The sequence below is a fragment of the Durio zibethinus genome, chromosome 13, assembly GCF_047325235.1.
Source record: "Durio zibethinus cultivar Kanyao isolate XHJ-2024 chromosome 13, ASM4732523v1, whole genome shotgun sequence".
NCBI lineage: Eukaryota > Viridiplantae > Streptophyta > Magnoliopsida > Malvales > Malvaceae > Durio > Durio zibethinus.
The window spans coordinates 6,473,471-6,545,559 of record NC_143174.1 but is presented as its reverse complement, the minus strand read 5'-3'; the positions used below and the strand labels follow the sequence as shown (position 1 = coordinate 6,545,559).

At 31.9% G+C, this 72,089-nt stretch overlaps 2 protein-coding genes across 3 annotated transcripts; one reads left to right on the top strand and one right to left on the bottom strand.

Moving 5' to 3' along the window:
• The first annotated feature begins 16,103 nt into the window (after positions 1 to 16,103).
• Positions 16,104 to 24,082, top strand: LOC111302745 (zinc transporter ZTP29). 2 transcript variants are annotated; one of them, XM_022898532.2, is made up of 12 exons: positions 16,104 to 16,486; positions 17,429 to 17,500; positions 18,296 to 18,388; positions 18,494 to 18,583; positions 18,707 to 18,788; positions 19,458 to 19,513; positions 20,448 to 20,504; positions 21,345 to 21,385; positions 22,472 to 22,539; positions 23,067 to 23,123; positions 23,252 to 23,369; positions 23,720 to 24,082. In XM_022898532.2, the coding sequence occupies exons 3-12, from the start codon at positions 18,314 to 18,316 to the stop codon at positions 23,763 to 23,765; spliced, it is 690 nt and encodes a 229-aa protein (XP_022754267.2). In that variant the 5' UTR covers positions 16,104 to 16,486; positions 17,429 to 17,500; positions 18,296 to 18,313; the 3' UTR covers positions 23,766 to 24,082. The 2 variants fall into 2 exon arrangements, with proteins under 2 accessions (XP_022754267.2, XP_022754266.2); XM_022898531.2 differs by having other exon boundaries at positions 16,107 to 16,486; positions 17,429 to 17,487.
• A 7,314-nt stretch (positions 24,083 to 31,396) lies between these two features.
• On the bottom strand, positions 31,397 to 34,206 carry LOC111302744 (zinc finger protein WIP2-like). The gene is made up of 2 exons (XM_022898530.2): positions 33,514 to 34,206; positions 31,397 to 32,199 (listed from the first exon to the last, which is right to left on the bottom strand). Exons 1-2 carry the CDS (start codon positions 34,108 to 34,110, stop codon positions 31,759 to 31,761), a joined length of 1,038 nt encoding a protein of 345 aa, XP_022754265.2. The 5' UTR covers positions 34,111 to 34,206; the 3' UTR covers positions 31,397 to 31,758.
• Positions 34,207 to 72,089: the final 37,883 nt, after the last annotated feature.

Here is a 72,089-nt window from a genome sequence, read left to right as displayed (position 1 = left end):
CCATTTTGATTTACGACTTCTGCTAGACCATACTTTTTAAAATATGCAATAAAATCCATATTCTGCAGCTGGGGAATGATTGCATATTTCAAATTCGCTGGTTATGGATTTTATAAGGATAAATATGCTGCTGACGCATTCCGCCCCGAACTTACCCATTGCATAAAAAGGCATGTTCACGTCATCTCCTTTTTTACACATACAATTGGTTATTTGATGTTCATGTTAAATGAAGTCTCTTTTGGGTGAAAACTGAAAAGGTTGAAATTTAAAAAAATAATAAACTTTAAGTTTTTTTTTTCTTTTTTAATGCTGGAAGTTTATATTAGTTTTATATAAATAAAAATTTCCCTGACAAACACTAAAATATTCTTTACAATACATGAGAGTTTGTTATTGTATAACTAAGGACCATTAGTAATATTTTATACACGTTAATAAATTTTATATATTATTAATAAATCAAATAATACTAATGTTAATTTATTAATGAAAATTTTTTTAAAGTTTTTGTGTATTTATTTTAAAGATTTATAAAAATTTATTTTTATTTATTAATGATATTACATCATTTGACTTTTTAACAATATAATATATATATATTGATAATACGTTAAATATAAATTCTAATGTATAATAAAAAAATGTTACTTAGGTTCTTTTGGCATAAAAAATATCTTTTTATGCCATCTAATCTTTTTTCTTATGGTATTTCTTTAAACTTAACTTGTTTCATGAATAATTTTTATCTCAAAAATATTTTAAAATTTTAACATTTATATAAAATATTTTTTAAATAAGAAATAAAATTCCTGTTTTGTTTTAAAAAGGCACCAAAATTTGTTTCTTTATAAACCAATATCAAATCATACATAGCCAAATAGAGAGAGAGAATTGGGAATTTTTTTTATATAAAATAATAATGCATTCGTCACTTCAATTAAGATTACAAATAGACACTGAAAGAGAAACCCTACAACAACTATGTTCCCCTAGCTGACAATCAAAATTTGCTAATTTGTGAGCAAATTTGTTTGCATTTCTACTAATATGCCTAAAGGAGCATCCATTAAAATCTAAAGCACATTCTTTATAAGCTCGATCAAATTACCTCCTGCTTAAAAGGAATGATCCGTACCATCCACTCCTTTGATAGGTAAGAATGAGTCATTTTCCACTCATAACCTGTTTAGTGAAGAAGACACGAGCAGCACATATGAATACGTATTTTATTAATGCAAGTGAATTGCTACATTGTTTAAGATTTCATTTGTTTCATGGAAAATTATTTTCAAAAAATAATTTTTATATTTTCAAATATTTATTTAATAGAAAACTAGTTGATCAACGATAAACAATTTACTGGTTCATGAAAAATAAGATCATTTTTTTTTAAATTATCTTACAAATTTAAAAAGATAAAGATATTTTTTAAATAAAAACTGTTTATTAATAAAAGTATTTATCAATACTTTTGAATATAATTTTACTTATAAATAATTTTATTTTAATAAATAATATTATATTATAATATAATAATAAATAATATTATATGAATAAATAATATACTATTAATATAATTATTAATAAATAACATTATAATATATTAATAAATATTATACTAATATTAATATTAATAAATGATATTATATTAATAAATATTATTATTATATTGATAAATAATAAAATAATAAATATTATTAATTTAATTAATAAATATTATAATAATATATGAATAAATAACATATTATTAATAAATAATATACTATTAATATAATATATTAATAAATAATATAAAAACAATAAATAATTTTATTTTAAGTATTTTTTATATTAATATAATATTTTGATATTAAATATTATTAAAATATAATTATTTTTTAATATTAATAATTTTGATAATAAATAATTTTAATATATTTTAATAATAAATAACTTTTAATATTCTAATAATTATATTAATATTATTTAAAAAATAAATCTTTAAAAAAGGTCAAATAACAAAAAATATTTTTTATTAATTCATTCAAATAATAAAAAATATTTTTTAATTTACAAAGTATAAATATTTTTCAAAAATCATTTTTCGAAATAAAAGAGCCTAACTCTCAAATATAGCTGATAACAGTCTCACCACTTACACAATTACTGAACCATGACACTTGCACCTTTTACTTCGCTCTTTCACAAACTTACTCTTTGTTCATTTTACACGGCACACACCCTACTACCTATAGGGTAGTCATGCCAAGTTTCTTTATGAATTCGTTGAAATTTAAGACACTAAGTCCTCTGTAAATAAGTTGGCTGCTTGGTCTTTGATTTGATATATTTTAGTTCTACTTCTTTTTTAAAGCAATTTTTTACGTACAAAGTGATAGTGTATTTCTACGTGCTTGGTTCTTGCATGAAAAATCAAATTCTCAGCCAATTGTATTGTTGATTGATTATCGCAATGGAGTTGTACTGGATCGTCAACCGACCGGTCCAGATCCTTTAGAAGTTGTAATAACCATGTGCTTTCTTTTGCCGCCATAGCCACAGCTCTATATTCTGCTTCTGTGGTTGACAATCATATTGTAGGCTTTCTTTTGCTACACCATGAAATTACACCAGATCCGAGACTAAACATTTATCCAGTTGTTGATCGTCTTGTATCATGGTCTCCACCATAATCGGCATCTCAATACCCTATAACTTGACATGGAGCTTCCTTTTCGTATAGAAGTCCAAAGTCAATTGTTCTTTTTATGTACCTTAAAATTCGTCGAACTGCATCTAAATGAGGTTTTCTTGGCTTCTCTATAAATCGGCTAGCCACTTCAACTGCAAATGCAATATCAAGTCTCGTTAATGTAAGGTTGATTAAATTGCCTACTAGTTAACTTGTTGAATCTTCCAATTCTTTTCCTTCTCACAGCAGAGTGCTTCCATAGGCGGAGAAATTGACTTGCAATCAGCCATCCTGAGTTTTTTAAAAATTCTTTTGCATACTTATGTTGACACAAAATATTCCTTCCTTCTGTGGTACGGGTTACTTTTAGTCCAAGAAAGCGATTCAGCTTTTCAAGTTCTTTCATTTGAAAGAGTACTGAGATATTGACCCTTGTTTATCTGATCTCTTTTTCATTGTCTCCGATGATTATTAGATCATCCACATTAACCAAAATTATTGCCAACTTACCATCTTTGGCTTTAGCAAACAAGTGGAATCTGCTATTGCAACTGATTATCCACTTTGAGTTGAGAATTCTGAAATTTTACCATACCATGCTCTTGGTGCCTGCTTCAATCCATATAGGGCATTTTCAACTTACACACTTGATTCGGTTGAACCTTACTTTCAAACCCGTTAACCCGTTAGGTTGCTCCATATAAATTTCTCGATCTAGTTCTCGGTGCAAAAAAGCCTTTTTCACATTCATTTGCCATAACTTTCAATATTTGTTTGCCGCAAGCGAGCAAGTAACACTCATACTGTTGCAATCTTCACAACTGGACTAAAGGTCTCATCATAGTTCAAGCCATACTTCTAAGAGAATCTGTGATGCACCAATCATGCCTTATGTCACTCTATGCCATCAGGTCGACTCTTTAGTTTATAAACCCATTTGCATGAAATGGGTTCAATTTGTTAGGGAAGAAGGTCAGTTTTTTGAAGTTAAATCACCGAGGCAAAAGAAAAAATCAATTTCACATAAATTGCACTATTTTTATTAAATTCAACCAACTTTTTAATAGGCTTACAATATAACTAACACCAGTAAAAAATTCAACTAATTAAAGAATGTGAAGCATAAAAATAAAACAATTAACAGATAATGGGAAAATTAGAGAAATAGTGGCTGAATGTTAAAATCATCCAACCACGTACAATAACTAACTACCAACTATATTTTAAGAATTAGGTTGTTGAGCCCAGACATGAACTAAATTTTGGATCACTTTTCAACTCTCTCATTGATTCAAAATTACATACTCCAAGATGTAATTTAAAGTAAAAAAATTTCTCTCTTGAAACTGCTTTGTTGAAAAGATCTGCTAGCTACTCGTCCATTCCACAATGCTCTATTTCGATTATACCATTTACAACTAAGTTACGAATAAAATGAAAGTGAATGTCAATGTGGTTTGTTCTCTTATAAAATGCCAAATTTTTTATTATAGCAATTGTTGACTTGTAGTTAAAAAAAAGTTTAGTTGCTTTATCTTGAACCTTACAGAGATTTGCGAGAAGTTTGCTAATCCATATTGTTTGACAAGTTACCAAAATTGCTGCTACATACTCAGCTTTTGAAGATGATAAAGCTATTATAGCTTATGTCTTTGAACTCCATGTGATGGCACCTAATCCAAGAGTGAAAACACTTGTTGAAGTACTCTTTCTATCTTCCAATGAACTTGCCTAATCACTATCTATGAATTCATATAATCTGAAATTTGTAATTTTCCAATACCAAATCTCAAAATCACTAGTTCTAATAATATAGTGTAAGACTCTTCTTGTCACTCCAAGATGATGTTTTGTAAGACTTTGCATAAACATGGAGATTACACCAACAGAAAATGCAATATCTGGTATAATATGGGTTAGATAAATCAAACCTCCTACTAAGCTTTTAAAAGTCTTTGGATCATTTTTTTTAAAACCATCTCCAAGTTGTAACTTCTCATTCATGTTCATGGGTGTAGTAGCTGGATTGCAATTGAGCAAATTAAATATTTTGAGTGGATCCATTGCATACTTCTTTTATGAAATGAAAATTCCATCCACACAATGCTTCACCTCAAGTCCCAAAAAATAATTCAATAAACCCATGTCTGATAGTTTAAATTCTTTCATTATGTTGGATTTAAATTCAACAACAAGAGAATCACATAAGCTCATATAAATAATATCATCAACATAAAGGCAAACAATTATAAAATCATATTTTCCTTACTTTTTCACATAAAGAGTAAGCTTATTCTCACTCCTTATTAAGCCATTGTGACAAAAATAACTATCAATCTTACTATACCATGCTCGTGACGTTTGCTTCAACCTGTAAAGTGCTTTCTTTAGCTTGTACACCTTTGTTTCCTTGCCTTTGATTATGAACCCTTTAGGTTAACTAACATACACTTCTTCTTCCAAGTCTTTATTTAAAAATGTAGACTTGACATCAAATTGATAAACAAGCCAATGAAGTTGTACAGCTAAGGCTAAAATAATTTTCATAGTTTCAAATTGAGCAACCAGAGAAAAAGTTCTTCGAAATCAATACCTTGTTGTTGTAAGTATTATTTCACCACTAATCGTGATTTGAGCTTTTGTATGATTCTAGTAGTATGGTACTTCTTTTTAAACATCCATTTAAGGCCAATTGCATTCTTGCCTTTAGGTAGATATACCATTTTCCTTGTTTCATTCTTCTGGATTGCCATAATCTCTTTTTGCATTGCATTTTGCCATTCTTTTTAGTTTCTGCTTCTTTAAAAGTTGTAAGATCTAAAATAAGAAGAGAAAATTAACTAGTTTCACAGATATCCTTCAAAGATCTAAACTTTCTTGGAAGTGTTTCATTTAAAAATTCTTACAAGAAAAGTGAACTGCTATATCGTGAGGTTGCAAGTGAAAAGTGCGATGTGGAAGGTAGTGAATAAAAACTAACTGGAGAGTTCATAGGGGTTGATTCGACATCTTCATTTGTTGCATTTTCACTTGGATTCTCATTTTCACTTAGAATCAAAATTTGAGTTGTTTTATTTATGCCATTCCACTCCTAAGTTGTATCTTCATCAAAGATCACATTTTTGCTAATAATCACCTTGCCACTAAGAGGATTATATAAATGATATGCTTTGGATTGAGTGTAATATCCCATAAAAATGCATTTTTCAAATTTCTCTTCAAGTTTGTGACAAACTTAAAAATTGACCAAAACATATGCAACACAACCAAAAATCTTCAAGTGGCTTACCGTCAGCTTTATACCTCTTCAAGCTTTATAAGGTGTCTGATTGATGACTACTTTTGTAAAAGAATGATTCAACAAGTAAATAGCAGTTGCCACAGCTTCAGCCTAAAATGATTTGGTAGTCTTCTCACTTACAACAAACTTCAAGCTAATTCCATAATGATACGATTCTTTAATAAAAATAATACAATTTATATGCAATTGATTCTTTATTTTGCCTCGATGATTTAATTTCAGAAAACCCACCCTCTTTCATAAAAAAATTTTGGTATTAGAGCCTTAAAATCCTTACCCATTTTTTGTATCTGTTGAATTATCAACAGTGACAATTAATGACAGTTTAAATGTAGTTCAACCTTTCATTCTTGTGTTCGACAAAAAGTGTTACAACTTTTGGAGCATTAAGATTAAGACTCTTTTCAAATCTCAAGATATTTGGGATTTTATGGAGATCGAATATGATGAGAATGATAACAATGAAGAACAACTGAAAGATAATAAGAAAAAAGATTTTAAAGCACTATTTATCATTCAATAGGTAGCTCATGAGATACTTTTCTTCAGGATTATAGTAGCCAACACTTCAAAGAAAGTTGAAAAACCTTGCAAAAAAAATTTCAAAGCTCTTTAAAGGTTATTGTTGTGAAACTTCAAGCTCTCCGATAAAAGTTTGAAACTTAAATGATGACAAAAAAGGAAGCAGTGCAAGATTTTCTTTCTAGAGTAATTTTTATTATTACTCAACTGAGATCTTATAGTGATAAGATTACTAACGAGACTATTGTTTCCAAAGACTTACAAAGCTTAACTCCAAAGTTTGATAATATAGTTGCTACAATAAAAGAGTCCAAGGATCTATCTATCTTTTTCTTTGATAAACTAATGGATTCTTTACAAGCTCATGAGATAAGGTTGAAAAGATCACAAACTAATGAGAAGGCATTTCAAATAAAGAGAGAGAAAACTAAAAAAGAAGTGTCCATTGGCAGAAGATGTGATAAAGAAAACTTTCGTGAAAAAGGACATGGTAGAGGTAAAAGAAGAGGTCGTTTTGATGGATAAAAGTTCATACTAATGAAGTTTCAAATGATATTTGATTTTTGGATAGTGAGTGCTCAGACCATATGACCCCCTAATAAATCGTTGTTTAAGGAACTTGACAAGTCATAAAAGTTGCAAGTCAAACTTAGGGATAACAAGTAGATGCAAGTTGAAGGAAAATGTATCATTGCAGTAGAGACAAATAATGGTAAAATAAATTTACTTTTTTATGTTTTTTTTGTTCCTAATTTGGCACATAGTTTGTTAAGTGTTGGACAACTAATGGTTAGTGGATGTGTAATTACGTTTAAAAATAGAGTATGTATGATTAAAGATAAATTTGGGCAACCTATGGTGAATGTACATATGACAAAAAATAAAATGTTTCCACTTCAAATTTCTAATGTGGAAAAGCAAGCTCTTATTGTTAGCAAGAAGAATGAATTGAAATTGTGGCATCTGCGATATGTACATCTCAATATCAAAGGTTTGCAGTTACTAAGTAAAAAATGTATGGTTCTTAGATTGCCTTAAATTGGATATCTTAATTTATGTGATAGGTGTATATAATTGGAAACAAGCAAGAAAGTCATTTCCAAGTAGACAATCATAGAAAGCCTTTAAATGCCTTGAATTGATTGCCCCTTACACTCTAGAGCAAAACAATGTGGCCAAAAAAAATAAAGAACCAATTGCACATAAATTGCACTATTTTTATTAAATTCATCTAGCCTTTCAATAGGCTTATAGGATAACTAACACCAATAAAAAACTCAACTAGCTAGAGAATGTAAAGCATAAAAATGGAACAGTTAACAAATAATAGGAAAAGTAGAGAAATAGTGGCTAAAAATTAGGAATTACCCAGCCACGTATAATAACTAACTAACAGTTATATCCTAAGAACTAGAATGTTGAGCCTAGATGTGAATTAAATTTTGGATCACTCTTTAACACAATTGTCTTAGGCTTTGTCACTAATTTCCATGTCTCGTTTTGTTTCAAGGCTTGAATTTCTTCTTTCTCCATTCTATCTTTTTAGATTCCTCTTTATATGATACTGGTTCTATTTATTCAATTAGAGCAACATTAACATATTTAAGATTTGGTTTACATTATCGTAAAGATCTTTTTAAGAATGTCTATGATTTACTTCCATCGAACTCATCCTCTTGAAAACATTTTCATCATTGGGAGCTTTGTTTGAAAAACTCATCATTTGGCTTAAGCTCATATTTTTCATCTATATTTTCTTGAATCTTTTCATCAATTTCTTTTAAGTTTGACAACAGAATTGCTTGCGGTGCTCACTAAGAGGAAACCTCATTGTCGAGCACGACATTTCTCAATACATAACATTTAGTCATCGAATCATAGCATCTCTATCCTTTTCTTTGATCGTCATAGCCCAAAAATATGCAACGAACTTGCTACGTAGATGATTTGGTATAAACATGCAACACACGCAACCAAATAGTCAAAAGTGACTCACTGTGCGTTTAATATTCCATAGTTTCTTGAATGGTGAGATAAAGCCAAAACTTGCTTGTGAAAGCTTATCAGTCACATGAGCCACAATTTTCATGCATTCAACCCAAAATCGAGGTGGAACATTTTTCTTGAAGTTTGCCAACTATTCTTGAAATTTTATGACAAAACTAGTTAAAAGCAAAAGGAAACAAGTGTTTTCTCGATCAAAGGTAAGTGGACTATTTGGAGCATATAATTTATGCAAATGCGATGGCTACAAATCCTTTCAAGATAAATGTAATGCAAAAATGGCAGCAACCAAAGAATCTAATTCATTGAGAGGGTTTTTAGGCTTAACTAGTTATTATAGAAAATTTATCAAGGGCTATAGGGTGATTAGCAAATCGTTTACTGACATGCTGAGGAATAATGGATTTTGTTGGACTTTCAAGGCTTTAATAGCTTTTTAGCAACTCAAGGAGGCAATGTGTAGGGCACTTATTTTAAGATTACCAAATTTTAGCAAGCCATTCTATTTGGAGACTGATGCAAACAATACTAGTATAGAGGTAGTTTTATCGTAAGAAAGAAGGCCAGTAGCTTACTTAAGCAAAGCTTTGAGACCTAAACATATTGATTTATCAATATATGAGAAAGAATATTTGGTAATCTTAATAGCAACAAACAAGTGGAGACATTATCTAGATGGTGGATCGTTAGTCATTATAACAGATCATGAGGCCCTAGAACATCTGCTAGAACAAATAAGTAACTGTTGCTATTCAAAAGAAGGGCTTGACTAAGTTAGTAGGATTAAACTATTCAATCCAATAAAGAAAAAGCAAGACTAATAGGGTGGTTAATGTCTTTTCTAGACAGCATGAGGAAATAGCCCACTGTTATAGTATGCAGACCACTAACATCATGCCTTAGTGGGTCAGGGAAATTGAGCAAAGCTATATTGGTGACTATTTGGTTCAAAAGTTGACTACAACATTGATTGTACAACCAACTAGAAAACCTCCTTATACCTTTAACAATGAAATGCTTAGATTTAAAAGAGAGTATCTATGGGTAGTACTAGACAACTTAGAGAGAAAATTATACAAACTCTACATGATTCATCCCAAAAAAGAAACTCAAGGATCCAAGCAACTTACTACAGAGTCAAGCTTCATTTTTTCTAAGAAAGAATGAAAAAATAGGTTCAAGACTATGTCCAATAGTGTGATACTTGCTAGAAAAATAAATATGAACATGTCCCTTATTCTAGTTTACTCCAACCAATTTTTATTCCTCAGTAAGTATGGGAAGTTATTACCATGGACTTTATTAAAGGATTACCACTCTTACAAAGGTTTAGTTATATATCGGTCATTACTGATAAATACACCAAGTATGCTTATTTCCTAGCCTTAACCCACCCATACATAGCTTTAAAAGTTACAAAACTATACTTGAACCAAGTCCATAAGTTGCATGAAACTCTAAAAGATGCAATCTTTGATCGAAATAAGATTTTTACTAGTCTATTTTGGTAAGAGTTTTTAAAGCTATCAAGAACAAGTGTTCATTACAGTACTGCCTACCATTCAAAAATAGATAGATAGATAAAAAGAGTGAATTAGTGTTTAGAATAGTATTTAAGATGCATGTGCTTTATGAAGCCTAAGACATAGGCTCAATGGCTCTCTTTGGCCAAATGGTGGTACAACACCAATTTTCACACACCTTGGGAATGACTCAATTACAAGCCTTGTATGAATATAAGCCTCCAGATATGGCTTGGGATTTAGTACCCATGTTAAAGTCTCTACTGTAGGCAACTTACTCCAAGATAGGGAACAACTTAGTAAACTGATGATTGATCAATTAACTAAAGCCCAAGATAGGATGAAATACTACAAAAATAGAAAGAAGAGTGAAAGAGAGTTTTAGGCGAGTGACGAAGTTTACTTAAAACTTCAACCTTACAGGCAAACATCATTGGCCTTGAGAAAAAAACTTAAAACTTTCCTCCAGATACTATTGTCCTTATATGGTCGAATCTAAAATTGGTTCAATTTTCTATAAGCTAAAGTTACCTCATACCTCTAAGAATTATCCTGTGTTCCATGTAAGTTTATTAAAAAAAAAGATTGGATTAAGATTGTTCCAAATATATCACCAGTTGAAGTTAATGATGATGGCCAACCAATGGTATATCCAGCCACTATGCTTGACAAGAGGATTGTTAAAAGAAATAACTAGGCTATTACTCAACTTTAGTAGTTTGGTTTAACTTGGGTCTTAAAAATGTCACTTGGGAAGATTATACTGTGTTGAAATCACAGTTTTCTTCATTTGATTCTTAGGGGTAAAGATCTGTTGAAGACTGGGGCAATGTAATGAATTTAAAAATAGGGGATACTATTGACTACAAGGAAGTTGAAATGAACATAGTGTGATGGTTTTGGCTGATGTGGTTATAAACTATTTATCATTTTTGCATGAATATTGTAATGAAAGTTCTAGTATGTTCTGTTATGACAGTTGTCTTATTATCCATGATTATAACAAAGTGTTAGCATCAATTGCAAGTGGGTTTGTGAGTCATATACATATAGCAAGTAGGTTGTACTGATCAGTTATAATGAAAATGCATAATTATTCTCTTATTTATTCTTCTTTCTTAACTTGTTCTGCTTCTCATTCTTTTTTTTTTGTGTTACATCATTGTTAATTCCCAATCATCAACCTTAATCTACGATAAAAATTTTACATGGATCATGATAAAAAAGAAACGAATTTAACTATCTTTTCTTCTAAATAAAAAGACAAGGTTAGCATAGACCGAATGTTATGGCCAGGCCTTGGTCCTACCATGATTGACCCTGAACTGAGCAGCGATCAAGACCAAGCTGGCAAAAAAATGGTTCTAAGAGATGCGAGAGTGCATTTGGAGCTTTGGAATATGTTACTAACATGTTGTGCAGGTAGTGGGAGCCCTGGATCATAAGATACGCGAGTAAGTTCAAGATAGTGGTCAAGCACCTTCAAACCAAACAGCCCGACGGGTGCCATCAGTGGAAGCAGTGTGTGAGCGTTCTGAGCATGGAAATATGTTGGAGATATTACGCGTGGATAGTCCGAGCCCTAAACCATAAGATACGTAAATAAGTATGAGGCAGTATGTCGGTACCCTGGAACCAGCTAGCTAGTCAGGTGCTATCAGTCGAAGCCATGTGCAGGCACCTTCAAATAGATTGGTGGAGCAACGAACAGGATCAGGAAATAATGGTGACCAAGAGGAAGGTTATGGGGCCTTAAGTTAGCTAGAGAAAGGTCCTGAGATGGCTCGAGAAAAAAGTATCCCCATTTCGAACAATCTTACGGTCACTGGTAAGAGACTAAGAAAATCTCTTACGCTCTTTATAGGGGATGACGGTATCAGCTCTTCATCACCCCCTTGGTTAGCGGACAGGCAGAGACCTGGCTAGTCTGAAGTGAGCTACTCCTATGCACTAATGGTATCTAGGTGGGTGGGCATCGTAGGGTCACGAGTGTGGCACGATGTTTCCTCGGGTCACGATAAACTTGGGGACGGTTGGGGCTGGCGAACCTCTTATCACGCTTTTACGTTGAGCCATAGGGTTACATGTTAATGATCATTATACCCCTCGATTTCCTCTTTTTGAGCTGAAAGGATCATGAGATAGTATTTGCGTAGTTGGGATGCCATTGAGCATGAGGAATGTGCGGGCTAGCAGGCAGGCATGCTGCTAGACCCTTGTGGCCAATCGATAAAGGTGTGCTGCAGTTGAGGCAGTCCACCTAAGTCCCCCTTGTAGGACTAACATGATGTTAGGTGTTAATCATGCGTACGGGTGACCTACGCTGATGCTAAGGGCCTTAGCCCTAAGAACTGAGTCCTGTGGGATGAGATGAGCCTAGAGGCTCCGAGCTGGCTGTTGACTAGCTTAAATGTGGTGCTTGCGTAAACTTGATACGGGAGCTTGCGTACGATACGGGCGGGCATGGTGTTAGGTTCTCACCATGTCAAGAAGTAATAATATCATGAGAACCGGGGTTGCATGCCTCACGGGTATTTGAGGGTGGGTGCTCGAGACCTTAAGCCCTACGGGCAAAGAGGGGTGTTCGGGGCCATTTTGAGAATCATGGGCTGATGAGTGATGGGAGTTGGGTTCCTCTCTATAGTGTTCGAAATGAGTAAGTCAAAGCCAGAAAAGTCTCATGGGTATACGACTTGAAAGATTGAAATTGATCTACCCAAGAAAAAATGGACTCGATGAAGGCTGACCTTGACTATGAGTAGTTTTGGTGTCGCATGGACATGTGGTTTCAGAATGAGAAACATGCGGACCGTGACAAATTTGGTATCAAAGCGTTGGTTTGGCTTAGTGGCGAGATTTACATGACCCCATGTGTGGGCTTGGTGATGTGAAATCGAGGTGGTGCCAATCTCAAAAGGAGCTATCAAGACGTAAATGCGGTTCTGTGGCTATGAGGGCTCGGAAAGGAGCCAACGATACGTGCTGCGAGAAAAACTAGGCCTATGTAAAAGGCTCTCGAGTAGGCTCTTAGATGCTAAGTAAAAGGGCACTGGAGTTTGCCTCACATAGCAAAAGGTGTTGGCATATGTTGGGGCATATGATGCCTTTACGGTGGAAGAAACTGTAGTGAGATCAAGATACGCAAAGGGGCTTACACCATGAAATGGTGTTGTATAAGGCCATGTGGGTCGAGCGAATCTTATCCTGAGGGGCAAGAGGTATCGAGTTTCAAGATTAATTACTAATGTGTGCACTTGTTGTATGGTGCAGATGCCCCAGCAGGGGTGCAAGCCGAAGTATTTAGGTCCAAGCATTGGGCCATTACACAGAGGAGTGTGAATTGGCTAATGATTGAAAGCCATGAGTGGTGGTGGTCAGTGGACCCCAACAGAGTGTAATCTAGTAGAACAAGCAAATGAAAATTGGCCAGTTGACAAGGCCTTCAGACGTGTAAGTCAGTGGACCTTGAAAATTGAACGGATGGCAGGATCCCTGAGTCAAGCAAGTCGGTGGACTTTGAGATGCCCTAGAAAGAGTCAAGGTAGATGAGCTGTTGAACCATCGATGAGACATGGTTGCATATAGTGCTGAACCAAGTTTTGAGTAAATGTGGGGGAGATGTGATTCCCTAGGGGATTGAGTCAAGACAGAGGAGCCTGAGCAGATGGAGCATAGTGTTCAAGCTAGGAGCAGAGATCGAGTTAGCGCGCGTTAAGATGCAGTCTCGAGGGTGGTTGGCCAGAGGGCCACACCTAGAAAGGTGACCTTAGAAGGGCCAAGAGGACCCAAGTTGAGAGATAACCAAAGTGCCTAAATGCCACTATGCTAAGGTCTATCGTGTAGGGTGCCGTATGAGTGCGATTGACCTAAGCACCACGTCCAGAGGGGCACATCAAAGAGTCGATGCTGCAAGCGTGCAGTCGATGTGAAGGGTCACGTTCGGTGGGATGCACCAATGAGTGGCAAAGTGGGTGGTCATTCATTCTACTGAGGGTCATTGATCAATGAGGGTGCCTTGAGGTCGCAACATGATATGATCAAGGATGAAGCAATGGTATGGCCCATATGAAACAACCAAGATAAGGTTAGACGCTTTGAGTCGAAATAGAGCAGAGTGGCATGGGTGCGGCAACGTGACCAATCTACATCAATAATGGATAAGTACTGTGGGTGGTACCCCATGTGACGGGACCTTGACCCAATCCTTGAGGGCACAAGTGAGAGACATATGAGTAAATGTCAGCTGTGTGCAACAAGAAAGTTGGGTGTGGTCTTGGCGTCGATGAGGGCATCAACATAGTAAGTGAGGGAGAGTGTCATGGCCAGGCCTTGGTCCTGCCATGACTGATCTTGAACCGAGTAGCGGTCGAGACCAAGCTGGCAGAAAAGTGGTTCTAAGAGATGCGAGCGTGCATTTGGAGCTTTGAAATATGTTATTAACATGTTGTGCGGGCAGCCGGAGCCCTGGATTACAAGATACACGATTAAGTTCGAGACAGTGGTCAAGCACCCTCAAGCCAAATAGTCTGACAGGTGTCATCAGTGGAAGAAGTGTGTGGGCGTTCTGAGCATGGGAATATGTTGGAGATATTATGCGTGGATAGTCCGAACCCTAAACCCTAAAATACGTAGGTAAGTGTGAGGCAGTGCGCCAGTGCCCTAAAACCATCTAGCCAGTCAGGTGCTGTCGGTCGAAGCCATGTGCAGGTACTTTCAAGTGGGTTTGTGGAGCAACGAGTAGGATCAGGGAATAGTGGTGACCAAGAGGAAAGTTATGGGGCCTTGAGTTAGCTGGAGAAAGGCCTTGAGATGGCTGGAGAGAAAAGTGTCCCCATTTTGGACAATCTTATAGTCACTTGTAAGAGACTGAGAAAATCTCTTACGCTCTTTATAGGGGGATGACTGGTGTCAGCTCTCCACCACCTCCTTGGCTAGCGGGCAGGCAGGAGCCTGGTTAGTTTGAAGTGAGCTACTCTTAGGCACTAGTGGTGTCTAGGTGGGCGGGCATCATAGGATCATGAGTGTGGCACGATGTTTCCTCAGGTCACGGTAAACCCGAGGATGGTTGGGGTCGACGGGCCTCGTATCAAGCTTTTGCATTGAGCCATGGGGTTACACGGTAGAGATCGTTATGCCCCTCGGTTTCCTCTCTTTGAGCCGAAAAGATCATAAGATGGTGTTTGCGTAGGAGGGATGCCATCGAGCCTGAGGGATGTACGGGCTAGCAGGTAGGCACGTTGCTAGACCTTTGTGGCCAATCGGTAAAAGTGTGCTGCAGCTGAGGCAGTCCACCCAAGTCCCTCTTGCGAGACTAGCATGATGTTGGGCGGACGGCCTACACTGATGCTAAGGGCCTTAGCCCTAAGAACTGAGTCCCGTGGGATGAGATGAGCCTAGAGGCTCCGAGCTGGCTGCTGACCAGCTTAAATGTGGCTCTTGCGTAAACTTGATACGGGAGCTTGCGTACGATACGGGCGGGCATGGTGTTGGGTTCTCACCATGTCAAGAAGTAGTAATATCATGAGAACCGGGGTTGCGTGACTCACGAGTAATCGAGGGTCAATGTTCGAGACCTTAAGCCCTACGGGCAGAGAGGGTGCTCGGGGCCACTTTGAGAATCGTGGGTTGATAAGTGATGGGAGTTGGGTTCCTCTCTATAGTGTTTGGAATGAGCAACCTTACGAGGTCAAAGCCAGAAAAAATTCATGAGTATGCGGCTTGAAGGATCGAAATTGATCTATCCAAAGAAAAATGGATTCGATGAAGGCTGACCTTGACTACGAGTAGTCTTGGTGCTGTACAGACGCGTGGTTTCAGAAGGAGAAACACGCGGACCGTGACATCGAACGTGAGAGACAAATTGAACGAAGCTGAAGATTAGGGTGAAATTGAGTTGAATTGGGCCTTGAACGTTCTCGTTCTGGTCTTTCTCGTTTGTGATAACGGATTCCAAAATAGGGGAGTTGGAGTTGGCGTTGGAGTGGGAGTCGGAGTTGGAGTTTTGAGTTTGGGAGAGAATTGAATGCATCCAACCAATCGAAAATAAAATATTTTAGTAATATCAGAAAAGAAAAATACAAACACTTGTATATATAAAACTACAACAATTAGTTGAAGTTAGGTTTAGACTGTAGAGCAAGCAAGAAAAAGGCCGTTTAACACTTAACTGATTCCCTCGTTTAAGCGCCCTATTTCTTCAACCTTTCTTTTTTCCGCAATTAATCTTTCTCTTATGCTTTATTTTCCGTCTTTGTCTTTTACTATTCTTTATTATTATTCCTATTCTTATCTTTTGGGTAGTCAAATATCAGTCCAAAACCCTCCATGAACTATCAACCCCCTTCTAACTGTAGCATTTTTTAAAGTGAAGGAACAAAGAGAGAGAAGCAAAATTTTCCATCGATTCCCAAGTTATAGTGGCGCTTGCTCTTTCACTTGTGGGTGGATTCAGTACTTCTCTAGGTCAGATAACAGTCCTTTAAAAAAAAAATTGCCCCATTTATTATAAGCTTTCAGAATTGATAAACATATATGTAGTTCTGGGTACTTTTTAGCTTTGTGTTTTTGTCTTGTTTCTTTTTGGTCTTAGTTGTAATGTGTAGACCAAGCCATTGTTGGTGTATGATCATTTAACAAGAAATTTTTCATGAATAGAATTCCTTGTGGATTTACGACCTAAGAATTTCCTATTTTATTACTGTTTTATGGAAGTTTTAAATCCCAAAAAAGTTAAGGCATGCTTTTATTTGTTATATTTTCATGACGAGATATTGAAGTCGGCATTTGCTGATCTGGGTGGTGTACAATGACAAAGACTGTTAGAGACCATAGATCCAGTTTATTGCAAGAAACCTTGCTGTTTTATGGTAAAGGAGAAAAAGAAGTAGATAACTAATTCTGGATATATGATTGATTAACCTCTAGCATTTCTAGTTTTCTGGCCAGATTTAAAGCACCTGATATCTTGTAGAAAATGAGGTGGCTTGTTCTGCTCAACTGTTGCTTTCTCATAGAAAGCATGAGAAATTTTTTTTGCTTCAACAGTCATGCAGAAAAGCACACTCATGCATCTTTGTTACCCTAATCTTCACCCTAGGTTTCACCAATGACTAAGACTTTATCGCTGCATCAAGTGCAAAGTTTTTGATTGTTGAGTGCTTGGGCTCAAATATCATTATTTTTTAGTTCAAAACAGCAGGACATTATAGTCCAAAGTTTTATAGATAATTTTAACTCTTAAGCACCAAACAATGTGTTATTATCTCCAATTGTATGACATATTTGTTTCCCCTGTTTACTTTTCTTCATTACTTAGTTATTTGGTGTTCATTTTTGTATAATAAATATATGCAATTAGTTTCAGAAGCTATTTACTTTAACAGTGTATCCTCCAATATGGTACAGGTGCTCTTTTTGTAATTCTTAATCAAGCTCCAAATTTGAAAATGCTTGGGCTTTTACAGGTAATGCCACAAGGTCTGGTTCCAACACTGAAGGCTGAAATCCTTTACTTAGCTTTCATCTTCTTCCTTCATCCAGAATATCAGTTACTTAAATGATATTAGACAAATCGGAATTTTTCAATGCTAAAACATTAACTGTTAAATTTTTAGTATTGAATTTTTTGAGTACTAACTTTTGCATACTGCTTATAATTAAATATTAAATTAAGTTTTTTTTTTATTTTATTTTTTTGCAAAAGAGATGTATGATCTTTTAAAGATGTTAATCCAATCAGAGTTAAAGGGAAGATGATATATATATATAAAACTTTAACTAGCATAGGCCTAGCTTAGTCAAATAATAAAAATTTTAAAATACTCTTGGCTGAACACGATAAGTTGGTTCCAGATATTTAACATTTTCAACAATTTTTCATTGAAAATACTCTATCCAAGTGATTTCGGAAATAACATACACACATCGAGAATATTTAAATTATTAAAAATTTTTAATGTGTAACGAACATCATCATGTTTAGCAAAGAATCATCTGTTAAAGGATTCTAGCCCAGAACATTTTTTGGGGTTATTTTTATTTTCTTAGCTGCTTGGTTTTACTTTATATTTTATCTTTGTATGCTTTATTTTTCAAGTTCTTGTGAGTTAAAATTTTCCATTTTATATTTGTTAGTCCTAGAATTCTAGGCAACTTTTTAAAGAATCTGTAAAAGTTAATGCCTTCTGTATATTGACCTTTTTTCCTTTTTTCCAAGAAATAGATAGATAGTAAGTAGATATCTTGTCCTTACCTGGTGTCTCCTTAATGCAGGGTTTTGCTGCAGGTCTAATGTTGAGCATATCATTCCTTGATTTGGCTCATAATGCTATGAACTCCATCGGTTTCTTGAAAGGCAACCTCTGGGTTAGCTATATCTTATCAGTTTCATTCTAATTTCCATGCTTAACGTCTATTTCATGATCCATTTTTGTTTCTCTGAAGCTAATTTTTATTCCTGTAACGATGCAGTTTTTTGCTGGTGTTGTCTTCTTTGCTGTGATTGCCAATTTTATACCAGAACCAACACTTTCTCAGAGTTCTGAGGTGCAAAGCAAAAAGGTTTGGATGTTATTTATGTGTAATATTACTGAATGATTGTTCCAAATTGGCATCTGATGCATCTGTATTTACCCAAAAATATTGAAAGCTATATTGACTGTTTGATAATGCATTTGAGAGAAGAAAAACAGTGATGAAGGGGGCAAGGACATGATGAAAAAGCATCGACGCCAGGTTTTATTCAGTGGAGTTATTACAGCAATAGGTAAAACTGTCTTCTAGACAAGTTTTAAATCTGCCATATTTGATAAGAAACCATACATGAAATTGGCCACTAAGTTCATTAATTGAATGCATATTTGACAGATATAACTTCAAATACATTAACTAAATGCATAATTGACTGATATAACTTCAAATAAAGGGCAAAGGCTTTGTGATCTAATATGATCAAATTTTAGGTGGTCAAAGATAAAGTATAAAATTCCATTGTTGCTTCCACTTTCCATCAGTGCAGATGAGTTGTTGAAGATGGCAACATGATGTTCAATACCTGAAGAATGTTCTTGTGTTGTCATTACGCTGAATTGGGAAAGCATAGAGTGAACTAGCTGGTACTTGCTACGATATGTTTGATTGCTTGTATTTTGTTGGCCTAAATTTTATTTTTTGCTGAAAGGTGCTTGATTTAACCTGTGATTCAGAGTAATGCTTACTAGTTCATTTCTCCTCTTCTTTAAAAATTGCATCATAAATGGTATAAACTAAACTTGGCTGCTCAAATATTATATATATGAAGTTTGGACGATTTGTTTAATCAAGGAATGGGAGATCTAACATCTTAGCTCTTTTTGGTTCTTTTTATTTGGTTTAGCATATTGCCTTTTACTAACTACAAGAAGTGCTCATATCACTCTGGTTGACTGAATGGCAGGCATAAGCTTGCATAATTTTCCAGAGGGGATGGCAGTTTTCCTTGGATCCATGAAGGTAGTTCCAACCTACTTTATTTATTATGAGATTATCAAGTAAAATTTATAACAGAGGATGTTCTGCAACTAAAATCTGCTGAGATTGAAGCAACAATAGCCTAACTTACTTTTAAAATATTCTTAGGTGGTTCATTTAGCAGCTTTTTTTTTTAAAACTCTAGAAGCAGTTTTCTTGAATGGTAAATTTCCTTTTTTAATGGTCATCAGTGATTGCTGATTCAGCATTCTGAATGCTGATTGTTTTAAACGTTATTGACTTAAACACCATTATTATTTAGGGATTTTTCTATGATTCCAAATTATTTATGTGCCAAGGATGACGATTGAACTATTGATTGTTAGATTTGAACTGAATATTTTAGATTTCATTTATGGCAATGAAGAACAACTATTTCTTCATTTCTCTTTCTTTTTGGGAGGGGGATGGGTTCTTAAGCATAGAAAGCCTTGGAACTTGCACCAGGAGAAGCTATCCACATTAACAACAAATACTAAATATAGGTTCCTGAATAATCCCAAAAGGACCCTTACTACATAGAACTTCCTCATTTTGGTTGGGTTGATTCTAATGCCAAAAAGAAATGCTAAATGCTACCATGCCAAGTGATAAATGATCGTGAGCAATTTATTATTTCATGGCTGTAATTTCCATAAACAATTCAACTGAATTATGGATGGTCTTAAAGTTGGAACATACTTCTTAGCAGAAAAAAATTTTGATACTACATTTGTTACTGCATTATTTTGTTTTGAAGGAATGTCTTCTTGATGCTAGCAAACTTGTTGGTTGTAGTTTTTCATTCTTGTTGGCTAGTAGAAGCTACTAATTTACTAATGGAAGTATTCACTTGATATAAATTTCTCATTGAGAGCCCACAATGTTTTGTCTGTATGTTAATGAATCTCTTTTCTTGCCTTATGTTCTCTTGTAGGGCCTTCATGTTGAACTTAATTTGGCTTTGGCCATTGCTTTGCACAACATCCCAGAGGTACGTATTCTTAAATCCTGTAATTTTTAAACTGGCCTTGAAAGCAACCCACTTAAGTTGCTGGTTCCCAGTTTAACTCGTTCAAAATAAATTGTTCTTTCTTATTAAAAAATATATTGAATTTGGTGATGATGACAACAATGTGCATTTTGGTTGATTGTTTACCAACTGATTTATCAACTACCAGGGCAAGGTTTATATCTCCATTTGCAAAAGATTTTTTAAAATCTGGTTTTAATGAAAAGGAACCAGTCTATCCATGACAGAGTTTTGACCTCTTGTTAAAGGGGTTCAAGGCCTTATAAGAGATCTGTTCAACCAGTTGAACTGGCCAGTCTGGTTGAGTTTCAGAAAACTGCTTAAATCAGTTAAAATGCTGGTTAGACATGCCAGGTTTCTTGGATGTTGTATAGAAAATTGGGTTACATTTCTTAAATCAGTATATGCACGTATGTTTGAGAGAGAAGAGAGGGGAATGTGGTGTGTGTTTGTATGAATGTATGAATGTATGTTGAACTTTTCTGTAAATCGAGCAAACCTAAATCAGTTATGTATACACATGCAATCTTATAGGGAGCATTTCATCTACAATTCTTTTTACCACAATCTTGCACTTAACCAACCACAATAATGGCTTATGTAGGGGTCCACTACTTATAAGTGTGGACTCAATGTAATATTTTGATGGATCCTACACAATTCTTAATTCTGTTATTGGTTAAATGTAGTGCAATAATTATAAGTGATAAATATATATATATATATGAGTGTTTGTGTGTGTGTGTGTGTGTAATTAGAGAGTATCTTGTTTTATCTAACTTCTTTATGTTCATTTTACAGGGTGTTGCTGTTGCACTTCCTGTTTATTTTGCTACTCAAAGGTGAGAATTTATTGAGACCCTGATCAATTCAGTTTTTTGAAAATCCACTCACAAGGCCCAAATGGACACTCAAATTGTTAGAATTAGGCACTTTCAATTTGGAGGTTGTTGGTCTGAATTTTGGGGATGCGGGGTACGTCTGAATTTTGGGGATGAGGGGATGGGGTTTATGAAATGTGAAAGAGCTATCTCCTTTTGTGGATCTTGGACATCTACCAAAAAGATCTATGGTGAAAAAGTTGAGGAAAATTATTTTTTTTCATTTATTTATTTTCTTCTGCCCTCTGCTATGTACCATAGGCTGCCAAAATGAAGCATTTGTGCTTGTTGAGAAGGTGTATACCAGGGATAATGATTGTGGAACAATGGCTAAGTGTAAGGGTCGGCAATGTGATGTAGAGATGGTGGTCTTTCTGGTAAACACCCGTGGTAAAGAGGCATTAGTCCTGATTTTACCGGAGGCTCCTGAGTGATATTGGTGATATTACAGATTATAGTTAAGGTACTAACGCTAGTGTTGGAGATGATGCTTGTGGTTTGTTGCTAAATTTATTGTAGGAATGGTGAAGAAATTCTCATTTTGACAGTAGCATATGTTGTGCTGATGATTGCATTAGTAATACTCATGAAGCTCTGCATTGGTAACTTTGCTTTTTCTCGGGCCTATTTTTTTGACTTCATATGAGCACTTGTGTGTTGGTGAAGTTACGGATTGTCCTTTTGAATGTAGTTCAACTATTCTTGTTTATTTTCTGCGTCACTACAAGCTTTTTCCATTTATTCTACACTAATGTCATTCAAGCATGGCAGTCTTCATCTCCGCCATGATAATTGGATTAAGTTGCCTGTTCTGGTGTTGGCATTATATTGTGAGGTTTTTTTTTATTTTTTGGTCAGCTAAATGCAGTAGTAAAAACTGAACTATGTCTGTGAGATTGCTGGATGAACTTCTTTTTATGCTTTTAAAGCAGTGTTTCCATTTTTAACTATATGCTTTTACAGCAGTCTTTCCATTTTTAACTATGTAAACCAATTAGAGCTTATTCGTTTGATGAAATTAACTGGTCGGTTTGTATTTTTTGTCAGTAAGTGGCAGGCATTCAAATTGGCAACACTTTCTGGTTTTGCTGAGCCACTTGGTGTTGTAATTGTTGGTAAGTGAACATCCTTTTCTTAAAGAATCAGAAAAATATATATTTTTTTAAAAAGGAGTAAAAAACAGAAGTGTGGTCTATTGGTATTATGTGAATTCTTAGTTTCAGTGACCAGGGACTTCAAATATCCAAAAATAAAAACATAAAAATTCCCCCCTATAGGAAGAAAAAGAAAAAAAGAATGAGAGAGTTTTCTTTTGACGAAGCGTGAAGTCTATAAGTGAAATGCTTATCTTTTTTACTGAAACGTAAACCACAGTTATGAGTTATAAGCCGCAATACTGGGAAAACACTGGGAGCTATTTGGACTAAAGACAATTCCTCTTTCATTTTTGTGCATTGGGAAAGTTTTTATCTTTATCTTTTTCTATTTTTGGTTTTGTCTAATATAATTTGCATTTAAGTCTGAATATAACCTGTTCTGTTGTAGTCAATGGTGAATTTAGAGCCTGCTCGCTTGCAAGATTATTCTCTATAAATGTCAGGCTATCTGACTTTGTTGATTTCTCTTTTTCCTTTCACCACAGCCTACCTATTCCCAAGCAGCTTAAGTCCTGAAATTCTTGAGGGCTTGTTAGGATCAGGTTTGTAGTAACATGGATCATTCAGATCTGATCTGATTCGGGAAAAAAAGAATCTAGAATCTAGCTTCCTAGCTCTCTGTTATTATCTTGTGACAACCTTCTACTCTGAATTTATGTTAAAATTTCAGTTGGTGGGGTGATGGCCTTCCTAACATTACATGAAATGCTGCCATTGGCATTTGAGTATGCGGGGCAGAAGCAAGCTGTCAAGGCCGTTTTCTTTGGAATGGCTTTCATGTCTGCAAGGTGATAAAATTTATAGTAAACAGTACGCTGTTCCAAGAAACAGTTCATAACCTTCTTGTTTTCACTGCTTAGCTCACATAGAGATGCAGTTCAAATTCTGGTAAATTTTAACCGCTTGCCCCATGGGGAAAGGAAATATTAATTCTAGGAAGCACTAAATAACCACAATAGCTAGGGAAAGAAACATTTTGGAGAACTATCTAGTAAATTGTACTTGTAAAATTGCTGTTGGTTTATTTGCTGGTTAGTTTCGAATCACATTTCACCGAATTGCATTGTACTGTTTATTAATTTATTTATTTTCTCATAAACTTACCTTTTACATATCTCTTCTATGGTTTTGCATGCAGCCTATACTTTCTTGAATTAAGCTTACCTGTGGAGATGAGCTTGTAGCCTCTTTCCATGAACCAACCAACAAAATATTGTAAATTCCTATACCATGGTGTCTGCTTTTGCATATGATATTGATGGCTTTCTCTGATCTTTTAGCCAAATGTTGAGAAGACCTACTTTAGATCTAAAGCAAAAGGACGAAGGGGCAAAAATGTAATGTACAAAAAATATCAATTTTTTTCTTTTAACAAAATAAAGATTGAAAACAAAGAAAAAAAAAGGGAAATAGTTTACAAATTTTGTATTTTAATAGCTTATTGTTCTGGTTGAACCTCATTTATTTCTTTACCAAAATGCAAAAATCATACTTGTGAAATCTCCCTTTTTTTTTTTTTTTGGTGGATTTTGCATCTCCAATTGGCTCATCTATTATTTATAGCTAGTTTACGGGCTAATAATACAAATGATTTTTGAATTATAATGAAATATTTAATATAGTATTTAAATTTTAAAATATTTAATGTTATATTTAAATTATAAATATGTTAATTAATATGATACATAAAAAATTGTTTGTTTATTTTGTGTTATTATTTGAAGTTAATAACATTAGATATAAATATAATATTAGTTAATATATTTATGATTTAGATGTTATATTAAAAATTTTTAAAACTCAAATCTATAGCTGTCAATCAATGTCATTTTATCATGTATAATATTGCATTCATATTGTGTTTTACATAAAAATTAGTGTTATAGTTTATTTCGATATGAAAATATAAAATATAATTTTTTATTTTATTAAATTTATTTATAATTTTTTTAAAATCTTAAGCGAAATTATCTATGTTTTTTATTTATATCTTTTTAGTATTATATTGTATTATCGAATTGTATTTTAAATTATCAAATTTGTTCAGATATCACATTAAATATTTCATGAATCATACTTAACAGCTTCAGATTTTAGCTGGACGCATGCCTTAACGAGGGACACTTAACTGTTTTTTTTTTCCCCTTTTCTTCATATATTTTTTTTAATTCTTGTTCCAAATCAACCTACTAGTTTTGAAATTCCACTGTCAAAAACATTGAAGACTACACTAAATCGACCTGCCCGGGATGTTAGATATGGTTCTTTATGGCAGCTCGGGAAGTCATATTTGTAGGCCTCTCTGTTTAACTTTCAACTCTGATCGACACTCCGTGCACTGTTACTTACCAGAAACGATTAAAAGCCTTTGAGTTAGAGCTAGTTATAATGACCTTATAGCATTTATCATTGTTCTCCGGAACCGGAACTTCCAGCAGTAGCAGGACTGGCTGACTTGCCATATTATTGAGCCAAAATCAAGATCATGGTAATAACAACTCCTTTTCCTGATAATGTATTTGACTGCCTGTGCGTCAGTCAATTTATATGTAAATTGAAATGAAACCACCAGTTCTCCGGAATTTGAAATGTTTTATTTATTACTTAGCCATGTTAGAGATGGAAACGTAAATCCATAGGTAGACAGCTTACGTTTGGATTAAAGCGAGGTGAGGAAAAGGAAGAGAAAGAAAAAGAAACTAGGAAAATTAAGAAAAAAATTTTTATTTGGTTTATTATTTATATTTTAATAAAAAAAAAAGGAAAGGAAGTTAATATCCTCTCTTTTTCTCAAAATCTTTAATTTTTAGCTATCCAAATTGGGATAAATATAAAGGAAAAAATTAAAAATTTTTAAATATAAAATAACATTTTTATCTTTATTGTATTTTATTATTTTTTAAATAATACTATTATAATATTCAAACTTAATTATTAAGATTACCTTTAAATTTTTTACAATTCATTTTTTAACGATTTTTTATCAATAATTTTGAATTTTATATATTTATTAATTTATATACTTAGGTCTTGTTTTTTTCTCATTTTGTTATCACTTTATAAATTTTAAATCATAAAATTAAAAGAACACGACAAAATTTACCATTTAAGTCCATTTTTCCCTCAATAAAAAGGAAAGGGTCTTCATCCTCATCAAAATCCTGTTTGTTTGTTCTTTGTTTTCTTCTTTTTAAAGGTTAGTTTTCAATAAACTTTTCATTGTTTCTTAACATGACTTCTTGATATATAAAAACATCATTGTATTTTCTTGGAAATGCAAGTCCTCAAACAAATAATAAGGGAAACAAAAATCATATCAAGAGATTCATGGGATCAAACCTGTCCAGTCCTATCCTTCCTTTTGTAGGAAAAGTATGCTTTTGATTGGATTTGACAAAGTTGAATAAACGAAGTGCTAATGGTGGCTGGAGCTAAAGGGTCCTCTGTATATATACATATATATACAGCTAAAGCAAAAGTGAAGATGGACAAAGTATTTCGTCAGCTAAAGCAAAAAGAGAAACAAATATTTTTTAAAAGCCTTTATTGGGAAGACCGAGTTGATAGAGAGGTTTTTTTTTTTTAAAAAAAAAAAACAACTAATATTTAAATTTTAATCATTAAAAATAAAATTTGAATATTTATTAACGTATTATGGGATAATTAATATTAATTCACGCATTTGATTGCCAGCCCAATAAAATTTAGACAAAGTAACGGTAAGATTTAAAAAATCGAGTTAATAATTTTATTGAAAATTATTGATCAGGAGAAACGCCATCTTACTTTTATTTTTTAAATGAATGTGGTTCATTTAAATTTATTACTAGTTTTCCAAAATCGAATAATCAACTTTGAATTGTTTTCTGCCTTTTGCAATATATATAGTTGTAGCAGTTTTAGTAGAATATATATGTATGTGGTGTTTAGGAATTTCATTATTAGTGCATGAAGATAAGTTCCTATCACAATTTTTTTTTATTGAAATAAGTTGAAGTATAAATCAATACAACCTGTAGTCTTTAAATTTTTCTTTGTTGTAAGTGATGATATACATCATCAATAAATCAGTAATTAACCACACAAAATTTAATGGAAAATTGTTATATAAACCAAGATTTATAATTTTAATGTTTATTATTTACTTAGATACAATTTTATTAGAATTTATCTTATTCTTTTAAAATTTTTAGAGTTTTGATATAAATATATTATTTTATTAGGGTTTTGTGAAGCTTATTGAGAAGGGGGTTAATTTTACTAGTTTGAGAATAATTAAGGATGCATGAAGTATTTCTTGAGATTGAAGAAAACATTATCATTTATCCAAAAAAAAAGAGATTGAAGAAAATACTATTCCCAGTTATATTACTCAAAACATATTATTTATATATTCCCAATAGAAATTTGTATGTGATTTGCATTCTTTTCTATAAACTCTATCCGGTCTTCTAATTTATTCATTTTCTTTTTGGAATTAAAACTATATTATGTTTTTTTTTTTTTTTTGAACATATACTATAACTTTTCTTATATATCTTAAAATATTTTTTTATGATTTTTTCTAACTACTTTGTTTAGATTAAAAAGTATAGAACACCAATCTTATATTAGAAAGATTAATTTTAATATAAAATATACGAAATAAATTATTTTGCTTAAACTTTTGGAAAATTAAACCAGAACAAGGAAAATAAAATAAAAGGAGTAAAAAACAAAAATTAAAATTTTAAATTGTTAAAGTATGGAACACCAATCTTATATAAAAAGATTAATTTAATATAAAATACATGAAATTCATTTTTTTTATATATCAAAACTTTTATTCTTAAATATAGTTAAAAAAGAGTTAAATATAAAAATCATCCTTATACTATATACTTTATGTTAGTTTGGTATCTAAAAAAATAAACTGTTAGTTTGATACTCCAACTTTAATTTCATAATTTTGGACTAATGACATTAGTTAACTTATTGGTGTAACATAAATATCCACTAAAATACCAATACATATAAAAAAAGTTCAATCAATGTCATATCATTAATTACTATGTCAATATTAAAAAAAATTTAAAAACAATTTTAATTTAAAAAAATCTAATTTTTTTTAAAAATTCTGAAATATTTTTAAAATTATAAAATATAAAAAAACCTAAATTTTTTTTAAAAGTTTAAAAATTACAAAATTATGAAATTTTCAGAATTTCAAAAAACTTGAAAATTTTAAAAATCTAAAAAATATTTAAAAAATTCAAAATTCAAAAAAATAAAAATTTTAATAAAAATATTATTCGTAAAAACTTAAAAAATCTAATTTCTTTTCTTTGAAAAATAAAAAAGCTCGTAAATTTTTAGGAAAAAATTTAAAATTTTAAAAAATTTTGAAAATTTTAAAACAATCTTAAAAAATAAAAAATTTCAAAAATATGAAACATTTTAAAAAATTATTAAAAATTAAAAAAAATTGTGAAAAATAAAAAGGAAAAAGAAAAAATGAAAACTTTAATAAAAAAATCCAAAAAATTTAAAAAAATTCTCAAATTTTCCAAAAATATATAAAAAAATAAAATTGTAAGATCCAAAACAATGAAAACTTTTCATAATTTTTAAAAAAATTTTACAATTTTTAAATTTCTTCAAAAAATTTTAGATTTTTTATTTTCAATTTTTAAAAAACTTTTGCCAATCTTTTTTTAATTTTAAGAAAATTTTATTTTTATTTAAATTTAAAATTTTTTTGAATTTTTTACTAAAATTTTGAGATTTTTTGAATTTTTAAATTTTCATAATATTTTTAAGTTTTAATAATAGTTTTGTTTTTATTTTTTATAATTTTTTTAAAATATTTCATATTTTAAAAAAAAATTTAATACTAACATGACAATTGATGATGTGACATTAATTGAAAATTTTTAAAATTTATCAGTACCTTATTGAATATTTATACCATTTCAACAAATTGATTGATATTATTAGTCTTAGATATTAAAGTGGATAATAAAATTGAAGTTGAAGAATCAAACTGACAATTTTATTTTTTATGTACCTAATTAATAGAAAATGTATAATATATGAGTCATTTTTATATTTAACTCATAAAAGAACATTAATGTTATGAATGATCTTGAATTATAGTGAATTATTTAATGTGATATTTAAATTTTAAAAAATTTTAATATGTATTTAAATTATAAATTTATTAACTAATATGATATTTATAAAATTATTTATCCATCAAATATTATCATTTAAAACTAAACACATTAAAAATAAATATTAATTAATTAATTAATTTATACTTTAAATAACATATTAAAAATTTTTAAAAATCAATAAACACATTGAATATTTAATCATAAGTATAGAACTATTGGAAACATTAAACTTTAAAAAAATTTAAAAAAAAATTAGAACTGAGAAATAAGAAGTGAGATTTACGTATTAGAAATTATGGCAATATAATGGAGTTACAGGAGCAGTGCGAGAAATATAAGTATTGGAGTTATTGTTAGGTGGAAAGTAAATACATAAAAAGGATACAACGATCAATCTCTCATGATGAAGGACCCATTTGATCCACTAGAGTGACATTGCGTTGAGATTTTAATCATTCTTTTTTTCAACCTTACTGTTATGGTGTTTGGATTCTACTCAAGAGGTTCAGTGAAGTAATTGTGCCTTCATAATTTCTTTGGAGCTTAATGTCTAATGAGCTTTATGTCTTTCACTAGATTTTCTTTCTCCTATTTTACCATGGATTCTTTTTTATTTTTTCATTTTACCCTCAAAATTATAGTAATTAACAAAAATATTCATACCAATTTTTTTATTAAAAATATTAAAATAATTTTATTGATTTAGTATAATAAATAAAATTTATTATATAATAAACTAATAAATAAATAAATTTTAGTATATAATAAAAACAAATAATATATATTAATATATTGATTGAAAATGAAAATTTAAAAATTTTAAATGTTATAACTAACATTAAAAATAATAAATTATCAATATATTTTTAAAATAAAATATTTAATAATAATTTTTCAATCATTATTTTTTTAATCCAAAAATACATCTTAACATTAATTTTAATGTGACTATTATAATAATTAGTCTCTCCTTCATCGGTTTTCTCAATTTCACAAGAGCTGCTCTTCCCTCCATGGACCCTAAAAGTTCATTAGTGTTCAAAAGTGAAATGCTATGACAGGTCACTATGTAACATCGAAAACAAGAAAGAATCATTTAAAAAAAATTATTTTTAACACTGTTATGTTAAATCTACATGTACAGTGAAACTCTAACAACTCTTTCTCTCTCTCTCAAGACTGGCAAGCGTACCTCCATTTTAAAGCGGAGCAGGAAGAGAGAAGCTGATGACTTGAAATGTAACGGAGTCTTAGCTTCTTTTTGGTTTCGCTCACTCTGAGACAGCTGCTTAAGCTAAATCAAATATACGAATAGTATATGCTCTGAGGAATGAATTGTAGCTTGACATGACATTTCGAGAGCAATCTTTGGACTCACCTTCTGTCTTTCTCTTACATATCAAGTCCGGGTTACAGCAATTCTAAGTAAAGCTGCCACCAAGACTCTTCCAAGCCTTTGTTGTTGTAAAATTAATGCTAATAAAACACTTGTACTGTCACTCCCGCCTTGCTTCCCTTCGATCTTTCTCTCTCACACAATTCACACGCTAATCATTTGATTTGAATTTCACTTTTGTGAATCTAAACATAGTATTTGTTCTGTCCATCCATGAAAGCCCCTTCCACAACTAACCGAAGAAAAATGGGATCAAATCATCAAATACACAAAAAAGAAGAAAAAAAAAGCTGATGCATTTTTCACAAAATATGCCTTCCCCACCCTATTATTCAGTCTGCCTATTCTTATTCGAGGGCTAGGGCTATGGCTAGGGCTATGGGCTAGGGCTGGGGCATCCTACTATCTATCTATGTCGTTCACTGCCTATCTGTTAACTGGCGTGTCGACCCATACAAAAGGAATTAATTGATGACAAAGTACGAACAATAATTTCATGTCCTATCGCATAATTTACTTATTTACGTCCTTTCTCTTCGTCGATATCCCCTTCTAAACTATCACTCATACCATTACCAGACAAGGAGAAAAAGAAAACCGGAGGGGATAGTTAATTATTTCCTATAATTTTTCTTTAAAAAAAAGAAAGAAACAGCTCCTCTTTAAAAAGAAAAAATCCTTTCAAGTTGTATAATATACGATCGGGTGTGATGTACAGCTGATGCACTTTTTTTTGTTGTTTATGCAAATCTGTATATATTGTGAGCATGACTGAATGTTACATGTTTTTACATAGCATAAAAACAAGTAGATCAATAATAAAAATGTTGACGAATACAATTAGACTCAGTTTCCGTGTATATTTTTTGCGGCTCAGTTTGAAAACAATGGAAAACTCTTATCATAATTACATTAATTTTATTATGTCTAACTCAACTCAACTAATCAACGGCCAATTTGATCAAAACTTAATCAACACAATTATAGCTTGGAGACCAAATACATAAAGGTAAGAATAACAAAAACACTTAAACCTATTACATACTCTTAAGTTTCGATCCATTGAAACTTCCTTCGCACATTTCACAATTTTCATTTTTCTTATCTTCTTTAACCTATATCATATGTAATATTGACTTGAACATCAAAATGCATCTCAAAATAACAACTCCAACTCCCTCTAACAGTATTTTTTGGCCACAGATTCAAACTATCATTTCCTTCAATCTCATCTCCTGCCTTCCAATTAGGATAACCCAAAAACACCATCAACAAATTTATTCATAGCTGACACGTAAATATAAACGATAATTCTACATCGCCTCAAATAGAGAAGCGATGAAATTAGAAAAACAGGAATTACATGCTGGAACTTGGTCTAGCATTGTTCAGTGAGTATCTCTCTACTGCCAACCAAAATCCGAAGTCGGGAAATGAAAAAAAAAAGAAACTCAAAAAAGGTGAACAAAGGGGTAAAAGATCATAAAAGCTCCTCATTTAATTCTTAATTCTACAGGATTAATTTGTTTTTTCACTTGCGGAGCCATGTCTACAAAAAAACATTGCATGAAAATGTGAACTTTATTTGTATTCATGTGAAGATGGAATGATGAAGCACTTTTTACGTCACTGAGAGGTATCATCATTATCTTGCTCAATTTCAGAAGCTGGCTCATCTTCTTCATCAAAAGAGTCAATGCCATAAGCTGAATGGCCCTTCCCAAATGCCTTAATATGATCTTTAAGAGACCTTTTGTGCTTGAAATCAGATCCACAAGTGCAATACCAAAGCTTCCCGCAATTCTTCTCATGGGTTCTCCAGTCACCTCTGACAGCAAGGGTCTTCCTACATTTTCTACACATGAAAGGTTTGATTCCATGCTTTCTCTTGTAATGGGTTTGAAGAGTTCTAAAATCTTTGAGAGGTTTTGAACTGGGATGATCGATGTTGTTCCTGCATCCGGGTGCACAGCAATAACAAGGGAGCCTCAGCATGGCCGTTGGTTGTGTTCCCCTTAGAGACTCTGGCCCTTTTCTATACTGAGATCCATGCCCCCACATATGCATCTACATAAATTAAAAAAAAAAATGCAAATTGAAAGCTAAATTTATCAACTTCAAGACTATAGGAGGTTTCCTTTTTAAAGAACAAAAAAAAAAAAGGAAAAGGAAGAAAGAACATTCACTAATTTAGATTAGATATCTAAGGAACTCAGGGAAAAGCACACTACTAAGAACGCTGCTTAGGGCTTTTTCCAAATATTACTACTAAGAAATATACTATCTTCCTGGACTATGGGTTACAAAGGAAAAAGTATTTGATTAGTTCAGGATGCTTGCTTTCATGAATGGTGCATGAGATACGCAACTTCAGTAATAAGTCTGAATCACACTTACTGAAAATTTTCCAAATAAAGAACCATTTTGCAACTGGATGACCCTGGAGGAGTGAACTAACGAGGGTTTGCCTCAGATAGGTAAGGGACAGAGACATGGGTTCGATTCCCACGCCTTTTGGAATGTATTTTCTCTGCCTATTGTACGCATTGAAAGAAGAGAAGACGTAATGACGCTTGAAATAATGAGGATGTAAGTCATTCAAAAACGTCTCTGCAGGTTCAGCTACACATCTTGATTTACTTCACAGATGAAGCAAATCTTTTTCTCTGCGTGGGGATTCATGAAAATGAGATTGTCCTTAAGCTTGGGGCTTGATTAGGGAAGAAAGGATCTGGCTGTGGCTCTTGAGATTTGAGTGTTGAGAATCAGAAAATTTTGGGTTTTATGGCTTTGATGACGATCATCTGATCAGCCCCGGTAGAAACATTGCTACTTACAGTTCTACACATATGCCAATGTGTAGAACACAAACTTCAAGGTGCAGAAAGCATGATACTTGTGTTGTTCAATCAAATAAAGAGGGCAGTGATCTTATGCTCGATTGGACCAGTTCTCGATTTATTCTTAATTTTCAAATCCCAACACCCACAAATCATGCAAAAATAAGAGATGGACTAGATGGGAGATTTAAGAATGGAAAACAAATATATAATTATAAATATATTTTTTCAAAGTGACAAAGCAGAAAAAAAAAAGAGAAAGATATGCATTAAAGTGAAACAAAAGAAAAAAGGAAAACCCTAAGGACCCATATGTTTTCTATCTTCTCACCAGAACCAGGCGTAGAATAAAAGTGAAGGGTTGAAATCTAGCTCAAAAAGAAGAATATACAAACGAAAGAAAAGAATGGGTTCTCTTATTGATGCAAAAGAAAAATCTAAAGGGAGAAAACAGAAAGAGATAGGTCATAGTAAGAGAGGAAGAGGAAACTAGGAAAGGGAAGGTTTTCTTTAGATTTAAGGTTCATTTTATGGAACATACCTGCATGTTGTTGTATCTGTTGAAGGTCTTGAAGCAAAGTGGACATGAAAACTGTGTAGGTCCAATCAGAATCTGAGCAGGAGTTGGGATCCAATAGTGACCCTTGTTGAGTGTATTTGATTGGTACTCCAAAGCTAAAGTGACATCTTCTTTATCTGCAGCAGCAGTTGCTGAGACCTCCTGATCAGCAGCTGAAAACCTTGAGATCAAATCAACACAAGAACTAGGGCTAGGGAGTCCCAAATGAAGAGCTACAGTGACAGTTTCGTCATCACCACAAGTAGAGAAGCAGCTTTCTTCTTTGTCCTTGTTTTTCTCCACCTCCATGGCAGTACTGCAGGAACTCTCTTGTTGTTCATGCCTTGTTGGGCTTAAACTGAGAAGAGGAAGAGCTTCTTTAAGAGGAGGAGAGGGAGGTGAAGGTCGATAATACTGAGTAGAAGAATTTCTGTAGATAGTATTTGGGTAAATATTGTAACCATAATTAGGAGCATGTGAAGATGGATTTGAAGTAGATGTAGAGGGAACTAAATGGTTGAAAGCATTGAGGTTGAACCATCCATTGAAGTAATTGGAGTAGGGATCAGAATCAGACATGGCTGATAGAGATAAGTTGAAGAAGAAAGTTGGGTTAGATGATTAGAGAGAGAGATAGAGAAAGAGTAAATCCAAAATAAAGTTGACCCCAAAAGTTTATACGGGCGAGACTGAACAAGACCACCGAATTAAAGATGCGTATGGGACTAGAGTTAAAAGATAAAATGAAGGGTTAACTGCTAAGAATAACAATTAATGTTATGAAGGGCTATTTACAGCAAAAGCTTAAATGTGATAGTTAAAAATATTTTAATGTAATATTTAAATTATTAATTTATTAATTAAATTTAATATAATTAATTTTAAATAATAATACGTTATAAATAAATTATTTTTAAATACCATTTTAATTAATAAATTTATAATTTAATATTATATTAATTTTTTTAAAATTTAAATATCACATTAATTATTTTGTTATAATATAAATACATTCATAATATTATGAAGAGCATGAAAGTTGATAAAGTTAAAATAAAAACAAATTCAATTCAGCAGTCCACGAAAATAGAGGTTGAAGAAGTAAATAAATGAAGGGAGGGAATAGAGGGGCAAAGACAAAGTGAGTAATTAGGGTTTAGAGTTTTGTCTGCCCACTACTACCTCCTCGGTTGCTTCTCTCAATCTCATCATATCTCACAAGACAGTCAGAGAGAGAATGTTCAAACTACTGAATAGAAAGAATAGAAGCATTCATACAAATTTAAGAAGGCAGAAGGTGGTGTTGGTTTTGTCTTTGTTTTTCTCCCTCCTCTTGTCAATGGTGATTGTGAGATTTTCTTTCTTGGCATTGGGAAACAGATAGTCTCAACCCCAGCACTTTCCTTGGTGGACACGCCTTGGTCGGCTTGGCTCAGTACCAGCTGAGAAACTGTCCCCCACCAACCTCACTGTTCAACCCTTTTACATTTCATTTGCTTCACATTTCACCACTACAAACTTTTACAATTACCTCTCTCTCTCTCTTTCTCTCTCTATACGTGCTCTTACTGTCTTACATCTTTAAGTCTCGCGATGTAACCAATCACTTTTAATTAATTATTTATTTATTTTATTATAATTTTAATTATAATTTAAAATTATATAAATTTTATATTAAAATTTAATATAAAGTTACATTTATAAATGATAAACTTTTAAATGCATTTTTGTTATAATTAAATAATTATAAAACTATAATAGAAATTTGTAAGTAAAATACTCGGTCGAACTCATTTCGACCATCTAATAAACTTTATATATGTGTTCCACAACATGCACATGTACTTTTGTTTCATGTTTGCCTTTTATATTTATATATATATATATATGGTAATTTTATTTCTCAAAAAGTAAATTGTAAACATAAATATAATTTTTTTTCAAATGATTTTTTTTCTTTTTGTTAAAAATTGATCAACTGAGTTTCACTTGAGCAATTGTGGAACAACAAAAAAAAATTAATATAAAAATTAATATAATACAAACATACAAATTATTAAATTTATGTGTAAATAAAAATTTATCACAAAGATTATAAATATACATATAAGAACATTTCAATACTCATGAAGAACTGTCATTTTCTTTACGTGTATAGACCCACACAAAGAGGGATTCGTATAAATTTGTATTCTAACGGTAGTGACAATAAATATTAATTAATCTTAAAAGTTATCGATGTTAAAATTTTCATACTTCACTAAAATACCCTTTATTTAGTGTTTTTCTTATCTTAATTTATTAGTTAGAACAAAGACAAAGAAATATATGAAGACTTGGGGTTTTTACATGTATAAACTTTCATAGCTTTTAGAGTGATTATCAAGATATATAATTTTGTCATTGTCATTGAACATTTAAAAATGCATATATAAACATATAATTCAATTATCCATACACGTTTTTTTTATTTATTTAAAAATTCCGATTCGAATTCTTTAAAATAAATCAAACTTGTAAGTAATTAGGCATTAAAGGGTTAAATGAAACTTTTGAAACCACATGAGTCAAACTGATTTTCATGCATGCATGCAATGCAAAACACAAAATTTGAAAGTGTAATCTTTTTTTTTTTTATTACTCAATAGGCGGAAATAATTGACTTGGAAGATCAGTTTGACATATGCATGAATCCCAACGTAAAAAATGTCTTCTGTTAAACAAACATGCCGTCAAGTTAGACTAGACAGCATTGGCGAAGAAAAGAGAGCAAGTCAATTAAGTTTAGTTTTTTAACATTTCTGGTCATCTGCACTTGTATTGTATATATAAATGTATGGTGATGAAATGTGAAACCTAATTAGAACAAAATTCTCAATTGATTCTAAGGTGGACTTCATGTTCCAATATTCCAAGTTTCCAAGACAGCACGAGTATGTTGGTGTTTCGTTTGAGTATCTCTTTGAAACTTCATGTCGATGTCTTGTTCTCTTATCTCCAAACATCTGCCTCTGTTTCTTCTATACCGTCAGAGAAAATGCACCAACCAAAAAGAAAGTTTATTAAATATTTATCTATTTTCTCATTGTGCTTTAGCAATGTGGAGGATTAAGTACCCTAAGATTAACTAAAAGGGTCCCATTTCAGCATCTCAGTCAAAGGATCATTCATGAACTGTTTAAGCTTGCATGCAATTGTTTAAGATGTTTTAATTATTAAATAAATTTATTAACTTTTTATATGAGTACTGTAATGAAAAATGTGATTACTCTTTATGCTTGCTTGAAAATTATGGCGATAATATAAAAATTATTGATCATATATGTTTCAAAATTAATGTTGTTGCATAACCAAGGGTTTTTGCCTCTTGGGACATGGTAAACCCTGTTTCAAAAGATAAGCGGAGAGGATTAAAAGGATATAATTTCTGCATGAAGAAATTTAATAAATAAATAAATAAAGAGGAAGGCTCTATTAAGTCTGGATTTTGGCCATGAAGCCAATTCCAAAACAGTAACGTTAAATATAAAAGGAAAAACATATACATTTAGCAATTGCATTTAAATTTTTTTAATACTTTTTTAAAATTGAGTAAAACCTTCATACTTATAGGAAGCAAATGTTTGTACTGATGTCTTGGCAAAAATAGGAGCTTCCCAGGAGCAGAACTTTAATGTTTTTTGTTGAACCTCCTAATGGTCTAGTTCTTGTTCTGTTTGCTGATGCTGTTGGAGTCGTATTACCTATAATGGTTAATTTCAATGTAACTTGATTTTCTTTTGGTTGTTAATCTAAATATTTCTATTTCATAAAAAAAAAAATTGTAATATTATATATATATATATATATATAATATTACAACATACAAAATTACTTAATGAGATTTGGTTACATGTAATCTTACGTGTACAACCTATTTTAATGACACATAAGATAGTTTTAAATTTTCATCCAAATAAACATTGTTACATGGATACTTACATGTACTATTTAAAAGTAAGATAATTCTTTAATTAAAAAAAGCAGGATAATTCCTTAATTTTAATTATTTACAAGTAAATTTTATTCAATAAATTATTCAATGTTCAAAAATTTTAAAATTTTAAAAATTATGTTTATCCCACTCTTTTAATTTATATATCAATTTTATCCTAATTTAAATCACACAAAAACAAATATCTCAATTCATTCTTATCATCAATATGTTAAATCAAAAATTCAAATGCTAACTGTTAAAAATCAAATATTTTTCAATTAAATCATTGTGATTTTACTAATTTTTATTTTTTTCTCTATATAATACTTTAAATATTTGGATTAGTTATCTGTTTCAGTTTATTTTAAATAACATATAATTAGACATATAAAAAAAACAACAACCTTATGATAACAGTAAAGGATATTCAAATACGAGTTATGAGTTAAAACTTTAAAAGGAGCAGTAAATATTAAATATTGATAATAAAATATAATTTAGATATATGTCTTTTAAAATAGATTTTTTTAAATAATTTACATATATCTCTTTTTTAAATTTGAAAATCTCAAATATAATTTATACTATTTAATGATTTTCTATTAATCCTTTAATATTTGTTTTTTTTAATTCAAACAAATTAACATAATTTATTATATCTTTTATCCTTTCAAAATCTACTTAATAATTAATTATTTCACATATTTGTTATTCAATTATACTGGGAAGGAGTTTGGAGTAGTTTTTAACGTTTATAGGTGTTGCTTCACAATTCAGAGTTTGTGATTTTATTCATGTTGGAAGGTCTGCACGCTCCTAAGCTCGTAATAATGCTAGGACAGAATGTCCACTTAGATATAACCACGATCGGGAAGGGTTTTCACTATAAAAGATAACGGGTCAGGTCAAGACAAGTTTTTTACTCGCTCTGAACTTGATCTGATTATATACATATAATACTTAAACTTGATTTGATCCGACCTGATATTATATAAAATTGTATTTAATCTGACTTGATCTAAAATTAATAAAATATTATTTTTAAATATAAAATATTATTTTTTAAATATAAATATAAAATTAATTAATTAAAAAATAAAATTTTTTATAAATATTAGGTCAGATAGGGTCGAGTTTGTCTAAAACCAAACCTCGACTTGATCCAACCATGATTTTCTTCTTCTATCATCCAACTTGATACTTGATTTTCAAAAAAAATAATCGACCATAAAAGATTGAGTCAGGTTGAGTCAGAACCCATTTGATATAAATCAAACTGTTTTCTCTTGCTTTTACCTGTATCAGTATATATGTAATGTTGATTTTATTTTTTAATATTGGTCAATGGATTTGTTTATTAAAAGAAAATCATTGTTGCTTACTATTTTTAATTTGTGATTTAGCTTGCATTAAATATAGGTGAGATATGAAACATATAGTCCCCTTTCTAATAACCTCACAATAAATACATTATTTTCATTTCACTTCTTCCTCTTTTAGCACAAATATCTTAATATTTTTAATTTTTTAATGTTTCTAAACAAGATTGTTGTTTAGTTAAGTTATGTAAAAAAAATTTTATTTAATTTTATTTTTTAATATTATTATTTATTTCCAATACTTCTTTTATTTGTTTCATATTTTTTAATAATTTATATTTATTTTTCTATGTTTTGATCAATATAACACTTCTTATAATATCATTTGGAGGTATATTTCTTTGATACTAGCTCTAAAATAAAATTCATTGTATAAAGAAATCGATTTTATGTTATTGATAATAATATGAATTTCATTCGTTAAATTTTTTGTGCTATATGTTGATTATAACTTTTTGAAAATCCTACTTAAATGCTAAATAATTGGTAAATCATTGATCTTACTATTTTTTTAAGCATATGAAACTTCACTATAATAATTTTTTAACATGTAAGTCCTATTTTTTATTATAATCTTTATATCAAATAAAAAGTGGAGAAATTAGAGTAAAGAATATAATTATTATTATATATTTGCATTTTAAAATATTGATCCTTTTAACTTTTATATTTATACAATTTTTTTTCAAAGCTTAAAAAGTAATAACATAAATTATGGTAAGGATATTAAGCCGCAAAATATTATTTTTTTGGACCTAATGATAGCAAGCTTTTCTGTCATTAAAGAACTTTCAATTAAAAAATTCTTTAGATTAATTATTTACAATTTTGTAACTTGAGTACGGTTTCCTACATCTAAATAATTGACCTTAGAATTATAGCAGATTGGATAATGGGAGATCAACTATATTCCAAAGTAATTTTTTTACAGTCACTACAAGAAAATGGCATATTAGCAACAGTTTTGTAGCAGTTATTCACTTACAAACGTCGCTAACTTTTGTGTTTTTATAAAATTTAAGACGTTTATTATCAAAATGCCACTAAATATTCAAATAACGACATTGTTAGTTATAAACACCACAAAAGACTTGATATTAGGGGCCTTTCTCAACTAAAACGCCTTGAATAATCCTACCTTAAAATTTTCAATGAATACTAAAGGTGTTTTTGACAAAAAATACCTTGAATAATCTAATTAAAAAAATTGATAGGGAATTACTGAATGCGTGTTTTAGCAAACAACGCCTTTAACAATCTCCTCATAAAAAAATGTATGCGATTATTGAAGGTATTTTCTATAAGAAACACCTTTAATAATTGGACAAAAAAATTTCACAAGCTTATTGAAGGCGTTTTTGTTCAAAAATGCCTTCAATAAATATCATATCAAAATTTTTGGATTGTACAGATGTTAACCATAAGGTGGTAAGTTAGATCCCTCCCTTTAGCCTTTTTTGGGTTTTTGTAGAGATTATTTGTTGTCATAACGTCTAGATCCGGGGATCTATCGCTAGACATTGACTTTAGGGAGTCGCCACCAATCTTTTTTATCTAGGTGCGATTGACCACCTTAAGAATATGTCCTTTCAGGGAATACCTAAGCTTAAGGGTCCCTAAAAGAATACGTTCGGGTCTGCTAACCAGAACAGGATTCGGGAGTTCGGTTACGTGTGAGCAAGGTTATAGCACCCTCACAACGCCCATCAAAAGATGGTACCAGCTTAAATTTGTGTTATCTAAAAGCCTTAAAATTTTACTAAGTAATTAATTATTGAAAATTTTTCTCAATTGACTCTAATACTTTTAGCAGAAAATTGAAAAAATTCTCTCACCTCAAGAGTATGCAAGAAAAACTACTGTTTCAATTGCAGAGGCTCCGTCATCGGATTAATTAAAGAAAAATCAGAATCAAAATCAAAATAGAAAGGAAGGAAAGGATGATTGTTCTTGTGTAGGAAAAATTGATACTTTCAACTTTTTTCCCAAAAATATTTTTTGAAAATTTATTTTTTAAGAAAAATTGATACTTTCAACTTTTCCCCAAAAATATTTTTTTTTGGAAATTTTGATTTTCAAGGAAAATTGATACTTTCAACTTTTCCCTAAAAATCCTTTTTTTTTTTGAAAATTTATTTTTAAGGAAAATTGATACTTTCAATTTTTCCTCAAAAATATTTTTTAGAAATTTATTTATAAGAAAAATTGATAGTTTCAACTTTTCTCCAAAAATATTTTTTTGAAAATTTATTTTTAAGAAAAATTGATACTTTCAACTTTTCCCCAAAAATGTTTTTTGCAAATTTATTTTTAAGGAAAATTGATACTTTCAACTTTTCCCCAAAAATATACTTTTTTTATTTTTATTTAAAGAAAATAGAACAAAATAAAAGTGAAAATAAATAAAGATAAAAAATAAAGAAAAGTAAAACAAAAATAAAAATAAGATAAAGATAAAAAATATTAAATAAATCTAATCTAATAAATAAAATAAAAAAAAAATTCCAAAAAAAAAAAAAAAAACCTGGAGCGGCTCAGCTCAAGGAAGAGAAAACGGCTCGGGGGAGCGGCTCGGAAGCTCGGCTTGACTCGGAGGGGGACGGCACGCGTGGGTCAGAAAACGGGTCGACGCTCGGGTCGGGTCGAATCTCGGTAAAACGGACGGATCCTCTGGGTTACTTAAGGCCAAAACGATGTCGTTTTGAGAGGGTATAAAAGGCACTTCCCTCTGTTTTTCGACAGAACGCTCCTTCTCTCTCTCTCTCTTCTTCCTTTTTCCTCTCCCTTCTCTCTAAAAAGGTTGAAGAACACTGGTGGAATTTTCGTCGAATTCTGAAAAATGTCACCGAAATCTAGAAATTTTACCGGAAGTTCATCGAAAGTTGGCCTGAAGATCATCGGTTTCTGGGATGCTTCGTCGAAAACTGGGCTGATCACCGAAAACTTCAAGGTTGGCCAAAATTTTCATCGAAAAATTCAAGCTTCGTCGGAAAATTCACCGGAATCTGAAATTTCCAGAAATTCCCAGAAAAAAAGATCGCCAAAAATTCTAAAAATTTTTGCTAGCTCTCAGAACACTCCTAAACTTTTTTTAGCTTCCTATATGCCTCATTTTCTCTCAAATCAGTAGCTTTGCACACTGTTTTCTATGTGTTTTGCATCTGTTCTAGGAGGTCCCTTTTATAGGGATTGATCAGGAGTTTCTGATCAATCCCAATTCCTCTTTGGACGAAAATTCAATCTTTAAGTCCAATCTGGACTCTTCTGATTTAATTCCCATTCACAATGGGATTCTTCAACTTTCAATCCCAGCCCTCCAAAATCAAATAAAAAAAATAATAGATAATTAGAAAAGATAGGATAAAAAGAAAAATAATAATAATAATCAGATAATAAAAAAGAATCAGATAAAATTAACAGATAATTTAAAAAATAAAATAAGATAAACCCAAAAATATATTACAAAAAAAAATAATAATAATATAATAATAATAATAGATATATAACTATATACATATAAATCTATTCTAAATAAAAATAAATAAATACAGATATACAAAAGAAAAAAAAACAGGATAAAAATTCAATTGGGCCTTACCCATTTGGGCCAGGCCCAATTGATCTGGGCCTAGACCCAATTGGGTGTCTACAGCTGCCCCTCTTTGCACATTTTCTGTGAAACAAAAATTACGCAAAGACGTAGACACCCAATCAAATCTCAACTCGACCTTTTTATTTTTTTTTTGTTTTTTTTTTTTGTTTTGTTTTTGATCAAAGCTCCCCTAGGTAGAGACTCAATGACTTTAAGAAACATAAATAAAGCTCATCTAAATAGAGGCAACTTTTTTGCTTTTTTTTATGTTTTTTTTTGTTTTTGTTTTTTATTTTTTATTTTTTTATTTTTTATTTTTACCAAAGCTCCTCTAAGCAGAGGCTCAACGACTTTGAAAAATAAATTGCTCCTCTAAACAGAGGCACCACGACTTTGGAAAAATAAATTGCTCCTCTAAACAGAGGCACTACGACTTTGAAAAAGTAAATTGCTCCTCTAAACAGAGGCACCACGACTTTGGAAGTAAATTGCTCCTCTAAACAGAGGCACCACGACTTTGAAAAATAAATTGCTCCTCTAAACAGAGGCATCACGACTTTGAAAGTAAATTGCTCCTCTAAACAGAGGCACCACGACTTTGGAAAATAAATTGCTCCTCTAAACAAAGGCACCACGACTTTGAAAGTAAATTGCTCTTCTAAATAGAGGCACCACGACTTTGAAAGTAAATTGCTCCTCTAAACAGAGGCACCACGACTTTGAAAGTAAATTGCTCCTTTAAACAGAGGCACCACGACTTTGAAAAAGTAAATTGCTCCCTGACAATCATGTCTAAAGGAGTTGAAAGTTGTGTTTGAAGGAATTTCAGGAGATTATGCCCAAAGGTCTTATAAATCAACCCTGATACCAAGAGACATCCTATTTCAAAGATTAGGAACTTACCTGACAAGCTTTTTCTTCTTCATATTTGTTTTCTCCATGTGGGATGTTAGCACACCCTTGCTTCCTGAAAGTAGTGTATGCTATGCAAATGCATATGAATTTCAATGCATGCTATGCAAATGTTGGCCAAATAATTCCTATTCAATGTATGGTACTCAAGTTTCTCAAGCCCTTTGATTCTTCAGGGATCCAATTACACTGCTCTTCTAAGATTGAATCAGTGTAGCTCTCAATTGTCTTTTCCACTCACATTCTTCTTTGTTCAGTTTCTCAATACTGTGGAATAAGCTTCATCAATCAATCATCACTTGACCATCATTCAATGAATTTCTCAGCACTAACAAATTTCAAAACAAGTTTCATCCACCACTACTGGGTCATTATTCATAGGTGTCTCAGCATTTACCGTTTCAAAACAGACTTTGTCCACTAATTATTCTCATCATTCAATCATAACTTGTAAGTCATATCGACCAATTCATCTTTGTACTCATCACTTGGTTATATCACTTTTCAAGATTTGCCCCATTATATTCTTCATTTGATCACATCATATATCCTTCACAACCATCTCTTTTAGGTTTCTACCATTTTGTTACCATCATCATCTTAGATTTCTTTTCAAATGAATGCAAGACTCTTTTAAGCACATATTCATTCATTCATTATCATTTCAATTCTTGACAAATACAATGCAATCAAGCCTTTTCTCAATTCATTCTAAGGGTGTAAAAATAAGAGAACAGAAGGTGAATTATCAATGAAGATCTATTTTGGTATAAAATAAATGGAAAAAGAAATAAATTAGATGTCATTGAGATGGATGGTATGTCCGAATGATGAATATTCAGACAATTCTCAACATTAATCTAGGATTCTTTTTTCAAAAACTCATTCCATTTACTGTTGAAGTCAACTTGAGCTTGGCGAACTTTGCCCCAGTCTTTGAGGGATCTTCAGATATCTTTGATCTTCCATTCATGTGAGTCATTTGACTTGGATCTTTTTCTATCAACCTTTCAGGTTTTCAATTTGAATATCTTTTTTTCATTTTTTCATTTCTTTTTTTTTCTTTTTTTTTTTTTCTCTTTTTTTTTTCATCATCCATTGTTGATATCTTTCATGTAGCAAGATTCCATTGCTTCATCATGAGCATGTCTTTTGCTCAACATATGATCATTCAAGTTGAGTATTCACATTTGATCCAAATAGACTTTTCAAGGTTGTAATGTAGGCCAAGGTGAAGGGTCATAAAAAAAATAGATATAATAGGCTCAAAACATGTATTAAAAAGGTTCAAAATCAAAGGATCATTCGATATAACTTGGCATTTTGCCTCACATCATTTTCACCATTTTTTCTTTCCTCACACAAAAGATTCCCATTACTTTGCCCCAAGTCATGTGTGGCATTTATTTATTATTTTTTTTTAGACCTTTTGTGGTGTTTTTTTTTTTTTTCAAAAATTACCCTCTAGTGTAGAGGATGATCCTTGGTTGGGGTTCTTCAGAAAAAAATCATGATAGGCTCAAAGGGGTAGCAATAAATGGTTTTTCGAATGGTAAAAGAAAGATGGCCATTTTTCATCTCAATTGTGAATACCTTTCTTGAACATCATCTATTGAACAAAGCTCATGAATCTGTATAAAAGATTACACATCTTCAAGACATATCTATTTCACCTCCGGTAACAGCATATTTTTGCTCAAATCATCTTCTCATATTAATATGGATGAGTTCTCAAAATTAAATCCCAGAATTATTGTTATCATTGTCTAAATATTCATCATCCAAAATTTGAGAATGGGAATGTGAAGTTATGAAAGGTAACAGGGCATAGAATAATGGTCGAGTGAAAGAGAAAAATGTAATGAAATGCATTGACTCGCCTTTATTAAAATGATAACAAGTGAAGTCACATAGCAAAAAAAAATCCAACAATCACTCGAAAAGAAATCCTAACATGACAAAAGAAACCTTCAACCAACCTTATCTCCATTTTTTAAAATTGTCCCCCTATGCGATCAGGTGAAGAATCTCTATTGACATCTTGCCCCTCAATTCATTATGACTCTCCAGCCCCTTTCTGTTCTTGACTTTCACTTAGAGCGCTAACATTAGATGTTGTTGCTTTTCCTTGATCAAAACTTACCATTCCATCATTGATCAACCGTTGCACCTTATACTTTAAAGCAGTGCAATTTTCAGTAGAATGGCCAGTAATTCCATAGTGATAGTCGCAGTGGGCTGTAGGATCATACCACTTTGGGCAAGGTGATTTAAGCGGCTCCACATGGCTGGGGGCAATCAAATGGCTATTATAGATTTCTCGATATAACTCTATATAAGTCATAGGGATTGGATCAAATACAGGTTTTTCTCGAGTAGTTCATTGTTTTCGTGAACCACTTGCTGGGTTAATAAGGCGAATTTGGGTTCTTGCAGGAGCTTGAATGTTGAAGCTGTATGTAAGATATTAAGGGCTACAAATTGATTGGTGTGTGGATGAATAAGGTGGTTTTAGAGCTAGCTGGTATGGGTAAGATAAGGCATTATTCACAGCAGGATAGTATAGAGAGTAACCTTGGGATGGATAGGGTTGATAACCCCTGAATTGTTGTCTATCAAAGCTTACAGCTTGAACTTTAGCTTCTTTCTTTTCTGATGTCTTCTTGGTTTCTTCTCCTCTCAACTTGCCATTTTTTATGGCACTTTCAATAATTTCTCCAAAGATTACCATGTCAACGAAATTTTTTGTTACATTCCCTATCATCTTTTCATAATAGAGAGGTTTTAAAGTGCTAACAAACAGTACTATGGTCTCTTTCTCTGTCAGTGAAGGTTGTACCTGTGAAACTATATCTCTCAATCTCTGGGCATACTCTTTAAAAGACTCGTTTGCCTTTTTCTCCAGATTCTGTAAAGACAAACGATCAGGGGCCAAATCGATAATATGTCGATACTGATTGATGAAGTCATGTGCCATATCACTCTAAGAGCGAATGTGGGTTCTATCTAGCTGAACATACCACCTGGCCGCTGAGCCTGTAAGGCTATCCTGAAAGACATGCATCAAGAACTTTTCATCATGAGCATGAGTTGCCATCTTTCGGTAATACATTGTGATATGAGTTTTGGGGCATTTTGTACAGTCATATTTTTCAAATTTTGGTACTTTAAACTTATGGGAGATAACCACATCAGAAACTAAGTAGAGCCCAGCAGCATCAACTAACTCGTAAAAGTTAAATCCTTCCACAGCCCGTAGCCTCTGCTCTAGCATGCTAATTTTAGAGCTTTTCTCAGCTTCTACCCTTATCTTTTCCTTCTCCTTCTCTTTTAAATTATCTAGATCAAGAATTGGTTCTGCTGCCTTTTCAGTGCAGACAGGATTTATATAGCTATTATACTGCCTTGGGTCGAAAGCTGATGGCATTCCAAGATATGTTAGATATGCAAAATGTTGTGGTGGGACCTCTTGGGCAGACTGGGCTTGAGGTGGGCCAAAACTTGAAGGGTACAAAGGGTCAGCCACTTCTTGCTGGCTTCTACTTCTTCCAACTCTTTTTCCTTTATTCATGTTATTAAGGGCCTCCAGAATCTTGCTTAGTTCACTTTCAATCTTCTCCTGAGCTTTTTCTAGCATTTCAAATCTATGAGAACTTTCTTCTTCTATTTGCTTTGCTCTGGATCTTGTGTTGTATGGATGAGCAGGGTTTTCGCTAGATGGAGCTATCCTCAGACCTTGAGTACCATACTTATGATTAAAAATGTTATGCTGTGCTTTATGTATGATGCTTTGATACACAAATGAAATGTATATTTTTTTGAATGAAATCTAGTATGAAATGAATGCAAATGATTGTGTTAAAACATGATCATGAAAATAATGCAGATGCATACAATCAAACAAACAACATAGTTAATTCCATGGATGAAATGAAAGTGATGCTGATGCATAATGTCACATATGATAATGAAAATGATGCGTAAAGTTAAACAATCAAAATGATTAGATAAACACCTTTTTATGTCATAATTTCAGGGTATATCTATCATTAGGTAGAAAAGGTTCTATCCTAGGTTTAGGCATTCTTAAGGTTCACTATATGCGGTTTTAAAGTCAAAGTCTAAAGGTCCTCAAATTGTTCTTTACATCCTTGTCCATCACAGACTAGTAAGGCACCCTAATCCTCACCCATTACAGGCTACAAGCGGAAAAGGTTCAACTTGAGTGAGAGTATTTCGCTAGCCACTGCGGAGGCATTAGACCTCACGAAAGCAATAGGTACTTTACTCCCTCCTAGAGGGACGGAGCTCGGGTGTAGAGCTCATGTTATGCACATGTACATGAATGACATAATTAACAAAGCAAATAAACATGAATGAATAATAACACATATATACAGAAGGGTTCAATTTTATTAGGCTTTTGGATAACACAAATTATTTGCTGGCCTGACTCTCAAGGTACCACGACTTTGAAAGTAAATTACTCCTTTAAACAGAGGCACCACGACTTTGAAAAAGTAAATTGCTCCCTGACAATCATGTCCAAAGGAGTTGAAAGTTGTGTTTGAAGGAATTTCAGGAGATTATGCCCAAAGGTCTTATAAATCAACCCTGATACCAAGAGACATCCTATTTCAAAGATTAGGAACTTACCTGACAAGCTTTTTCTTCTTCATATCTGTTTTCTCCATGTGGGATGTTGGCACACCCTTGCTTCCTGAAAGTAGTGTATGCTATGCAAATGCATATGAATTTCAATGCATGCTATGCAAATGTTGGCCAAATAATTCCTATTCAATGTATGGTACTTAAGTTTCTCAAGCCCTTTGATTCTTCAGGGATCCAATTACACTGCTCTTCTAAGATTGAATCAGTGTAGCTCTCAATTATCTTTTTCACTCACATTCTTCTTTGTTCAGTTTCTCAATACTTTGGAATAAGCTTCATCAATCAATCATCACTTGACCATCATTCAATGAATTTCTCAGCACTAACAAATTTCAAAACAAGTTTCATCCACCATCACTGGGTCATTATTCATAGGTTTCTCAGCATTTACCGTTCCAAAACAGACTTTGTCCACTAATTATTCTCATCATTCAATCATAACTTGTAAGTCATATCGACCAATTCATCTTTGTACTCATCACTTGGTTATATCACTTTTCAAGATTTGCCCCATTATATTCTTCATTTGATCACATCATATATCCTTCACAACCATCTCTTTTAGGTTTCTACCATTTTGTTACCATCATCATCTTAGATTTCTTTTCAAATAAATGCAAAACTCTTTTAAGCACATATTCATTCATTCATTATCATTTCAATTCTTGACAAATACAATGCAATCAAGCATTTTCTCAATTCATTCTAAGGGTGTAACAATAAGAGAACAGAAGGTGAATTATCAATGAAGATCTATTTTGGTATAAAATAAATGGAAAAAGAAATAAATTGGATGTCATTGAGATGGATGGTATGTCCGAATGATGAATATTCAGACAATTCTCAACATTAATCTAGGATTCTTTTTTCAAAAACTCATTCCATTTACTGTTGAAGTCAACTTCAGCTTGGCGAACTTTGCCCCAGTCTTTGAGGGATCTTCAGATATCTTTGATCTTTCATTCATGTGAGTCATTTGACCTGGATCTTTTTCTATCAACCTTTCAGGTTTTCAATTTGAATATCTTTTTTTCATTTTTTCATTTTTTCATTTTTTTTTCCTTTTTTCTTTTTTTTTTTCATCATCCATTGTTGATATCTTTCATGTAGCAAGATTCCATTGCTTCATCAGAGCATGTCTTTTGCTCAACATATGATCATTCAAGTTGAGTATTCACATTTGATCCAAATGGACTTTTCAAGGTTGTAATGTAGGCCAAAGTGAAGGGTCATAAAAAAAATGGATATAATAGGCTCAAAACATGTATTAAAAAGGTTCAAAATCAAAGGATCATTCGATATAACTTGGCATTTTGCCTCACATCATTTTCACCATTTTTTCTTTCCTCACACAAAAGATTCCTATTACTTTGCCCCAAGTCATGTGTGACATTTATTTATTTATTTATTTTTTTGAGACCTTTTGTGGTGTTTTTTTTTTTTTTCAAAAATTACCCTCTAGTGTAGAGGGTGATCCTTGGTTGGGGTTCTTCAGAAAAAAATCATGATAGGCTCAAAGGGGTAGCAATAAATGGTTTTTCGAATGGTAAAAGAAAGATGGCCATTTTTCATCTCAATTGTGAATACCTTTCTTGAACATCATCTATTGAACAAAGCTCATGAATCTGTATAAAAGATTACACATCTTCAAGACATATCTATTTCACCTCCGGTAACAGTATATTTTTGCTCAAATCATCTTCTCATATTAATATGGATGAGTTCTCAAAATTAAATCCCAGAATTATTGTTATCATTGTCTAAATATTCATCATCCAAAATTTGAGAATGGGAATGTGAAGTTATGAAAGGTAACAGGGCATGGAATAATGGTCGAGTGAAAGAGAAAAATGTAATTGACTCGCCTTTATTAAAATGATAACAAGTGAAGTCACATAGCAAAAAAAAATCCAACAATCACTCGAAAAGAAATCCTAACATGACAAAAGAAACCTTCAACCAACCTTATCTCCATTTTTTAAAATTGTCCCCCTATGCGATCAGGTGAAGAATCTCTATTGACATCTTGCCCCTTAATTCATTATGACTCTCCAGCCCCTTTCTGTTCTTGACTTTCACTTAGAGCGCTAACATTAGATGTTGTTGCTTTTCCTTGATCAAAACTTACCATTCCATCATTGATCAACCGTTGCACCTTATACTTTAAAGCAGTGCAATTTTTAGTAGAATGGCCAGTAATTCTATAGTGATAGTCGCAGTGGGCTGTAGGATCATACCACTTTGGGTAGGGTGGTTTAAGCGGCTCCACATGGCTGGGGGCAATCAAATGGCTATTATAGATTTCTCAATATAACTCTGTATAAGTCATAGGGATTGGATCAAATACAGGTTTTTCTCGAGTAGTTCATTGTTTTCGTGAACCACTTGCTGGGTTAATAAGGCGAATTTGAGTTCTTGCAAGAGCTTGAATGTTGAGGCTGTATGTAAGATATTGAGGGCTATAAATTGATTGGTGTGTGGATGAATAAGGTGGTTGTAGAGCTAGCTGGTATGGGTAGGATGAGGCATTATTCACAGCAGGATAGTATAGAGAGTAACCTTGGGATGGATAGGGTTGATAACCCCTGAATTGTTGTCTATAAAAGCTTACAGCTTGAACTTCAGCTTCTTTCTTTTCTGATGTCTTCTTGGTTTCTCATCCTCTCAACTTGCCATTTTTTATGGCACTTTCAATAATTTCTCCAAAGATTACCATGTCAACGAAATTTTTTGTTGCATCCCCTATCATCTTTTCATAATAAGTAAGGTTTTAAAGTGCTAACAAACAGTACTATGGTCTCTTTCTCTGTCAGTGAAGGTTGTACCTGTGAAGCTATATCTCTCCATCTCTGGGCATACTCTTTAAAAGACTCGTTTGCCTTTTTCTTCAGATTCTGTAAAGACAAATGATCAGGGGCCAAATCGATAATATATCGATACTGATCGATGAAGTCATGTGCCATATCACTCCAAGAGCGAATGTGGGTTCTATCTAGCTGAACATACCACCTGGCCGCTGAGCCTGTAAGGCTATCCTGAAATACATGCATCAAGAACTTTTCATCATGAGCATGAGTTGCCATCTTTCGGTAATACATTGTGATATGAGTTTTGGGGCATTTTGTACAGTCATATTTTTCAAATTTTGGTACTTTAAACTTATGGGAGATAACCACATCAGGAACTAAGTAGAGCCCAGCAGCATCAACTAACTCGTAAAAGTTAAATCCTTCCACAGCCCATAGCCTCTGTTCTAGCATGCTAATTTTGGAGCTTTTCTCATCTTCTACCCTTATCTTTTCCTTTTCCTTCTCTTTTAAATCATCTAGATCAGGAATTGGTTCTGCTGCCTTTTCAGTGAAGACAGGATTTATATAGCTATTATACTGCCTTGGGTCGAAAGCTGATGGCATTCCAAGATATGTTGGATATGCAAAATGTTGTGGTGGAACCTCTTGGGCAGACTGAGCTTGAGGTGGGCCAAAACTTGAAGGATACAAAGGGTCAGCCACTTCTTGCTGGCTTCTACTTCTTTCATCTCTTTTCCCTTTATTCATGTTATTAAGGGCCTCCAGAATCTTGCTTAGTTCACTTTCAATCTTCTCCTGAGCTTTTTCTAGCTTTTCAAATCTATGAGAACTTTCTTCTTCCATTTGCTTTGCTCTGGATCTTGTGTTGTATGGATGAGCAGGGTTTTCGCTAGATGGAGCTATCCTCAGACCTTGAGTACCATACTTATGATTAGAAATGTTATGCTGTGCCTTATGTATGATGCTTTGATACACAAATGAAATGTATATTTTTTTGAATGAAATCTAGTATGAAATGAATGCAAATGATTGTGGTAAAACATGATCATGAAAATAATGCAGATGCATACAATCAGACAAACAACTAGTTAATTCCATGGATGAAATGAAAGTGATGCTGATGCATAATGTTACATATGATAATGAAAATGATGCGTAAAGTTAAACAATTAAAATGATTAGATAAACACCTTTTTATGTCATAATTTCAGGGTATATCTATCATTAGGTAAAAAAGGTTATATCCTAGGTTTAGGCATTCTTAAGGTTCACTATATGCGGTTTTAAAGTCAAAGTCTAAAGGTCCTCAAATTGTTCTTTACATCCTTGTCCATCACAGACTAGTAAGGCACCCTAATCCTCACCCATTACAGGCTACAAGCGGAAAAGGTTCAATTTGAGTGGGAGTATTTCGCTAGCCACTGCAGAGGCATTAGACCTCACGAAAGCAATAGGTACTTTACTCCCTCCTAGAGGGACGGAGCTCGGGTGTAGAGCTCATGTTATGCACATGCACATGAATGACATAATTAACAAAGCAAATAAACATGAATGAATAATAACACATATATACAGAAGGGTTCAATTTTATTAGGCTTTTGGATAACACAAATTATTTGCTGGCCTGACTCTCAAGGTCGCCAGTGGAGTCGTCAAGCTGTCATAACGTCTAGATCCGGGGATCTATCGCTAGATATTGCCTTAAGGGAGTCGCCACCAATCTTTTTTATCTAGGTGCGATTGGCCACCTAAAGAATCTGTCCTTTCAGGGAATACCTAAGCTTAAGGGTCCCTAAAAGAATAGGTTCGGGTCTGCTAACCAGAACAGGGTTCGGGAGTTCGGTTACGTGTGAGCAAGGTTATAGCACCCTCACAACGCCCATCAAAAGATGGTACCAACTTAAATTTGTGTTATCCAAAAGCCTTAAAATTTTACCAAGTAATTAATTATTGGAAATTTTTCTCAATTGACTCTAATACTTTTAGCAGAAAATTGAAAAAATTCCCTCACCTCAAGAGTATGCAAGAAAAACTATTGTTTCACTTGCAGAGGCTCCATCGTCGGATTAATTAAGGAAAAATCAAAATCAAAATCAAAATAGAAAGGAAGGAAATGATGATTGTTCTTGTGTAGGAAAAATTGATACTTTCAACTTTTTCCCCAAAAATATATTTTGAAAATTTATTTTTTAAGGAAAATTGATACTTTCAACTTTTCCCAAAAAAACCTTTTTTTTTTGAAAATTTATTTTTAAGGAAAATTGATACTTTCAACTTTTCCTCAAAAATATTTTTTGGAAATTTATTTATAAGAAAAATTGATACTTTCAACTTTTCCCCAAAAATATTTATTTGAAAATTTATTTTTAAGGAAAATTGATACTTTCAACTTTTCCCCAAAAATGTTTTTTGAAAATTTATTTTTAAGGAAAATTGATACTTTCAACTTTTCCCCAAAAATATTTTTTTTTATTTTTATTTAAAGAAAATAAAACAAAATAAAAGTGAAAATAAATAAAGATAAAAAATAAAAATAAGTAAAACAAAAATAAAAATAAGATAAAGATAAAAAATATTAAATATTAAATAAATCTAATCTAATAAATAAAATAAATAAAAAAATTCCAAAAAAAAAAAACCTGGAGCGGCTCGACTATCGACTCGACTCAAGGAAGAGAAAACGGCTCGGAAGCTCGGCTCGGCTCGACTTGACTCGGAAGGGGACGGCACGCGCGGGTCAGGAAATCGGTGGACGCTCGGGTCGGGTCGGATCTCGGCAAAACAGGCGGATCGTCTGGGTTATTTAAGACCAAAACGATGTCGTTTTGAGAGGGTATAAAAGGTACTTCCCTCTGTTTTTCGACAGAACGCTCTTCCCCTCTCTCTTCTTCTTTTTTCCTCTCCCTTCTCTCTAAAAAGGCTGAAGAACACTGGTGGAATTTCTGCCGAATTCTGGAAAATGTCACCAGAATCTGAAAATTTCGCCGAAAGTTGGTCGAAAGATCATCGGTTTCTGGGATGCTTCACCGGAAATTGGGCTGGTCATCGAAAACTTCAAGGTTGGCCGAAATTTTCGTCGAAAAATTCAAACTTCGTCAAAAAATTCATCGAAATCTGGAATTTTCAGAAATTCCCAAAAAAAATGATCGTCAAAAATTTTAAAAAATTTCTGCTAGCTCCCAGAACACTCCTAAACTTTTCTTAGCTTCCTTTATGCCTCCTTTTCTCTTAAATCAGTAGCTTTACTCACTGTTTTCTGTGTGTTTTGCATCTGTTCCAAGAGGTCCCTTTTATAGGGATTGATCAGGAGTTCCTGATCAATCCCAATTCCTCTTTGGACGAAAATTCAATCTTTGAGTCCAATCTGGACTCTTCTGATTGAATTCCCATTCACAATGAGATTTTTCAACTTTCAATCCCAGCCCTCCAAAATCAAATAAAAAAAATAATAGATAATTAGAAAAGATAAGATAAAAAGAAAAAAAAATAATAATCAGATAATCAAAAAGAATCAGATAAAATTAACAGATAATGTAAAAAATAAAATAAGATAAACCCAAAAATATATTACCAAAAAATAATAATAATAATAATAGATATATAACTATATACATATAAATCTATTCTAAATAAAAATAAATAAATACAGATATACAAAAGAAAAAAAAATAGGATAAAAATTCAATTGGGCCTTACCCATTTGGGCCAGGCCTAATTGATCTGGGCCTGGACCCAATTGGGTGTCTACATTTGTAATTGATTATTTTATGTATTTTCTTGACAAAAACGCCTTCACCAATTGCTTTAAAAAAAATTACAGAGAATATTGAAGGTGTTGTTCGTAGAGAAACGCCCTTAATAATCCATAGGAAAAATATGAAACCGATTCTTGAAAGCGTTTTTGGTCGAACTCGCCTTCTATAATCCAATCAATAAATTATTATTTGTGATTATTAAAGGCATTTTTTTATAAAAAATGCCTTCAATAATCCATAGATAAAAGTTAGAATGGATGCTTGAAGACATTTCTAGCTCAAAACGCCTTTAATATTCCAAATGATAAATTTGAATGGTCGAATTATTGAAAGTGGTTATTTCTAAAATTGTATTCAATAACATTTTGTTAGAGATTATTAAAAGTGTTACCCATAGGAAAAGGCCCTTAATAATCCATTTGATTAATTTTTAGTTGGTATTATTGAAGGTGATTTTTTTTTAAACACCTTTAATAATCTATACAAAAAAGTCAAAATGAATTCTTGATGGCGTTTTTTACCCAAAACGCCTTTAATATTCCACACAATAAAAATTTTGGTGAGCTAGGGATGATTCAAGGTATTTTCTTGCTAAAAACGCCTTCATTAATCCCATCAAACAAACATATTTGATATTGTATATGTCAAGTCCGTTGTAAGTTTATGCCTAGAAAACATTTGATGTCAATTGTATGTTTATGTCCTGAAAACATTTGGTTTATATATATGATATTACGAATTACATTTTGGAATTTACATAATGAACATTGTTGTATTTCAATAAATTGTCCACACATTCGAAATTAAAACTAATAATGTTGTCATATTAATATACTTTTCTGAAATAATCATACTCAATAATATATTAAGTACACAGTGTATTCATATTAAGTATACTAATAATATTAAACCAATACCCTAATGTACAAACATAAAGTTTCCATTCAACATGGCATGTTAAAAATATTATAACAATTTGTTCCTCATATATTTACATTTAACCAACAATGTCTAACATCAAGGTTTATCAACATTGATAAATGATAATACATACTTACACCATTCTTTACATACTTCATCCAGTTCCTCTTTCATAAAGCTTTCTTTACTCTCACTAAAAAAAAAAATTAAAAGTAAATGTTAATAAAAGAGAACATAATATACATTTTTTTTTGAAGATATAACAAGTATATGAAATTTATACTAACCTTGAATGGTGTGGTCATAAAATCATCTAATACTATCTCTCACATAAAACGAATGACATAATATCCACATTCAGTATTATTGGGTTAACAAGATACCTAAAAATTAAATACATGATATTAAGAAACATTTATTTATACAAATTCAGCATAAAAAAATAAATTTCACATTTACCGGTAATGACACCTATTTCAATTTTTTTATCTTCTTATCAAATGTAAATATTACCCTAAATTGAAAAGAAAAATATTACTTAATACTTAAATAAAATTACTTATGAAGAAACACAAGATATATAATATAATAAAGTGTAATACCTCTTTATAAAAGTTTGAATATCGGGATTAGGCATCGTCGTTGGATTAACTTAATTAAGTATGACGTTAAAGATTTGGTGTCAATCACAATAAGCATCCAATGACGACTGTAAATAATAACAATGATATACTCAGATTACGTATCAGATCAGATTTAGGTAAGATTGAAATAATTAAGGTTGAAATATAACTTACTACGTATTATACAGGAGCAAATAATAATCAGCCAGTCTTTTTATGCATTGGATAACATGATTAACATGATAAGCAACTGTACCATTCTACTCACTTATAAAGTTGGGATCAATGAATCTAAATCTGTTGGTCAATTGTCTCTCATTGAGCTCTTTATATAGGAAGCTGCACAATAACAATCAACACTGATAGTTAGTATTACACCGTAATATAGATTACTACATATTAAATGTGCATATTTATATTTATAAACTAACCTCATATAAGCAACAATATCAACAGCTGATAATTCATCCAGTTCACAAAATTCTTTAACCTTTTCTACACCAATGAAAAAAAAAATGATGGTTTATTAAATAACCCTTCCTCAGACTCAATGGTTATGAAGTTTTCTCCGGATAAATGCTCCAACGAATATTTGGATAACTCATCCATCATAACCTAAGCAAGGGTCATACTGTGAGTCCGAAGATCCTGCTACAATATTTAATGAAATATAAGTATTAAAGCCAAATCAATAAATATAATAAACAAATTAAAATTAAAATTATAAACAAAATCATACTTGGGTGGTAGCGGAGGATAAGTTCGCTTCCTTATTTACAACGAAAGCTTCTCCTACATGGACAATGCTATCAGACCGGCCTACTAGCATGTTATGCTGCATTGCTGCTAACATAAACTCTAAAGCAGCAAGTCTTTGTTGTTGCTCATTGAGGCATTGCTCCTGGTCATCAATTCGTTGCTATTGTTGCTCAATGATTGCTTCATATTATGCATTTCTCATTCACGGGGTTTTATGTTGATTACCAAAAAACTTTGATGGCAAAATAAATTTACCAACTCCACGAACTCGACCAAGCCTTTCTTTAGCACCTAATGTTAAAGATAAAGGATCTTCACCATATTGAGTTGCTAGTTCACCATATTTGATTTTAACAACATAATCATCCTGAAAGACAATAATAATATGGGCTATAACAATAAATCTCTACAAGCTAGTATACACTCATGCATATAACCACAATGCCAATCATACATTATATTAAAAAAATAGTTATACATACAATCTTTTTTACTATTTCTTTGGTTGCTTGATTTGCAAAAGATCCATCCTTTCGTAGATGTTCTTATTTTTAGACATCCAATCTGGAAACTTCGATGCCAGAGCTCACTGATTCTTATTAAATTACTGTAATAAAAGAATCAGAATATATGAAATGAATGTTTATAAATATTCATTAATGAATATAAAACAAGTGTGCGAATACATACAAGCTCATACTTCACATTTGCATATCCCTTTTTCACTGTCCGATGGTGATATTGTTGTTTGGCCTAAATGTTTCGTTGGTTTTCTTTGATTTTTTATAAAAGAAAGAAATTACGTCAATCACATATGAAGATCAAAGGATATATTGCATAAACTTATAAATAATTTTTTTGGTAATGAGTTTGCGTACTGAAAAATCTTTTAAAAGTCAATATTGAACAAAATTTGTCTAATCTTCAACACTTATCACATCTGCATGTGCCACAGGTGGAACAACCAATACATCACCTTCACCAGCCAGTGATAAAATATATTGGGTTGTAAATCTACTTTTAAAGTCTCTAAATGCTTTCCCAATAGATTATAACTCAATTTTTTTACAATCAATTGGGACATCGAACCGTTCCTAAATAAGTTAACACAATTAGTATGAACACATTGAATTTTAATTAAATGATCATTTAACAAATTTTACGAAATAGTTGAATAATTAAATGATCATTTAACAAATTTTACGAAATAATTGAATAAACATACCACAATCGACTGTCATATATCATTCTTTAGATCATCAAAAACTCATCGCCAATCGGTGTACGTAATTGAAATCCTACGATAGACCATAGCTCTAATATGAGTAACCATCTTGACAGCTCCTTTAGACACAGGCTGCTCACTTTGATTGAAGTCAACATAAATTTTTATGTCACTCACTTTAATTTGTTTATTTGAGCCCCCCCCTTTTTTTTGTCTACAGGTGTGTCTTATGTATATTCATTAAAAGGAGAATGATATTATTCAGAGTCCATAATACCTACAATCTTTATCATAATTATACGAATTACACAAAAATAATTGTCTAAATTTAACATTGTACATAATTAAATACAACCAATACCATACTACGTACAGAAACACCATTTAGCACACTAATCAGTAATGTGGTCAGATACACCCTTTAGCAAACCACTCAAAAACACCATTCAGCAAATTATTCAACATACAATTTAGCCCCCTAATATCATACAATATCATTCAGCAAAATAATATCAGACAACAAAGTTTAGCAAATCATTCAACATATGATTCAACCCTCTAATATCATACAATACCATTCAACAAAATAATATCAGATAACAAAGTTCAACAAATCACAATATTAAGGCGTACTACATAGAAACAGCATACATTCATAGGTCGTTATGGTTGGACGACTATGCTTATGGTAAAGTTAATGAAAATATATAAATGCATATGTAAATATTAAGGAACCAAAAAAATTTTCTATCAAATATTATAAATAATACAGTAAACTAAAAAAAAACTTATCGGTAAAAAGAGATGTGTGCACCATTGATTTATTGAAGGTCAATGGCGACGATAGGGATAAAGAAATCAATGGTCTGATAGAAATATGTTTATGGGTTTGGTTTGGTTGATTAACGTAACTTTTAATCATTCTGTGTACTAGCAGTTTGTGATTCCGATGTTCAAGGCAGGAAAATGAATATGAAAATTATTATTAAAGGTATTTTTTTTAAAAAATTCCTTCAATAATCCCTTTAAAATTTTATTGGAGATTATTGAAGGTATTTTTTATAAAAAGATGCATTTAGTAATCCAAAAAATAATTTTCAAACGAAATTATTAAAGGCATTTTTTTAAAAAAAATGTCTTTAATAATTCTAAAAAATTATTGAAGGCGTTTTGAGTAGATAAACCACCTTCACTGATTTTCCTGTAATAAGGATGGAGAGAATTGTTGATGGTGTATTATGTACAAAACATATTCAATAATTATGTACTTCAAAAGTTTATAATAAATTATTGAAGGCGTTTTATAATAAAAGACGCATTTAATAATCTCAAAAATTTTTTAAAAAAAATTATTGAACGCGATTGTTATCTGCAAACGCCTTCACTAATTATCTACAAAATTTTAAAAAAATTATTAAAGATATTTTTCTTAAATATACGCCTTCAATAATCGCGTTAAAATTTGTGAAGCGATATATTAAAGGCGTTTTACATTAGAAGACGCCTTTAATAATCACAACAAATTTTAGATGAAAATTATTGAAGGCATTTATTATCAAGAAATGCCTTCAATATTTATGTAAAAAATTTTAAAAGAATTATTGAAGGCGTTTGTTAGTAGAAGATGCCTTTAATAATCCTAAAATTTTTTTAAAAAATTATTAAAGGCGTTTGTTATTAACAAACGTCTTTAATAATTATGTACTAAGCTTAAAAGGAATTATTAAAGGTATTTTTCTAGAATAAATGCCTTCTATAACCGTACTAATATATTGAAGGTGTTTTTTAGTAGAAGATGCCTTGAATAATCCTAAAATTTTTAGAAGAAAATTATTGAAGGTGGTTGTTATAAAAAAACACCTTTAATAATTATGTACCTAATGAAATGTAATCAGTGAAGGCATTTTTGTAGAATAAACACCTTCACTAACCATAAAAATTTTAAGTTCTCGATTATTAAAGGCGTTTTTCATTGGAATATGCCATTAATAATACTAATAATTTTAATTAAAAATTATTCAATGCGTTTGTAAATAAAATAAAATAAAACCATTTAGTAAAGCAATTTTTCTACAATAAATGCCTTCACTATCCATCTTAAAACTTGAGCAGTAGAATATTGAAGACGTTTTGTATTAGAAGATGCCTTCAATAAATTGCTTTAAAAAATAAAACGAATTAGTCAATGTATTTTTCTAGAATAAAAGCCTTCAATAACCCCTTAAAATTTAAGCTTTGTAATATTAAAGGTATTTTCAATAGAAGACACCTTTAATAATCCCAAACAATTTTTATCTGAAAATTATTGAAAGCGTTTTTTGTAAAAAACTATCTTCACTGATATTATAAGATAAAAATAAGAGAATTATTGAAGGCGTATTATGTAAAAAATACCTTCAATAAATACACAAAAAATTTAGATGAAAATAGTGAAGGCGTTTTTGTGGTGTAAACGCTTTTAATAATCCCTAACAATTTTACTACGACTCTGTTGAAGACACTTATAATATATTAAAAAAATATTTATGAGAAAATTATTGTAGACATTTTTTTTAGTAAATGCCTTCCATAATTCGGTCCAATAAAAATCTTTCCAAACTTAGCGCATCCAATCACCAACTTCAAGCTTTATCTTCATTATTATACTATTTCTCTTTCTAGATCAAGTACAATTTACTTTACCTTTTTTTTAGCTTTTAGTATTCGAGCATTGTCTTTTAGAACCCTATTTCGATTATTCATTACTTATTTACTTTAGCTTTTACTTCATTCGACTATTTCTTCAGCTTTTGCAAATCATGATTTTCTTTTTGGTGTAAATAATTTTCTCCAAAACTCACCTTATTTCACCTTATTTGAACCCCAACTACAAATACTCTTAGGTACTGTCTACATTAACAGTAGAGTTTTAACATTCATAATATATTGTAGCTGATAAATTACTTCACAACAAGAAGTTCTCATTTTCTGTAAGTACTGGTCTTGTTATTATCTTTTGTTTAAAACATAGTACACTTAAGTATTGTACATGTTCGTTTTCATATAAATTATTTATATTCATTTGGTTTGATAATGTAGCAAGTACTAAATGGATAAGAGTTGGATGTAAAAGTCAAGATTAAGTCAAGAGTACAGAGATGGAATGAAAAAAATTTTTAATTTTACATTTGAGAATACAAGTGAAGATAATATGATATTATGCCAATGTGTGAAGTGTGCTAATATTGAGTAGTAAATACGTCAAGTTGTTCTTGAATATTTAATTTGTATTGGATTTATTTCGAGATATGTTAATTGGTATTTTCATGGAGACTCTGTACCATCAAAGTCTTTCATTAGAGTTCTTTCAACTTCAAGGGCTCCCTAACACCAACATAATTTTTTTATAACAGATGACATTAAAAGCATGTTGCGAAATACTTTTAACATTCATAACCAACATTTTCATAATCTTTCTCTTTAAAATGAAGGATTTAATCAGTCCAATGTTAAAATGAATGAATTTTGTGAACTTGGGATATGTGTACTTAACCAATAACCTAGAAGAGAAGCATCAAAGTTTTATAGATTGCTTGAGGATATGAATGAAGAACTTTATAAGGGATCAAAACATTTAAGGTTATCTTCCTATGTTCATCTTTTTCACTTGAAATACTAATGTGGATGGACTAAAAACTCTCTGACTTTATTGTTAGAGTTTATGAAAAAATGTTTCCTTTTGTAAAAATCTTTGAATCTTATAAGAAATCAAAAAAGATGATCAAGGATTTAGGTCTTGAATATGGAAAAATTCATAGTTGTCCCAATGATTGCATGTTGTATTGGAGGGATAGAAAAAATGAATAATCTTATCATTTATGTGGTATTTCTCATTGGGTGGTCAAAAACTCCAGTGAAAGGTTGAATGAGGATGGTGATAAGGTATGTGTAAAAAAAAAGCCTGTTAAAGTTTTACGTTATTTTTCATTAATACTAAGACTTTAACGATTCTTCATGTTTTCCAAAATTACAGATTCAATGAGGTGACATCATGAGAAATAGATGGATAATGGATCATTGAGGCATCTTACAGATTCTTTAGCATGGAAATCATTTCATTTCAGATTTTTAGACTTTACATCTAATCCTCAAAATATTATGTTTGGACTAGCATTTGATGGATTCAACCTATTCAAAATGATAAGTATTTCTTATAGTACTTGGTCAATTGTATTGATTTCTTACAATTTGCCACCATGGATTGCTATGAAGCAACAGTCATTTATATTATCTATGATAATTCTTGAGAAAAAAAGTTTGGGTAATGATATAGATATCTACTTACAACCTCTTATTAAAAAGTTAAAGCAATTATAGAAAGGAGTCGAGACCTATGATGCATCAAAAAAAGAGAACTTCAATATACATGCTACTTTATTATAGACTATCAATTATTTTTTTACTTATGCGAATTTATTTGGTTAGAGTACAAAAGGTCATTATGCTTGTCCATATTGTGCTGCACAGACATGTTTGAAGTGGTTACCTAATGATAAAAAGTTCTGTTATATGAGACATCATCGATGTTAGATATAATCATCGATTTAGATTTCAAAAATATTTCTTTGATGAAACTAAAGAGATGAAGAGATCGTCTTTATCTATTAGTGGGTTTAATATCTTGTAAAGTTAAAATATATCAATTTCACTTGTGAAAAAATGAGTCCATCAAGGAAAAGAGTGAGGGACATCTTTGAATGTGTCTGGCTTCATATTACATAAGTTGGTGATACTGATACTGAAGTTGGTGATCTTGATATTTAAAGTGATGAAGAGACAATGAGGTAGATGACCCTAATGAGTTTGAGTTGTGAAAAAAAATATCTTTTTTTAGTTGCCTTACTAGAAATATAATTTATTAGGCTATAACCTTGATTTAATGCACATAGAGAAGAATGTTTGCGAAAATTTTATCAAGACAATTCTCAATGTGAATAGAAAATCCAATGATGACTTAAAGAGTAGGCTTGACCTAGTAAATATTGGTATTCGCCCTGACCTTTATCCGAAGTTGCTTCTTAATGGCAAATATCGATTGCTTGCTGTTTGTTTTGAGATTTCTAAAGCTAAAAAAATGTGTTTTGCAAGGTTTTGAAAAATGTCAAAGTTTCGAATGGTTATGCATCAAATATATCAAGATATGTGAATCTAAATGAGCGAAAACTTTCTTCATTGAAGTCACATGATTATCACATTTTGATGCAAGATTTACTTTCAATTGCTTTACATTCATCAATGTCAAAGCAAGTCACTTTTATGGCAATTGAATTGAGTAACATATTTAAATCTTTATGTTAGAAATGTATGAATGTGGAAGAGCTTGACAAACTTCAAGATTGAGCCACGATTATTTTATGCCATTTAGAAAAGATCTTCCCTCTAAACTTCTTCAATATTATGATGCATTTAGTTATCCACCTTTCATATGAAGCAAAAGTCAGTGGGCCAGTTTATTATCAATGGATATATCTTATCGAAAGGTATTGTTTGTTAATAAATTTATTACGTTTTTATCGATGATCAAGCCATTCTACTTAAAATAACATATGACTAATGTTTTATGCTATAGGTTTTTGGGGAGCTTAAAGTCTTATTGTCACAACAAACGTTATCCGAAAGGTTTTATTGCTAAAGGATATTTAGTAGAAGAATGTATGACATTTTGTTCTCATTATTTGAAAGATGTTGAAATGATATTTAATAGACCATCGAAAAATGTTGGTCTGCAGCATACAGACTCTGATTACAATTATCTTTTTCAAAGTTTGGGACAACCAATAGGTAAAGCTGAATTGGTGGAGTTAGACAATAAATCTTGGGCATAAGTACATCAATATGTTCTTTTTCATCATGACTCAATTGAATTGTTTCACACGTAAGTTTTTTAGCAAGAAAATTATTCATTACACTAAGCATAATTTATTTTCTTTTTTTATTGTTAATACTTTATCATGATGTTTTATAGTGAGTATAGAAATAATTTGAAAGATCTTGCACCTTATCGATGATCAAACCCTCGAGAGCTTGATAAGTTGTTCGCTGAAAACTTTTATGAATGGTTAGGAGCAACTATAAGTAATACCAGACTTTCTATTATGAGAAATCTACATAGAATGCTTATGGTATAACTAACATTAATAACATATATATATTTATTTCACTTTTATAGGTTTGGAGTGAAAATCTTGTTAGTAAATAGGTGAAGTGTCTTTCACACGGTCTGAACCAGATTGTGAAATGATACAAATGTTTCATCATCAATGGATTTAAATTTCACACTAAATCCCATAAGAGATTTAGAAGTACACAAAATTCAGGAGTTGTTGTGACTTCATCAATTACTAGCTATGCTAGTGCTAGGGACACAAACCCTTTAAAGGAAAATATTGACTATTATGATATGATTAATGACATCATTGAGTTAGATTATTATGGCAAGTGAAAAGTTATCTTATTTCAGTGTGATTGGGCTGATGTGAATAGTACAAAAGGTATTAAAAAATATCAATATAGATTTACAATTGTGAATTTTTCTCGATTGATTCACATTGGACAACAACTCATCGATAAACCTTATGTTTTTTCATCTCAAGTCAAATAAGTTTTTTACTCTGAAGATCTCAAAGAATTGGGTTGGTTTGTTGTTCTTCGAAACACATCTAGAGACTTATTTGATATGGGGTTAGATACCAGAGATGATGTTAAACATGAAACTGAATGTTATCCTTTTGCTGAACAAAACTTAGATGAAAATATCTCCAGTACCTACGCTTAGTGAATCCGCGAAGATGTTACTGAAGATATTTATGAACCATGAAATGGTGCATCTATAATTTGTAATTCGAGTGTTTAAGACATAATGTAGTAAATGATTGTATGTAATTAATGTCACATTCGCTATTGTATAATTATTGTATTCTAAATCATACATTATCTTTTGATTTAAATCGATATGTTCTTTATATATCGTAGGTTTTAATTTCTTAACTTCTCATTATCTTTATATATGTTCTAAACTAATATCTTTTCTATATTTGCTTTATGATGTAAGTAAACTACAATGCAGAGGAGTAGGCTGAAAGGAATACATATTAGAGATATTAGTTCAGAATCGTCTATTGATATTGGCTATAGACTGAATCCTTTAGAGGGAAATGAACATACTGTCAGATCTAACTCCATCACTTCTAACCTTTCAATTGATATTGGATCTAGCAATACGAGAGGTCCAAGTTTAGATAATACCCCATCAATTGATTATGCTTTAAATTTGAATACAAGTATGATATACCCTAATTTTATAATTCGAGTATAATGATAAAAGTATTGCAATTTTACAAATTTATTTTTTATTTGTACAATGGTCAATGAAGAACCAAAGGCCGGACAACTTTGAGAGAATTTTTGCACTACCACCTAACGAGTGTATTATAGTGTCTGCAAACTCTTATAGGCAACCAATTCATGAAAAGGCTCAACTGTTAGCTGGATTTCTAGGCATGCTAGCCAGTAATGAAGTGAAATTGTTTATTCATTATGAAACATGGCATAAAGTTCTAAAAAAAGTTAAGGCTGATGCTTTAAACTTTATTGAGGTATTAGTATAATTAATTACATATAAAAAAAATTTTATTTTACATTTGTTTACTTATTCAAACTTTTCTTATTTTATTATTATAGTCAATATTTGTATTTGAAATACCAACTTCATTTGGCCTTAAGTCATTGGGAAAGAAATAGAAAGATTATAAGCATAGTTTAAAGAATAAGTATTTCATTCAAAATATTACTGTAGAGGCGATGATGGAAAATCTACCTCATAATGTAATTAGGTGGTAATATAAACAATTAGTTAGATTTTGGTTCTCAAGAAAATGAGAGGTACTAGTTTATAAATTTGTATAGTATAATGAAATGATGAAAGTATTTTATGGTTTAAATTGGTAATATTTGTATTTCTATCATATACGCAATTATTTTTTATGACAGAAAGGAGAATAGATTGGGATTGATAGCAGAAAGCAACAAAAATATACCCACACAAGTGGATCAAAAAGTTTTACAAGAAAGCAAATATAAATAGTAAGTTTATGATTTTAAACTTATTCCAATGAATGAACTTTTTGTACCGTTAAAAGGTAAATATGCAAATTAACAGTTATTGTTCTATTTTAATAGTTTTGATAGTTTCAATACATGATATTAAACTTATCGAAAGTTTTGACCTTAGTTAATGCAGATGATATGTATGAAAAAGTTATTGTTTATGTATATTTAGGTAAAAATACACATTTGTTGTTATTGTTGTATTTTAACAATTTGGATAGCTTCAATACTTGATATTAAACTTGTCCGAATGGTTGAACTTGGTTTTTATGGTTGATATGAAAGAAAAAGTTATCGTTTATGTCTATTTGGGACTATTTTTGCATATAAAAGGTAAATATACAAATTAAACTTTTGGATGGCTTTTAACATATGGAATGACTTCAATCCATGATATTAAATTTGTCCAAATAATTGAATTTAGTTTCCATGATCAATATGTGTGAAAGCCCAAAATACTTTTATTGTTTGCGTATGTTTGAGACTATTGTGTTATTACGGGGACAAAATATAAATACATTATATTAAAATTATTCAAAATTTTAATAATTGATTGACAGGCTTGATATGCATAAATAAGTTATGGTTGATATATATCCTATCAAATAAGATATGTTTTTGTATAAGAGAATGATATGGGCGGCAAAATTGGACGTGTGAAACTTTTTTGCATAACACACATAAAAAATTACGGATCTTACATTAATGTCAAAACATAAGAAATTGTGATAATTTGTAACATCTATTTTAACAAAAAGTAAATATTTACTCTTTTTAACATATTATCAATTAATCATTAAACTTGATAGTTATATATGACAAATTCACAGGAAAAAGTAAAAGAGAAAATGGCCGCTGAGATTGAAGTAGCATCTGATAGTTCTCTAAATATGCAAGAAATAAAAAATCGGATATCCATAGAAGTTGCTAGAAAAGAAAGGCATGGACGGGTCCGAGGCCTTGGATTAAGTCCAACACTATCTACCTACTATGGACATAGCTCTCAGCAATTTATATTCTCAGCAAGTTAACCTTCGCGAGACATTTCAATATTGAGAGAGGAGTTGCAAACTATGCAACATCGTTTTCAGCAAATTGAAGCAAAAAGAGAACAGGAGCATGCCAAAATTGAGAAAGCACATGCTAGAATAGAGCAAGAGCATGCAAAATTTAAGTAGTTGCTTGATCAATTCAATCATGTTATAAATTTTGTGCAACAACAATTTTCAGGAAATGATCTTAGCGCTCCACCAACTCAGGTATTATATTTAGTAAATATTTAAATTTTTACATATAGCAAAAGCTCACAATGAAGTGTTAAAAATTGTATGTTATTGTCGTAACGTCTAGATCCGGGGATCTATCGCTAGACATTGATTTTCAGGGAGTCGCCACCAATCTTTTTTATCTAGGTGCGATTGGCCACCTAAGGAATCTGCCCTTTTAGGGAACACCTAAGCTTAAGGGTCCCTAAAAGAATAGGTTCGGGTCTACTTAACCAGAACAGAGTTCGGGAGTTCGGTTACGTGTGAGGAAGGTTATAGCACCCTCACAACGCCCATCAAAAGATGGTACCAGCTTGAATTTGTGTTATCCAAAAGCCTTAAAATTTTACCAAGTAGTTAGTTGTTGAAAATTATTCTCAATTGACTCTAATACTTTTAGCAGAAAATTGAGAAAATTCTCTCACCTCAAGAGTATGCAAGAAAAACTACTGTTTCACTTACAGAGGCTCCGTCGTCGGATTATTTAAAGAAAAATCAAGATCAACCAATTAATTAATTATCGAAAATTATTCTCAATTGACTCTAATACTTTTAGCAGAAAATTGAGAAAATTCCCTCACCTCAGGAGTATGCAAGAAAAACTACTGTTTCACTTGCAGAGGCTCCGTCGTCGGATTAATTAAAGAAAAAAAAAAAATCAAAATCAGCCAAGTAATTAATTATCGGAAATTATTCTCAATTGACTCTAATACTTTTAGCAGAAAATTGAGAAAATTCCCTCACCTCAGGAGTATGCAAGAAAAACTACTGTTTTTACTTGTAGAGGCTCCGTCGTCGGATTAATTAAAGAAAAAAGAAAAAAAAAATCAAGATCAAAATCAAAGTCAAATAAAAAAAATTCAAAAAAAAAAAAAAAAAAAAAAACCTGGAGCGGCTCGGCTATCGGCTCGGCTCGGCTCGGCTCAAGGAAGAAAAAAAAACGGCTCGGAGGAGCGGCTTGGAAGCTCGGCTCGGCTCGGCTTGGCTCGGAGGGAGGCTGGCACGCGCGGGTCAGAAGCGGGTCGACGCTCGGGTCGGGTCGGGTCACGGCAAAACGCGCGGATCCTCTGGTTACTTAAGGCCAAAACGACGTCGTTTTTGGAGGGTATTTAAGGCACTCTCCTCTGTTTTTCGGCAGAACGCTCCTCCCCTCTCTCTCTCTTCCTTCCCTTTTCTCTCCCTTCTCTCTAGAAAACCGAAGAACACCGATGCCGGATTCTGGAAATGTCGCCGGAATCTGGAATTTTTGCCGGAATATGGCCGGAATCTTCGCCGGTTTCTGGGAATCTCGCCGGAAACTGGGTTGGTCACCGGAATCTTCAAGTTTCACCGGAATTTGTGCCGGAAAATTCAAATGTCGCCGGAATTTTCGTCGGAATCTGGAAATTTCCCAGAAATTTCCAGAAAAAATTTTCGCAAAAAAATTTCTAAAAAATTTTTTTCAGATCCCTACAGCTATCCTAACACTTCTCGACCTTCTTTAGCCTTCGAAAACTCTTTTAAACACTTTTTTCTCTCAAATTCAGTAGCTTTGCTCACTGTTTTTTTCTGTGTTCTTGAACTGTTCCAGGAGGTGCTTTATATAGGGATTGATCAGGAGTTTCTGATCAATCCCAACTCCTCCTTGGACGGGGATTCAGTCTTTGAATCCAATTGGACTCTTTAGATTGAATCCCCACTCCCAGTAGGATTCTTCAGCTTCAATCTCAACCTTCCAAAAAAATCAAATAAATATAAAAAAAATAATAGATAATTAGAACAGATAAATAAAAAGATATTATAAAAAAAAAAAAATCTGATAATCAGAAAAAAATCAGAACAGATAATTTTAAAAAAATAATAATAAAATAAGATAAACCCAAAAATATCTTACAAAAATAATAATAATAATAATAATAATAATAAATATATAACTATATAAATAATATACATATAAATCTAATCTAAATAAATAAATACAGATATACATATATTAATAATAATAAATATAAAAATACAAAAGAAAAGAAAAAAAAAAGGAAAAAAAAAATAATAATAATACATGATTGAATTGGGCCTTACCCATTTGGGCCAGGCCCAAATGATCTGGGTCAGGCCCAATTGATCCGGGTCAGGCCCAATTGATCCGGGCCCGGACCTGATTGGGTGTCTACAGCTGCCCCTCTTTGCACATTTTCTGTGAAACAGAAATTGCGCAAAGACGTAGACACCCAATCAAGACTCAACTCAACATTTTTATTTTTGATTTTTTTTTTGTTTTTATTTTTTTTTATTTTTTTTGATTTTTTTTTTATTTTTTTGTTTTTGTTTTTTTTGTTTTTTTGTTTTTTTTTTTTGTTTTTTTTTTGGCCGAAGCTCCTCTAAACAGAGACTCAACGACTTTTGAAAGTAAATTGCTCCTCTAAACAGAGGCAACGGACTTTGGAAAGTAAATTGCTCCTCTAAACAGAGGCAACACGACTTTGGAAAAATAAATTGCTCCTCTAAACAGAGGCAACGGAACTTTGAAAAATAAATTGCTCCTCTAAACAGAGGCACCACGACTTTTGAAAAGTAAATTGCTCCTCTAAACAGAGGCAACGGAACTTTGAAAAATAAATTGCTCCTCTAAACAGAGGCACCACGACTTTTGAAAAGTAAATTGCTCCTCTAAACAGAGGCAACGGAACTTTGAAAAATAAATTGCTCCTCTAAACAGAGGCAACGAACTTTGAAAAGTAAATTGCTCCTCTAAACAGAGGCACCACGACTTTGGAAAAATAAATTGCTCCTCTAAACAGAGGCACCACGACTTTTGAAAAGTAAATTGCTCCTCTAAACAGAGGCAACAGAACTTTGGAAAAATAAATTGCTCCTCTAAACAGAGGCACCACGACTTTTGAAAAGTAAATTGCTCCTCTAAACAGAGGCAACGGAACTTTGAAAAATAAATTGCTCCTCTAAACAGAAGCAACGAACTTTGAAAAGTAAATTCTCCTAGACGATCATGTCCGAAGGAGTTGAAAGTTGTGTTTGAAGGGATTTCAGGAGATTATGCCCAAAGGTCTTATAAATCAACCCCGATACCAAGAGACATCCTATTTCAAGGATTAGGAACTTACCTGACAAGTTTCTTCTCAAACTTGCAAAGTCTTTTCATATCTGTCTTTTTCATGTGGGATGTTGGAACACCCCTGCTTCTTGAATTTGTACACTATACTTTCTTGAAAGTAGTGTATGCTATGCAAATGCATATAAATTTCAATGCATGCTATGCAAATGTTGGTCAATTAATTCCTGTTCAATGTATGGTACTCAAGTTTCTCAAGCTCTTTTTTTCTTGGGTGTCAAGCCCTTTGATTCCTCAAGGATCCAATTGCACTGCTCTTCTAAGATCGAACCAGTGTAGCTCTCAATTGTCTCTTCCACTCACATTCTTCTTGTAAGAAATCTCTTCCTAGATTCAATTTCCTAATTAGGAACTGAACATGTCGATTCTGCCTTTCTCACTCTTGACTCATTCAATGTAATGTAAAAATCTTTCCTGTGGTTATTCATTCATCAATCATTATTTCAAATTCAAAAAGTAAGAATGCATTTGCACATTTCTTCAATGGTGGGGTATTAAGAAGAAAAGAATCTGAATGTTGAGAAACAGTCATAAGAAAAAAGACACAAAGAATGGAATAGAATGTCTCTTATTAGCAAAATGTTGGCAAACTTTGGTCAAGAAAGAATTACAAGGATAGGTATGGGGACAAAGCCCAAAATGAACAATCAGATAATCATGATAACACATCTCAAAGTCTTTTATGAAAACTCAACCCTCTGATGTATTTAACAACTTGGAACTCTTCCGAACTTGCTAGCCCCTATATCAGCAGACTTTTAAATTCGATGCCGTATCCTCCTTATCTAAGCTGCCTTTTCAGGTTTTCAACTTAGACAACCCCCTATGACTCAAACCGCCCTTTTTGGGTTTTCGCCTTGAGTCCTCCTTTTTCATTCACTTTTTCTTTTTTTCCATTTTTTCCATTTTTTTTTCATTTTTCATCATTTTTCATTTTTTCCATTTTTTCATTTTTTTTTATTTTTTTATTTTTTTGTATTTTTTTCAAGCATAGTATTTCTTCACAGCATCAGAATTTACAGGATGGGGTAAATCGTTTCCATCCATCTCAGTCAGTATCAATGCTCCACCCGAAAAAGCCCGTTTCACCACATACGGCCCTTCCCAATTCGGAGTCCATTTTCCTCTACTATCGTGCTGGATTGGGAGAATTCTTTTCAAAACCAACTCTCCTTCTCGAAAGCAACGAGGCCGAGTCTTCTTATCATGAGCCCTCATCATTCTTCTTTGGTATAACTGACCATGGCACAGTGCAGTCAATCTCTTTTCTTCTATGAAATTTAACTGCTCATAACGTTCTCGAATCCATTCAGCCTCTTCCAACTCAACTTCTTTTAAGACTCTCAAAGAGGGGATCTCTACTTCCACTGGTAGTACAGCTTCCATCCCATAAACCAAAGAAAATGGGGTTGCCCC

Excerpts from the sequence above, each read along its gene's own strand:
- LOC111302745 (XM_022898531.2), top strand. Across the intron at positions 18,389-18,493 it reads TCTTGAAAGGCAACCTCTGG|TTTTTTGCTGGTGTTGTCTT; the intron begins GTTAGCTATATC and ends GTAACGATGCAG. Across the intron at positions 20,505-21,344 it reads CTTTGCACAACATCCCAGAG|GGTGTTGCTGTTGCACTTCC; the intron begins GTACGTATTCTT and ends TTCATTTTACAG.
- LOC111302744 (XM_022898530.2), bottom strand. The coding sequence starts at position 34,110 with ATGTCTGATTCTGATCCCTACTCCAATTACTTCAATGGATGGTTCAAC. Across the intron at positions 32,200-33,513 it reads ACAGATACAACAACATGCAG|ATGCATATGTGGGGGCATGG; the intron begins GTATGTTCCATA and ends TAATTTATGTAG.